The sequence below is a fragment of the Pinus tabuliformis genome, chromosome X (genome assembly GCF_031772625.1).
Source record: "Pinus tabuliformis cultivar Carrire ecotype Pingquan chromosome X, CPIR1, whole genome shotgun sequence".
NCBI classification, from domain to species: Eukaryota; Viridiplantae; Streptophyta; class Pinopsida; order Pinales; family Pinaceae; genus Pinus; species Pinus tabuliformis.
Genome location: NC_142308.1, coordinates 1,623,055,542 through 1,623,127,630, shown reverse-complemented (window position 1 = coordinate 1,623,127,630; position 72,089 = coordinate 1,623,055,542). Strand labels below are relative to the sequence as shown.

General features: G+C 37.3%; 2 pseudogenes across 1 annotated transcript; both read right to left on the bottom strand.

Moving 5' to 3' along the window:
• Positions 1 to 18,493: 18,493 nt before the first annotated feature.
• LOC149146255 (putative glycosyltransferase 7 pseudogene) lies at positions 18,494 to 55,951 on the bottom strand (annotated as a pseudogene). Its single transcript, XR_016264466.1, has 2 exons — positions 55,739 to 55,951; positions 18,494 to 20,526 (listed from the first exon to the last, which is right to left on the bottom strand). The product of XR_016264466.1 is annotated as a putative glycosyltransferase 7 pseudogene (transcript).
• Positions 55,952 to 59,582: 3,631 nt separating this feature from the next.
• LOC149146254 (putative glycosyltransferase 7 pseudogene) lies at positions 59,583 to 61,392 on the bottom strand (annotated as a pseudogene).
• Between the last annotated feature and the right edge of the window lie 10,697 nt (positions 61,393 to 72,089).

Here is a 72,089-nt window from a genome sequence, read left to right as displayed (position 1 = left end):
ATTAACTGAGGAAAGTCCCCAGTGGAGTCGCCATTATGTTATCACTCAGGTTGTCCCTGAAGGTTAAGAAAGGGATACGGCCGAGGTAACCACAAACCAAATTTGGACTGCAGGTTCTAGCCAACCTGCAATCAGAGAGGGCTCTCTCTTTTAGATTTAGCTTTGTTTGAAAGGATTTTAGGCTAGGTCTTGGGTCCAGAGGGTTTTTGTTTTGATTTTTGGTGGGAAAACTGACACTTTCAGGTAGAGAGGCAGAGTATAGTCTGAATCTTTCAAACCATTGGGCGTGGAGTCGAGGAGGGGAACCGCTGGTGTGTTTCCTTAATAACAGTGAGGGAACATGGAGCGAGATAGCTGAGGTTGAAGCAATCTTTAGGTTTAAGGGATGAACTGAATGCTAAAGAAAGATAGGCAGTTAAGAATCTCTCCAACAGATTAGCAGAGAAAATAACAGGGCGCTACCTAGGGGCAGTTAAGAATCCCTAGATAATTGGCCAACACAGGTGAATTGGGGTAAACATGAGCCGGGAGGAATTCAATGTTCATAACCAATTCTTTTAGAGGAAAACATCCAGAAACAGCAGAAATTGAGCATAGAGAGTATTTAAAATAATTCTAGGCTATTCCTTTTTTCTGCTATTTAGATAATGGCAAACACATAAACAGAGATAAGAGGCACTTATTGCTTCAGGCCGCAGCGCAGGAATTCCATCTTCAACTCTTCAAAACATTCATCAACAACAGACAGTTCGCTCTCCAAGCTTTAAGCAATCTTTGATTACAGAAAAATTCAGGTATACACAGCGAGTCTCTAGTGAAAATTCTCAATTAACAAACCATTAAAACTATACAGAGGGTGGTATATATAGGGCAAAACTTTCTATCTACTGCTTTTATTACATCTTGACCTAATCAGGTCATAAAACATAATTTATTGACCTAACTCTATCTGGAATTAAATGCAAAAAATCTCTTGAGCGGCGCTGAGGGTCGTCGTATCAGAAATAAGTAAATGATGTGGTCCTTGGTGGCTTGCTGTAGTGTCTTCTGAAGTAAATATGCATGGGTTCCTGCTCCTCGATGTCTGCCTGCATTTAAAGTTTAAGCTGTGATTTGAGTGCAGGAATGGGCTTTAGCTGCTTGATTTGACTTTCTGGGGGGCTCATTAATTCTTAGCTGCTTCGAGCCACTAAAATATCTTCGGTTGATACTCTTTGGTGCTTTTTCCTTCTCTGATACTCTTTGACAAAATCTAGACTGCTGATCTGATGTGCTGCGGGTCTAATCACTAATAAATGGCCGTTGTTCGGCCTCTGTATCTTCTGAAATTGTCTTCTGCTCCTTTTGGTATGTTCTGTGAAGAAAACGGATCTTTTTTGCGCCTTTTCGGGCTTCCTGGGCCGCATGGTGAGAAGATTCTTTAAAGATTCCCTGAAGATTCTCCATTTTGGCCTAAAAAATCCTGCGATGAGCGATTCCCTGAAGATTCTCCATTTTGGCCTAAAACTGCCTCAGAATTGGATTCCGGGGCTCCGAAGTGCGACTTTTGCGCCTCTGCGCCCAAAAAAAAAGTACTGATGACGTCAGCATTGTACGGCGGGTGACGTCAGCATGGTGATGTGGCGGGATGACGTCAGCATGACGTCATCATGTACGGACGATGATGTGGCAGGTACGGTGGCGGGGACACGTGGTAGTGACGTGGCAGGAGGCCACGCAGGCAGGTGACTCATCGGGTGACTGGACAAGGGGTGACGTAAGCAGGGACTGTGCAGGGGGTGACGTGGGGTATGATGTCACAAGGTGGTAAGCGGTTTCTGGCGCACCGCTTATGGGCAAAGGTGGTTTCGGGGGAGGGGGCTCCGCCACACCCCAGAGCCTGACGCGTGGCGGGAGTACGGCGGCAAAACCGCCGAACTCCCGGACGCTAAAGGCCGGGCGTGTTGCATATAGGAAAGCCCGCCAGCCGTTGATCTGTGGGGCGGGCGATCCAACGGTTGGCGGCGATCGCGAGGTAACGACGGGTTAGCGGGTGGGAATATTCGCAGGAATATTCCAAATTTGATACGCGCGGCGGATGGGTTTTAGACTTAGGTTTAGTGGGTTATGGGGTTTAATAAAGGGTGCATTAATGTATTTACAGTCGGACTTAGGGATATGAGTGAAATATGGGTTTTTGACATGCGGGGTTGATATATTATGCACGGAACGAGGGAAAAAGGTGCAAAAAATGGGTTTTTTGAAGGTTTTTTAGGGGTTTTGGTTTAGGGAAGAGGTTATTATTCTGACCAGATGTCAGAGTAATCCCTGGACACGGATGGGCTAAAAACAGTCCCAGATGGACTGTGATTTCCCTGACTTAGTAAAAATATGGCTATATTGCCAGGGGGGAATATTTACATAAGGGGATTTATATACATGATTTTAATAGGGGAAGGGAAAAACTGATAGGGAGTTATATAATAAAATTTAAAGTTAATATGGAGATGAAAAGAGGGCGCTAAGGTATGAGACCTTAGGCTTTGTTGGGGAAGAGAAGGCTCACAGATGATGAGTGAGCAGTCCTTGAGTGAAGCAGATGTTCACCAAGGCAAATGTCATGGAAATGATGAAACTGAGAGGCTCAAGCAGATCTTGACCTCTTGGGGGATGTTAGTAAGTGACTTGGCGAAAAGAGAAGAAGGGGATGTTAGTGAATTTCAGCTTGAGTACCTTCATGAAACTGCAAAACTGCCTGATAACTGTGATCTGAAAAGATAAGACATTGTGAGGTACAAAATTGATCCTTAGTCATCATTCTGCCACTGAACAGCTACCTACCCAGCCTATTGTCCTAACATTTTTTCTTCTTTTTGTTTTGGGTGCACTTAGACTTGCAGACCCAGATTCACAATTTTTTCTTTTGAATTTTCCTATCTAGATCTGCACTTATTTCTGTCAGGGCCCAGATTAAACAGTTGGGTCCCTTTGATTCTCTACCTATCTATAAATCTGCCAAGATTAAACTGTTTGGACAGATGTCATTCTCTATATTCTAAAACAGGAAATTGAAACCTAGGGAGGCCAGGATTAGACTGTCTGGACCTCCCTTTAAGAAATTCTCCAAAACTGGAACAACTCATCAAAATTGGAGACAGCAATGGCATTCGAATTGGCACACTTTATTACTTCTTCTCTGGTTCTCTTCTCTGGAAATATGGAACCTTGCTGCAATAAAGATGATATATTTGGCATGTAAAAATGTCAATCATGAAAAATGAAACCTGTTGCAACAGGAGGCTAACAATGTCCAAATGAGGTGACCTTGATGTGTATTTATATGTGATTGTGGAGACCCAATTTTGCCTTTAGGCCAACCTGTACTTTTTTCAATTTATGGTTTTTTCATTAAAAATAATATTTTCCTTGACCAAATTAAATTCTTCCAAGGGAAAAGAGGGCCTTCTCTAGATGTTTAAGGCTATCCAAAGGAGGGAATTTATCCCTAAGCTACCAAATTAACACGGACAATTTGTCACAACAGTTCTGATAAACTACACTTAAAATTTTGAAATCTACACCATGAGTGTTTATTTCTCTTTAGATTTATGGAATTTAAATTACTATTTATTTTGTATTCATATAAATTATAATTATGTAGAAAATAGAGAACAACGAAACAAAATCTCATAGACTATTGAAAATGTAGCAAGGAATGGCATGGCTTCTTTGACTTATGCCTTAGTCAAAGATGCCCATTCGAATTTATTCTCATAGTTGCTTGAGTTAGCTTTCAGTTAACTCGTGTCATGTGCCTATCATTGAGTTATTGTGAGTTAATTCTAGTTAGATGGCATGCAGTGAGTTGTGGACTAGTTCATGGCTAAAATTAGCTATATAGTGGAGTTAACTCTAGTGCCTATCAATTAATCGATCTCTAGTTCTAGAATAGAGATAGACATGATTTTAGTTGAATAGTTTGACCTTGTGTTAACTCAACTAACTCTTAGTTAATAGTAGAAGCTGCTAAATTTAGCCCTAATAAGTCATGCAATTCAAATTTCCTATTCAGACTAAATGAAAAACTATTGTATTTATTTATTGTACAGAATTTTTTGTGTGAAGGCTTGAGTAGCAAGTTGAGCTAATTCTCTTGGGAATTGTACAGGTAAATTATAGAATTTGCTATTATTTAGGAGGAAATTTGTACGAGGAAATAAGAGATCCTAGAAGGCCTTGTTTGCCTAAGTGTTGGGAAAGTCTTGAGAGAGAGTTGATTAGTATTGCAGGGAGCTTCAAGCTTGAAGTAGATTCTATGTAATAGATCAGATTGATCATTTGATTCAATACAAGGAAGAGGGGTTTTTCCCAGTAGGGTTCCCCAAATATGTTTTGTGTTCTATGTGTGATTGTGTTTCTATTCATTGTTTTCTTTCTATGGAATTTTAGTACAGAAATCTTGTGTCTTTTGTGATCAGTTTGCTCGCATTAGAAATTGCAATATTTCAAATATTTTCTACATGGTATCAGAGCGTAAAACAAGATAGAGACCGAGTTCCTTGATCATATTCAAAGCACATCAAAGAGAAGGTCAGTTAGTGCAGGAATCATGTTATCCTATGGTTTGAGGAGAAAGCATGCCCTAGAAGTGACTTCAAAATTTTGTGCATGGAAGGACATAATGGAGGTTGTGTTAGATGATAATGGGTTTTTCGAATACATCAATACTGCTATTCCTAAACCCGTTGCATCAGATGCACATTAGATGGTTCAATGGAAGAAGGACACTGCCAAAGCTAGGAGGATGATCCTAAAAGGAGTTAGAGACCATATTATTCCAAATTTGCATGGGAAGGATACAACATTCCAGATGTGGAAGGCCCTTATTGATCTATTTGAAAGCAGTAGTGATGCCAAAAAACTTGATTTGAAGGAAAAATTGAGGAACATTCAAATGGGCAAGGATGAGCCCATGGTTACATATCTATCTAGGTTTGCTCACGTGAAGGATGAACTTGGAGGTGTTGGAGAGACAATTTCACCAACAAATCTTGTGAGCCTTTCTCTTCTTGGGCTTCACAAATCTTGGCATAGTTTCCAAGATGCAGTGAATGGCAGAGATAAGCTCCCTGATTGGGAGAGACTGTGGTTAGATCTTGTACAGGAAGGGATAAGGAGGAGCACAAAGGATGGAGTCTCATCTGGGAGAGAAGATGAGGAGAACTTTGCTTTAGCTAGCAAAAGGAAGAAAGCCAAGGGCAAGAAGGCCCAAGGAGAAATCGAGTCTAGTTAGAATGGAGGCAAGGAAAAGAAGGATCTTAGCACTATCAAGTGTTTTCATTGTCATTAGTATGGACATTACGCTACAAAATGTCCAAACAAGAAGTCCAACAACCATGATGAAACATCAACAGGAGGAGAAGCACTCTCTTCCCAATTCGAATTGGATTTCTCTTTGATAGCTTGCATGGAAAGCTCAGCTCGAGGTACTGAGTGGTATATTGATTCAGGGGCTTCATTCCACTTGATAGGGAATAAACAATTCTTCAACTGTTTGGAGGAGAAAGACATACAATTCCATATCGAGCTTAGAGATGATGGTAGATATATGACCAAAGTAGTTGGTACAATGAGATTTAAGAGGGAGTCTAGTTCCCTTCTCCATGTCAAGAATGTGATGTATGTTCCAGGATTGAATGAAAACCTTGTCTTAGTAGCAGTCCTCAAAGATAAAGGGTATGATGTAGTATTTAACAAAGAGAAGGCCTACCACAAGAATTATGCTTCAGGACAGATCAAGCAGATTGGTTTTAGGATCAAGAACCTCTACAAATTGGAGGTTGATGTATGTGAAAACTTGAGTAGCAAGGCAAAGAGTTCTCAGAGTAAAGAAGTGGTGGTTGAACTAGAGCAGGATAGAGCTCTCAAGATGGAGCCTCATCCAATAGCTCAGTGTTAGTTTAATCTAGTTGGTGATTGGGTTGATGAGCAGGATGATGATGAGGACCATAACCCAGGGTGAGTGGAGGCATCCACTCAGTCAGATACTTCCAGTATAGGGAGAGTTTGAACCAAGTGGGTAGAGAATTTGGTTAAGGGAGATTAGAAGAGAGTTAATTCTTCCAACATCAAGAAGCAGACATAGAGGTACACAGGGTACATGACACTTGTGACTAAAGTGTTGGACTTGTAGAGAATGGTGGGACAGAATGGGTCTTCAAAGAAGGTTCCACAAAAGTGTTGAAATATGTAACTAGGTTCAGTGTTCATAATGACATGTGTAATCATGATTTTATGTAATTGATGTAAAGAAGAAAAATAAAATTATTTTGTAATCCTTGAGTCATGGGTTTCATACTCAAGGAATTTTATCTTATAAATGAAGCTATTGAGTCAATATCATCTATTGAAGGCCCATGTGGGCATGTTACATATTATAAAAAGAGAATTTATTTGAGTCATTAACCCTCCAAGACCTTGTCACAAGCACTCCTTCAAGTCGGCCTTCAAAAAGGAATGAAGATGATTCTAGAATAGCATGTTGGCCTAGTTACAAGGTCAAGTCGGCCTATTTTTCTTGGACATACCGCTATATATAGAAGAAATCGACATCACTTGAAGGGAAAATTTGGTCAAGCATCTGAAATAGAGAAGGAAGTGTGAGAAACACTAGAGAAAGGGCTCATCATCAAGTGAAGAAAGGAGGAACAAAAACTGAAGTACTTTGGCACTATTTTGGGTTATTCTCCTCGCACGTGTGACAAAATCTAAGGTTTATGCAGTGGTATCATATCAGTCCTTAAAGGAGTCATCAAGAAGGTCACCAATCCAGCTCCCTTGCTAGTCAAGATCACCAAGAGAAAACTTCAAGTCAAGTGAAGAAGGAAAGCATCTCAAGACTTCCTCATTTTGCTCACACATGAAAAATTGCATAGGTATAGATAGGACAAGAGTTGCAGGTCTATGGAAGAATGCCGAAATTTCAGAGTAGCCAAAATTAGTAGTGCTAGAAATCAGTTTGACCAATGTTGACTTGGACAAGAAGAAGAAGCAGTGAAGAAGGGTCTTGTGACTTGGTCTTGGAGAGGTTGATATGTCAAGGGTATTGGTCTTGGTATTCGTCACTTGAAGTTTCTATAAGAAGAAGAAATAATTTGGGTTTTCCTCTCAAGTTAGAGTGGTTTTGACCTTCGATGATCGCCTACATCCAGTGTCTCTTGTCTCGTTATTTTTATGGTTTGGTAGTTGTTTGATGGAGAAGAGAACTATAATAATCTAAGTCAAAAAAGAACCTATTCCAAAGAATTTAAAAGTATTCACAAGCAGTTATAATTGCTATATAAATCACATTTTGTTTCTTCCCTAGATTTCTCAACATGGTATTAGAGCTAAGGTAACAAATAAAGGAAGGGAATCTCATCAAGAGACACTCAAGCATTCAAGGACCATAACTCTAGAAGGGCATCAAAGTAAATCTAAAATATCATCTCATCCTAAAATCATTTTGAATTCAATATCTACAAGGAAGTGTCAAAACCCTAAATCAAAGAAGAAATATACACTAGCAGAAGTCATGGGATCCTCGCTCAAGTCATCATCAAAGAAAAGGACCACAAATACCCTATCTCTACTCAAGTTGAAAAGGTATATGAATCAAAATAACTTGAAGTCTACTCATCCAAGAGAAGTAAGATCAAGGACACTGTCATCATCCTCAACAAGGACGTTGTCATCATCATCAAAAGTTCTAAGGTGATCTCCCTCTCTTTGGAGCCAAGGATCACTATTGAAGAAACTTATCTTCCTCAAGGACAAGTTTTCTATTATTTGTATCATCATAAAATTCAAGGAGGCAACAACTTGAAGAAGCATATTCACAAGTAAGTATAAAAAAATTTCTACGTCTGAATTTCTCAAAATGTCTTTTTGTAAGGAAAACAACAAGTTGGTTGGGGATTCAAACTTTCTTGCATGGAAGAAGAGAACATATATGAATCTCATTGAAAATGAGGTCATGGAAAATGTTAAGGACTCAATCACAAAACCTCCAAAATAAGATACTCAAACACTTGCAAGGTTTATGAAAGGGAAGTAAGGGCTCAAAGGATTCTCATATAATCCATCAAGGATCCCCTCATTCCCTATGTATCTAAACTTGAAACTTCAAAAGAAATAAATGATAAACTGGTAGAGTTGTTGTCTGTGAGCACTAGAGGTGAAGTAATCCCTTTAAGAAAAGAACTCTACAAGCTAAAGATTTCAAAAGAAGAAGAAATAACATCATACTTTATGAGGATATCAGAAATAAGGGACCAACTTCAAGATCTGGGAGGAATAATGTCTAACAAAGAGATGATTACTCTAATACTAAATGCACTACCAGAGGAATGGGGTAAATTTACAGCGATCATTTATGGGAAGAAGGAAGCTACTCCATTCAAGGATCTATGATCACTATGCAAGATTGAAGAAATCGGGCTAAGGAAGTTCTTTCAATCAAGCAAGCTGCCAAAGGAAGTCTAGATGACCAAAAGATAGAGATGAGGTGTGTATGCTTGTACTTGATAAAATAAAGTCATGTCATATGGTTGCAGATATCATGAATGAATGCTCTACCTCAAGAGCATGATCAAAAGAAATGATCTCCTCTTGTGAAAGGATTCATGAAGGCATGGTTAACACATTTACTAGATGAAATCAACATAATATGTCCTCATATGAAATATGAGGTGGTTGAAAAAGTTGGAGGAACTATGATTGGGAGTTCCTGGGAGGGAATGTGTGAATAAAGAAAGGAACAGATCATGAAAAATGAAACTATAGATAAGGCAATCAACATCCAAGGACTAGAATATTTGACTATGATATCTCCATGGGAAAGATATGAATATGTTGATAAAGTCTGAAAAATAAAGAGACCCTTGACGTTGTATATGTTTTTGGAGATGTGTCAATATATATGCAGGATGCTGATGAAAACAAGGAGATGTCATGATGAAAGACTATCACAAAGGTATTTTCAATTTAATGTTCATTTTTTAATTTTGAATAATATCTGGATGGGCTAATGCAAAGCTATCAAAGGAAGCGTTGTAGATGTCATCTACAACTGGCACTCATGTGGTAGGATGAAAGATATTGAAGGAAACATTACGTGAAGAAGGTATAAAGGCATGAAGGAAAGGCCAAATATGGACTAATGGATCACTTTCCAAAGAAAGAAAGGACGACATGACTAACATAATTTATGAATGAAAGTGATGGATAGTTGATTCCCTACAAAGAAGTCCCAAAAAGGTGAAGACTCTTGAATAAAGGAAAAGAAGTCCATGACATTGAAAGGAGGAGCTCTTCAAGCAGTTGGTTGTCTCATTATCTCCACCTAAGGAGCTAATGGAAGCAATTCCCTGGTCAAGAGGGAGCTTCAAGTCCCTGATTAAGAGGGAGCTTGGGTACATTCCTTTTTATGGAATGGGTTGGTCAAGCCTGGTTAAGAGGGGTGACATATATGGTTCTCTACTTCATGTGTCATGCACTAGACCGGGACTAACAACCGTAAATCTTAGTGAAGGCCATGAGGAGAGATAGAGACATCATTCTTTTCTTCACCAACAAAGATTGAATGGAGGATTGGGTAAGAATATGATATCCAATACTCTTTGAAGATGTGGTAGGGAATCCAAGATAAGAGTAGTTGTAGAGGACCGATATTCTTTGAGGACTAGGAATCCAAGCTAAGAATAGTCCTAGTTGAAAATACTTTGAGAGAACCCGGGTGGGGGATGTTCTAACAGAGACAATGATGAGGGTGTCTATAAATCATTGGTCTTGCCAGCATTGTGCTATGATCTCGTGGAGAGTTAGAGATGTTAGTCAAGGCCTTGTTAAGTGACAACGTTGAATGATATGATGTTATACAAAGGTGTTACCAATCCGACTCTCTTATGAGAATTCTTCAAATTGAGAATGTCCAAGTACCTTGTATGGATTATGAATACCGCCCTATTTAATAGGGAGTGTTGAAATATGTAACTAGGTTCAGCCATTATAATGACATGTATAATCATTATTTTATGTAATTGATGTAAAGAAGAAAAATAGATTATTTTGTAATGCTTGAGTCATGGGTTTCATGCTCAAGGAATTTTATTTTATAGATGAAGCTCCCATTGTGAGCTACTAGGTTCGGTCATCAAGTCGTAAAGTCTATTGAGTCAATATCATGTATTGAAAGCCTATGTGGGCATGCTACATATTATAAAAGAAGAATTTGTTTGATTCATTAACCCTCCAAGACCTTGTCACAAACACTCCTTCAAGTCAGCCTTCAAAAAGGAATGAAGATGATTCTAGAATAACATGTCGACCTAGTTAAAAGGTAAAGTTGGCCTATTTTGCATGGAAAAACCACTATATATAGAAGAACTCAACATCACTTGAAGGGAAAATTTGGTCAAGCATCTGAAATAGAGAAGGAAGTGCGAGAAACATTAGAGAAAGGGCTCATCATCAAGCAAAGAAAGGAGGAACAAAAACTAAAGTAATTTGGCACTGTTTTGGGTTATTCTCCTTGCATGTGTGACATAATCTAGGGTTTCTGCAGTAGTATCATATCAGTCCTTGAAGGAGTCATCAAGAAGGTCACCAATCCAACTCCCTTGCTAGCCGAGATCACCAAGAGAAGACTTCAAGTCAAGCAAAGAAGGAAAGCATCTCAAAACTTCCTCAATCTGCTCACATGTGCGGAATTGCAGAGGTATAGATAGGCTAAGAGTTGCAAGTCTGTGGAAGAAGGTCGAAATTTCAGAGTAGCAGAAATTAGTAGTGCTAGAAATCAGTTTGACTAGTATTGACTTGGACAAGAAGAAAAAACAGTGAAGAAGGGTCTTGTGATTTGGTAAGGGAGAGGTTGATATATCAAGGATCTTGTTCTTGGTATTCATCACTTGAAGTTTCTATAAGAAGAAGAATTTAGTTGGGTTTTCCTCTCAAGTTAGAGAGGTTTTGGCCCTGGCTGATTGCCTACACCCCGTGTCTCTTGTCTCATTATTGTTTATGGTTTGGTAGTTGTTTAATAAAGAAGAACACTATAATAATCTAAGTCAAAGAAGAACCTAATCTAAAGAAGTAAAAAGTATTCACAAGCAATTATCATTACTATAGAAATCACCTTTTGTTTTTGCACTAGATTTCTCAATGAGAAGAAAGTAGTGAAGTCTTGTAGTTCAAAGGGAGCAGCCGCTGCAATGGAGAACTTAGTAGAGTTGAAGAAAAATTTAGGTGGACAAGGCTCTTCCAAGAATCCCTTCTTCGCTAAGAGGGAGTGTTGAAAATGTAGCAAGGAATGAATTCTTTGACTTATGCCTTAGTCAAAGATGCCAATTCAAAGTTAGTCATAGTTGCTTGAGTTAGTTTTCAGTTAACACCTGTGATGTGGCCTATCACTAAGTTATTGTCAGTTAATTTGAATTAGATGACATGCAGTGGGTTGTGGACTAATTGATGGCTAAAATTATCTATCTAGTGGATTTAACTCTAGTGTCTACCAGTTAACTAATCTCTAGTTATAGAATAGAGATAAACATGAGTTTAGTTGAGTAGTTTGAATTTGCGTTAACTCAACTAACTCTTAGTTTAGAGTAGCAATTGCTAAATTTAGCCCTAGTAAATCATGTAATTCGAATTGCCTATTGAGATTGAATGAAGGCACTATTGTAATTATTTATTGTACATAGGTTTTTGTGTGAAGGCTTGAGGATCAAGTCAATCTAATTCTCTTGGGAATTATGCAAGGAAATAGGAGAATGTCCTAATTTTTAGGGGTAGATTTGTGCTAGGAAATAAGAGTTCCTAGCAGGCCTTGTTCGCCTAAGTGTTGGGCGAGCCTTGAGAGAGAGTTGATCAATATTGTAGGGAGCTTTAGGCTTGAAGCAGATTCTATGTAATAGATCAGATTACTTAGTTGATTCAATACAAGCAAGAGGGGTTTTTCCCAGTTGGATTCCCTAGATACATTTTGTGTTCTATGTGTGAATTATGTTTCTATTCATTGTTTTCTTTTCACATAATTTTGGTAGATAAATATTATATCTTTTGTGATCAGTTTGATCTCATTAGCAATTGCAAGGTTTCAAGGATTTTCTACAATACAATTGACACAAGGTATATCCTAGGAAACTGACATAGGGTTACCCCTGCTTTACCCACAGTATGCATATAGACCTATGCATAAACCATTTCCCTAGGAATTATATGACCTTCTGGTCAAAGATTCATTATAATCAAAAATAGGTTAAGGCCCCTTTCATTAGAACTTATATGGAAACATTTATTAAGTTGACCATATAGTCTAACCCTTCATTCCTTTCACTATCAGGACTCTTTAAATCCTCACAAAACTTTGTAAATCCTTATTCCGCACATATATACAAAAACCCTCTTTTTAACTTTGGGTTATAACTGGGCTTAACCATAAAACCCTTCTATCGCGCTTTAATCCTTTGTAATTCTCTTATAAGAGAATACACATAAAAACATGCACAAACATACATTTTTCCGCTAATCCTCGCCTTTGCACATTTACTGAGAATTGCCTTTATCACAATCGCTCGTCGTAGTTACCGTGGTCATACCACATACATGCTCTATCACCCCTCCAACTCTGATATGCAACTATCGGAAGTGTTTAAACATCGCTTAAGCCTTAAAAGACTCAGCCATAGCACTTTACCGAATACAAAGGAAATACATGATATCCCGACCCAAAACACATAAGGCCGAACTTCAAATGTTTTACACTCGTGTTCATAAATATCGTTGGGTCTGCCTTTCCATATCAAACCTTCCGCTGCGCTACTCATCCTCCGATTTCCGATCTGTCTAATCTCCGATCGACTTCATCGCATATCGGCAATATCGCTATCACACCGTCCTTCAACTCTTAACCTTTGCGATATGTGATTACATCTCAATCATCGATCAGGTTCGCGATTCGATGGTTGACGTTACATCTGATCAACGAAACCAATTGTTGATCCTGCACCATAGATCTTCACCTCATTCAATCTAACGGTTCACAACGATTTCGGCCGGATAACTTACACGAGGATTAACCGCACGATAAGCGGTTTCCTCTCTCCTCCTCACTGCCACGTTTCAAATGTTTAATGGGATCGAAGGCTCACCCTTCAATACCGCTTACGGTTTTGATGCCACTCGAAATATGCCTTCACTGTTATGAAACCACTCTTCGACGATTGTTCTCCGCTATTCTGTATGCTTATAATTTGCGCCATTTCTTTAATAGTTGTGTGGTTTCAAGTTTTTCAAAGGTCTTGTCCTTTCACTCCCGAACTTGACTCCTACGTCTTTCTTCAATCACTGTCCCTTCAAACTCTACTTTGATCCTTCAAATGGGTTCAAAGATCCATCATGCTCCTTTGTCTCTTCTCCTCCTCTGTGTATTCCCCTCAACTCTACCTGCACATATTTATATTACGCAAATCTCTGATAATGCATAATTCATCATCTCACACACGAAATACACATTTATACAGATTCGAATCAATCTCTATATCTATAAACATAAAAAACGATTACATAATGAAATCTTTGTCTCTCTCTGGCCTGATTCTTCTTTACAGTGGCCTCTGATTTACAAGCTGCCCATAGGCTTACAGTCACACTCCAATCTGCTATCTATCTAACCTATTCAACCTCTCCAACCTCTGTTCATGCCTTTTAGGCTTACATTTATACCAAGGGATTCTAAAACCAATTTCTGGTTTAGATCCATAAACTCCTCAACCAAGTTCCTAAATCTATTCCTCATTCCTAAGGATTCTCTTTAATCCAAAAAATCATGAACTGACTTCTAATCTAAGATTTACAGTCAATTCTCAATCCTCTCATCACTCAACTATCCTAAATCTCTCATGTTCTCCTATATTCAAGAACATTTACAATTATGCCTCACAATATTCAATTAATTTCTATTCTCATTAAAATCACTCAAAACATTAAATAATTACATTAATTCAATACTTAGAAAACCAAATTCCTTGAAACACAAGATCCCCTATGTCTACTAAAATACAATGGTAATGTTGAGCTGAATGCCCCTGCATCATAAACCATTTTAGGAGTGAGGCCACTTTGCTCTCTTTCTCTGAATAGAAAATGGTTGTGAGTACAAAGAAGTATGGCCTGTGGCCCGTGGGCTAATATAATGGAAAAATCCTTTATATGTGCTCTCTCTCTATCCCTCTTGGCCACTATTTTTTTCCATATAACAAAATACACTTGAAAAGAATGGAACCCCTTTTCCTCCCAGTGGTCTGGTTATAACATAGCATGATAACCTACTAGTGGTTAGGTTTGACTTCTTCAACTCTTAACTAGAGTTACAATATGGATTATTCTAGAGTCTTCTTCATCATGATCATGTGGCTAGCCCCTTTTGCATAAATAATGGGGGTTGACATCGAATCCTCTCAAATTATGGTGGCCAAACTTAGAAGGTTGACTTCTGAGTGGCATAACTTTTGCACATGGAATCCTATTGAGGTGATTTTTGTGCCATTGGAAGGGTATCTGTGTGTAGAATAGGAAAATAAAAAGTGGTGTACTAAAGATGCACAATTTTACCCCCAAAAAATGTTGCTCGCTGCCTCAAAATGCTCTCAAAAGGTTTCAGACCCCAAATTACCAAACTGCGTCCCGTTGGTAAAAATGATCCTTTGAGATGATTCCTCCACTTTTTCCAATATGAAAACATCGAGTTGGACAAAAAAAAATATAATGATCCAATCCAAATCAATTGGGAACAAGGTTGTGTGCAACCTATTAGACCATACAATGAGCACTTTGTGTAGAGTGGTGATCGGATGACTCAAGCTGGAGTTTAGGAAACATAGTGTGGGCTCAAGATCTCAACGATGAGGTACAAAGGTAGTTCTGAACAAAACAAAACAAAACAAAAAAATGGTATAATACAATTGAGAAGAATGCAAATCCTACCTATATGTTCAATGTCTAAAATTTCCTACAACAATCTGAAGAACTTGGAGAGATCATGGTAAACTCTTTGGATCATCTTGTTATGCATGCATGCTTGGTGAAGTGAAATTAAATTGTGTCCTTGAATTTTCTTGGGATTTGTAAAAGATACATATTAAGTTTTCAACTCAATATGTTGATGCACCTTGTTAGAATTGACTACTCTAAAAACTGCAAGGTGAAGTTGCGAAGATTAAAGATGAAGATGCCAAGTATGTGCATGATTACAAAGGATTTAAGGTAAAAGGATACCAAAGATGAAGACACAGACACCTAGGTCGTGAATCACCATAGAAGAGGGGCATGGTATTCTTGTCATGTATGTCGTGAATTTCTTATTGTTTTTTATAGTATTGCAATACATGTACAATGTAAAAATCATTCTCGAATCTACTTAAGAGAGAAGTGTCATAGCTAGAAGGGAGTTCTAACTACTTGTTTTGCTCCATGAATTGTTTATCAAATGGTTCACTATAAGTATTCATTGGCAATTGCATAGAGAATTGAGATGGTCACATCCTATATCTAAATTGTTTTCCTATATAATTGGTGAGCACAAGGGTTGGTTTCCTAGGTGTCTCGTTAGACGGAGATATTTCCATAGGATGGCCATTTGCTTAGTCTTTACAGTGAGAATGATGTTATGCCTTGGAGCACAAGAATTTCTCAGTCAATTTGCGACATTGGTGGTACTGATGGTTGCCAGTTAGTATGTGATGAGGAGTCTTCTACAAGTGAATGAAGGAGCATGGACACTTTATGAGATGGAAGTGAGTTGCATTATTTTCTCTTGAGAAGCCAATAATTGATTTTAGATTGAATTTTTGAAGAGGAATGATGAGTTTGCAATAGGAAGGATAAAGATGTTCTAGGTATAATAAAGAGGTTTTTGGGAAAACAAGTGATAATGCTTGAGGAAGTGTTGTGGTAATAATGGAGAACAAACGATGATGGAAAAACAAAGGTAAAATCGTTCTCCACTACTACCACAACACCATCACAAGTATTATCACCTATTTTCCTAAATAACTCTATACTAAATCTACAACATTTGTCCTTCATGCTGCAAACTTAATTGTGTGATTTGTTTGGAATAAAGAAAACTTGACCATATTGTAATGTGAGTCACACATTGTATTTACAATGAAGTTTATAATTCATATTTGTTTTGATATATTGGTCCTTGAAGAATTAAGCATTTACCTGGGGATAGAGTATGTATATATATCTATATCTATGCATGTAATATGTAAAGGGCATATCATTATAAGACCTAGAGAGGCATGCATACCCCTTTGTCATGTGTCCCTTATGAGTTAGATAAATTACCTAATATAGTGCAATAACCTCTATTAGGGAGTTCTTTAACACTTGGAGGAGTGGGCCATGTGTTGGCTAGATGCTCTGAGTGGACCATATCGTTGGTTATGGACTCCGTTATAAATTTCTTTACACTTGGAGTGAACACTATTGGTTATAGACTTTGGAAGTGAAGTTTAAATTTCGAGGGAGTTCATCAAGGGGGTGAACGAACCATGTACACAAAGGAACATCCTATTAGATCAACAGTTGTAGTAGTTAAGTACCACTGCATTCCAGTGGACAATTATTCTTTTATGTGGATGAATTATTCTTTTATGTGGATGTTGACAATTTGTTGATGTCTACATGATTGAGGTACAAGGTGGTGGTACCAAGATGAAGCTGATATGAACCTTTGAATTGAGGAGGTTCTTCAATTCATAGTGAGGAATTTGGTGCAAAGATGTTGAAAACCTCAACAAGTGAAGATTAAAACAAGTAGTTGTTAAGGGGGAATGTTGGACTATGTAACTCTTTGTTTTATGTGTGATCATATTTGTGGTTGTTTATATTATTGGCTATTATTAGGTAGAGTTCATTTCTACTAGGAATATTTCCTTGTTTCTAGGAGATTGTTAGGCCTAGTTGGATTTGAGAGATTTTCTCTAACTAGATGCTTTTAAATTGATGTGTGATTGATATGTTTCCTCAACAAATATGTTATGTCTCCAAGATTGTTTGTCTAGCTTGAAAAAACATTCATGTATTTATTTTTGTACTATTACATTGTTTAATACATAATGCTCAACACAATTTTGATGTGCAATAATGTCTACTCTCCCATTATATAATATTTTATCTATGTCTCACATTTTTGTTAATAAATTTAACTTTTTTTTAATATATTTTTATATAAATTAAACTGATTTATAAATATTTTGTAAATGTATAAATATTTCTATCAAAATAATTTTTGAGATTCGCCAAAATAAATTTATAAATATTTATAAAAACAAATTACTTAATTTCTAAAAATTATATAATATATATTAATTAATCAAATTTATTAAAATTAACCACCAACCTCACACACAAATGAGGCTCTCAGAAATGTAATATTATGATTCTTCAAGCTTGTGAGATGACCGAATTTAAAGTCCTATAAATAAGACCCGTTTTGCCCATCTAAACTTCAAAATTGGGAAAGCCATACCCAATTTACTCCTATAGTGCAGCAATCACATTACTTTGACTTCCACGTCAAAAGTGCAAATCTAGTATAGCACTTTCTCCATTCGTGAAGTTTTTGAAACGTTTATTAAGAGTTCATTTAAATCATCAAAATTGGGAAAGCCATACCCAATTTACTCCTATAGTGCAGCAATCACATTACTTTGACTTCCACGTCAAAAGTGCAAATCTAGTATAGCACTTTCTCCATTCGTGAAGTTTTTGAAACGTTTATTAAGAGTTCATTTAAATCACCAGTATAGCTAATGCTATTGTTGAGGAATGATCTGTTGAGGAGTTTTTTGAATCTAATGTTTCGGACTGTCAAGTGAGTCCATCATCAGGGGATGCCTAATAGATAATCTTCAATGTTGTTTGTTGTTACTGTTGTTCAACTCTCTCATGATACTATCATTTCTATATTTTGGAATTATCAGGCAGTAAAAAAACAATGTAGAAAAGATGGAAACTCCATGATAATTTATAAGTTTTCAAGTGTTTGTAATTGGAGTTGTTTATTGATGAAGATTTACAAGTGAGAGATTTATTTTCAAGATTTATAATTATTGTCAATGTTCAAGGATTGGTGAGTCACCAACCAGGTCATTGTCAAGACATAAAAAAAAATAGATACTAAATCTAGCATCTGTACATCTTCCTTTATAGAATATCAACCAACTCTGACAAATCATAAACTACCTGCAAGTCTTTTTGACCAATCAAATATTTTTGAAAAAATCATAAATTGTCCAGTATTTCTGACAAATCTAGTATTCTGAAGGCTAACAAGTTCAAAAAGAATTGTTTAACTCTTTCATTTATTTATCTATTTTGATCTTATATTCATTGATTTCTATCGTGATTTACTGATTTTGATCGTGTGTAGATCCAAAAAATAGAAAAATTACACTACTCTGACCGAAAATATCTGTACAACAAACTCGTACATTTATTATTGCGATTGTGAAGCAGTCTAGCAAGTTAAAATATGTATGTACAACAGACTCACAAACTCACTGCCATGTTGTGAAGGTATTCTAACAAGTTGAAAATGTCTGTATAACGTACTTATACAGCCTGACTGCTGGAAAACCATCCATCATAATTGAATTATGCCCGTATCACGAACTTATACAGCCTGACTGCTAGAAAATCATCCATAATAATTGAATTATGCCACACATCCATCGAAGTAACATCATTCATAATAATTGAATTAGGCCATACACTCATCAAAGTAAACATAACCAGCACAGCTGGGCAAAAGGGAAAGACAATTCTCCAAAAAGAAAAACAACCTTGACCTTAACTAAATCGGTGCATACAATCATATATTTCATTGGTGTGTATCATTCCGTATATAATAAAGTATTATTCATTCCCTACATAATAATGGAGATCATATTATCTACACAACTGAAAAAATGACAGATTTTGGGCCATTCAAGATGGGAAATAAAATGATTGAATAGGATTTGCATGGGAAGACTGGAGATTATCATGTCTGAAGCCATAGTTTTTGAGCACCTGATCATCTGCAAAATTCAAGGCCCTCTCCATCCCCTTCCAACAATTCTCCCCTTTATAAATCTTATTGTGGTCTCCACTGCAGGGCTGGCACCCTGTAAAATGTGTCACAAATGGCCTCCTCCTCCTCACCATTATATCATCATTATCACTATAAAAATTCTTATTATCCCGCATGTGGTGCTCCCTCATCTCTGCATAATCCCTGTTCATTTTCTCTGCATGCCTCTTATTCAACATTGGGTTCTCCTTCTCCATGGCCTCATACTTCTCTGTGATGTTCTCATAAGTCCCCACAATACCAACCCAATATCCATGGAGATAATATTTGTGCTCTATGAAAATCCTATCAGCCCACTTGTCCTTCTCCTTGAGCAGCAGGTAAACAATGGCAGACTGGTCATCTGAATTATTGAAAGCCCTATCAGACAGAACCTTAGACAGCAGCTTCCCCGATGAAACATACAGAGGGCTCTGGGGACCCATCACAGACCACCGCTCCATGAACTTTATCGACCACTCACAGTTCCTGATGAGGAAAATCCCTGCATTCAGGCCCACCCAGCTTCGCTTCTCATACACCAGATGATCCCAGCCATGTACTACCAGGTTGTAATCCCTATACCTCTCCCATGGAATCACAAAATCCATATCTGTGATGGCTGCATCAGAGTCCATCCACCAGATCCATTCTGCCTCTGGGTGAGCCACCATGGCTGCCCTCACCAAAGGAATCTTGGCCCAGAAAGTGAACATGTGCTCTTCCAACAGCACATTATTGTAAAATATATCAATCCCATGGAGCCTGCAGTAGTCCACCTTGTTCTTGAAGAACCTCAGAAGCAGATGATCTCCAATGGGGTTCCTGCAAGGGGCAGCCTGAGACCCAGACACCATTAAAACCCTCGGTTTCCCATCATCAGTAAAGTTTTTCACTTGTGGGTGTCTGTCAAGCCACAGCTTTCTCTTCCTATCCCAGTCTCTAATTGGTTGTCCAATGGTGTAAGTGACTTCAGGATTGTTGTAAAAATTCTCAGAACTCTTCTCCCATTCATCAACACTGTGATCAGCTCTGTTCCTACCAGTACTGGCACTATTCCCATTACTGAAACATTGGTCAGGGCATTTTGGGGAAACAGAGAGCTCTGTTTCCATTTCCATGCTTGAATTTGTATACCCAATTCTCCAGAAATCCCATACAAGCAACAGTGCTGAAACGGCACCTCCCATGAATGTAAGCCCATCATTCAGTCTCTCCCCAATTTGCTTCCGTCTTTTCATGGAACCCTTCAATGGCCTTCCATGTACATGGCCCTTGCAAAGCACATCCTCATCCATCGCTATAACAACAAACCCTTAAGAACCCTCACTGATACTCTCCAACACATGGCAGGGAAGGTGGCACTTTATTTCTGCTGCTGCGCCTGCACCCTGATCCAAAAGTCCTCAGTAATTTACAGCCATTCAGTACACATATTCACTTTATGCATGCATGTGTATGCGATTCAGAAAATAAAATATCCGACTTATGTAATGTAGCCTACGCCGAGTTTGGTGTTTGGTTGTGCAGATGTATCAATGCCGACGAGTTGTCAAATTTGTCCTATATTTTTGTTGATGGTTAGAATTCCATGCCACAGCGATAGGGAAATTGATTTTTTTAATTTCGATTAAAAAAGAGAAAAATAATATTAATATCAAATTTGGAATGGTAATAAAAATATTAAGGACACTGATCAAATATATAAAACTTTTAAACTTTTTCGGTAACAAACTATCGACGCATTTTCTTCTGAAAAAGAAACTACCGAACCATGACACAAACATATACACAATGTGTATATTCCTATTCCACAAATAAGTGTTGCGGTAGCGTTCCATTTGGGCGTCCTCTATACGTAGGAGTCGCATTCATGTTAAAAAGTCATTCCCAACATGCGTATCACTGCATATATCCGACCTCAGTCGGGTCGTGCCTGTGAGGTATGCATATATACACAATTTGATATTAAAGCCGTAGATGGGAGAATGCAATTGCTTTTCGCAAGAAAAATACTCAGAATTGACCGGACTGCTTTATCGGCCGGTAATTGCGTTAATGACCTACCGTTGGCATTTTTTTTGGTCTCAATCTCAAAAATCAGCTTTGGAATTTTTCAAAGAAATATTTTGGGTAAAGTTCCCACCTCCCCCAATAATGCCATCAAATTCCTTATGGAAAACCTTGGACTAAGTGAAGAATTCAAATTTAGCTCATTTGAAATGTTGGGGTTGTTAAAACAAGAAAAAAAGATATGTGGCACTTAATTTGGCAGAAAGAAAATACATCGCTACAAGTCAAACAATATGCGAGGCGATATGGATGAGAAAGATACTTGTTGATTTGTTTGGTCTTCCCAAGAGCTAGCATATCTATCAAGATTCAGTAAATGGTAGGGAGAAACTATCAAGTTGGAAGTGCATACGGTCTGACCTAGTACAAGAGGAAATAAGGCGGAATAGCAGAGACCAGACTTCATCCAAGGGCGAGGATGAGGGTAATTGTGCCTTGGCTGGAAAGACAAAGAAAAGGAAAAGGAAGAAATCTCAATCCAAAGCATAATCTAGTCAAGGGGGCAAGAAGAAAGACTTGCCCAGAATCCACTGCTTTCGTTGTCATGAATTCAGGCACTATGCCACGAATTTTTCACACAAGAAGACAAGCAAGAAGACCTCAGGAGGAGTAGCAGGTGAAGCCATGGCTTCACAATTTGAGATTGAATTTAATCTCATTGCATGCATGGCCAACATAGTGATGGGAAACGTGTGGTACCTCAACAATGGTGTCTCATTCCATATGATGGGGAATATAGATTTTTTCAGTGATTCAGAGGAGAAAAATCTCCAAATGCATATCAATATGAGAGATGATGGAAGGTACAACACGATCGAGATTGGTATAGTAACCTTTAAGAGAGAGTCAGGCTCCCCTCTCACAGTCAAGGATGTGATGTTTGTTCCAAGTCTAAAGAAGAATCTTGTGTCCATTGTAGTTTTGGAAAACCGTAGTTATGATCTGATATTCAACAAAGGAACGACATTCTTGAGACACATAGCCACGAGACAAGTGAAGAAGATCAGGCTTCGCGCGAAGACCCTGTACAAGCTAGATGTGGAGGATTATGTTGCATTGAGCACAAACGCAGAGAAGATGCAGAGTCGTGATGTCGGTGAACATTGACATAGAAGACTTGGCCATTTGCCTCATGGCACTTTGAAGATCATGGAATAGCCAACCACAGGCCTCCATAAAGAAGCACTAGAGTAGCAGGATACGTACAAAGGGTGTACCTTGGGGAAGTACACAAAATCATCTTTCCATGATCGGGACAGTAGACCACACGCAGTGCTTGAAAGGATCCACTTTGATCTTTGTGAACCTTTCTCGACAACCTCCACTGCCTGACACAAATATTTTTTCGTCTTTATTGATGACTTCTCGCAGAAGTGTTGGATCTTATTCATGCAGAAGAAGGATGAGACTTTCTCCAAATTCTTAGAGTTCAAGGCACTAGTGGAGAAAGAATCGGGAAATAAGGTGAAGGCTCTCAAGAGTAATAATGGAGGTTAGTACGTGTCGAATGAGTTCGAAAATTTCTGTGCAAAAGAAGGCATTCAAAGAGAGTTGACAACACCCAACAACCCACAACAGAATGGGGTGGTTGAGACGAAGAACCGTAGCATTGTGGGAGCAACACAGGCGATTTTGCATGACCAAAAACTACCTCTGCACTTGTGGGTTAAAGGATGCAACACAACAGTTTATTTGCATAACATAAGTCCTCATCGGATTCTTGGCATGATTACATTGGAGGAGGCCTTCTCGGGGAGGAAGTCAGATGTGTCATACTTCAGGATCTTTGGAGCCTTTGTTCACTGTCATATCTCCAAAGAATCAAGGAAAAATCTAGAGTCGACAACAAAATTGGGGGTATTTGTGGGTTACACAAAAACTCCCCACAACTACTGTGTGTACTTTCCATCCATTAGAATGACAGTTGTGCGGATGGATGTAAAATTTGATGAAGACAAATCCATGTGGTGCTCTCTTGAGAGGGAGCTTCAGATCCCACCAGAGGAAGAGCTTTTAGCTCCAAAGGAAGAGCCTCAGGATGTTGTGGAGCAGCCACAAGTTGAGGAGCAGAGAGTGGAGACAGCCACTCAAGCAGAACCATCCAGAGAAGGCATGAAGAGAACCAGAGAACCTGAGAGACTTGTGTAGGATGAGATGGAGAATGTGGGTGCTTCTTCAAATCAACGGAGACAGAGAAGGTCACCAGATCGGTAGATTGGCTACATGGCTCTAATGACTGAGCTAGTAGAGACAGAGGCATCCTCTTTCGAGGAAGAAGTAAAGCAACTAATATGGGTTGATGTAATGGTGGAGGAGTACAAATCCATTGTAAAGAACAATGTTTGGGAAGTGGTCCCAAGACCATAAGACAAATCAATTGTGGATTTGAGATGGATCTTCAAGGTGAAGTAGGCAGAAAACAAAAGCATAGAAAAGTACAAGGCCAAATTTGTGGCCAAGGGGTACTCTAAGGTTTAGGGGATTGACTATGAGGAGACCTTTTCTCCTGTAGCAAGGTACTCATTCATAAAATCAATCATTGCTCTGGCCACACAGATGGGGTGGAAGATCCAGTAGATGGATGTGAAAACAACATTCCTCAATGGAGTTATTGAGGAGGTTTATATCGAGAACCCGGAAGGATTCAAGACTTTTGATCGAGAATCTCATGTGTGAAAACTCATGCGAGCATTGTATGGTCTCAAGCAAGCACCCTGTGGTTGGTAAACCAAGATCGATAAGTACCTTACTGGTTTGGGCTTCACCAAAAGTGAAGCGGATGCAAACCTATATCATATTTTGGTAGAAGGTAAATCGCTGACTATTATTTTATATGTTGATGACTTGATTCTGACTGGTGATGAAAAATTGATCAGATCTTGCAAGGAGGACCTTGCAAGAGAGTTTGAGATGAAGGACATGGGTCTCATGCACTACTTCCTCGGATTGGAAGTATGGCAAGGTGATGGGGAACTGTTTGTCTCTCAAGGAAAGTATGCCAATGAGATACTTCATGAGGCTCCGCATGGACAGGTGCAAACCCATAGAGACTCCTCTAGCGACCAATTGGAAGAAGGAGAATGCCACTTCAAGTGAGGAAGTGGATGCAACTGTTTACTGACAGCTAGTAGGTTTATTCATGTATCTCGTGAACACACGACCAAATATGTGTTTTTCAGTCAACCAGTTGAGCCAAGCTACGGTTAGGCCATCCAAACTATTTTGGAGGGAAGCTAAGCATGTTCTACGGTACCTTAGAGGCACTACCCAATTTGGATTTTGGTACAAACAAAGAGAGGAAGTGAAGTCGTGTGGCTTCACAAATGCAAATTGGGTGGGGATTCCATCATACCGGAAGAATACATCAGGTGGCATTTTCATTGTTGGGTCCGTCGTGGTTTCTTGGTACAACAGGAATCAAAGATCTGTGGCACTCAGCTTGACAGAAGAAAAATACATGGTTGCAAGTCAAGTAGCATGTGAGGCAATCTGGATGAGAAAGATACTTGTTGGCTGTTTGGTCAGATGATGGATCCAACTACGATTTATTGTGATAATCAGAGTTGCATCAAACTCTCTCAGAATCATTTCTTTCAAGATCGATCCAATTATATTGATATCTGTTATCACCATCCATGGGATTGTGTGCAGAGGCAAATTATGTTGTTGCAGTACATTCTGACAGAGGAACAAGATGTTGATATTTTGACAAAGGCCATGTCAAGAGGGAAGTTCGGGTTCCACGGGTGCAAGATAGGGGTGGTTGATAATCTGTTTCTTGCTAAGAGGGATAGTTGAAAATGTAGCCATAAGATATCAGTTTGACTTTACCTTGGTCAAACTAGAGAAAATTCGAATTTCTATTTCAGCAGAAATCTTGGAGGTAGTCAACTGAGGTGACATGGCACTTGTCACTCAATTAAATCAATTAATTGAAGTTGGGTACGCTTAAGTTCAGTTCAATATGTTTGATTGATCATTTTTAGCAAACTATTTCAGTGAATTTGAGTTATTGTCATTTAAACTAGTTCTACCTGTCAGAAGAACTAATGGAGGTCAAGTTGTGGAAGTGGAACTTCAACCACACTCAGTTATCAACCTGTTAACTAATCAATCAGCACAAAATAATTGTTACATGTAGAGAATTCGAGTTACCCAATTGAGATGGAGATTCCAAGGTTGTGTACTATAAGTTGTAGCATATTCCAATGTGTACAAGTGGTGCACACAGTCATATGAAGGACCTAGTGGAATTGTGCAATTCAATAGTGGGAAATTCCTAAATAATAGGGTCTAATTTCCTAGAGGAATAGCTCAAGGAAATAGGATCTTGGAGGGATTGAAAATTGGCTAAGTGTTGGCCAGAGTCAGTTAGGCGGGCAAAGGGATAGACTATGCACTTGCAATGTGTGCTCAAGCTTGTGCAAGGATATGTATTTCATCTCTATTCTCTTATTAATGCAATATAGATAGTAAGGGGTTTTGTGTAGTTTATTTCCCCTAGATAAATCTTTGTGCATGTGTGATGTTTCATTTTCCATGTCTATGATTTGTGTTCTAGATGGTGAATTAACTTCCGAAGATTAGAAGAGTAGCTTCAAGTTTTGTGATTTAATAAATTTCATGAGCAGTTTTGAATCTACACATTAATTTATACATGGTATCAGAGTTGGAATCATTGTAGAGCATAGATTTTGAAGTTGTCATTGCAAGAGGTTCGAATTTGAAGATCAATATCGTAGGTTTTCTTCAGAGCTGAGAAGATGGATTTCAATGGACTTAAGCTAGAGTATGACCTGGAAGGCACCTCAAACTTTGTTTCATGGAAGGACCACATGGAAGCAATATTGTATGACAATGGGCTGCTAGAATACATAAAGACAAATGTAAAAAAACCCCAAGCATCTAATGCCCATAATCTTGCTCAGTGGAAGAAATACGTGGCCAAGGTGAGGAGAATCCTATTGGAGGGAGTACGGGATCATATTTTCTCAAATATCCATGGAAAAGAGACTATGTTTGCAAATATCATATAGTAGTGACCACAAGAAGCTAGCACTCAAGGAAAAGATTCGAAGTATCAAGATGCAAAAGAATGACACAATTCCGCAGTATCTGAGCAAGTTTACACAATGTCGTGATTAACTTGGCGGGGTTGGTGTTAACATCTCTGAAGAAGTCTTGGTAGCTCTATCCCTTTTGGGTCTTCCCAAGAGTTTACATAAATATCAAGATTGAGTAAATGGTAGCCTGGAGAAACTACCAAGTTGGGAGCATATGGTCTGATTTGGTACAAGAGGAAATAAGGCAGAATACCAGAGACATAACTTCATCCAAGGGCGAGCATGAGGAGAACCATGCCTTGGATGGAAAGGAAAATAAAGGGAAAAGGAATAAATCCCAATCCAAAGCAGAATCTAGTCAAGGGGGGAAGAACAAAGACTTGTCCAGAATCAAGTGTTTTCACTGTCACAAATTCGGGAACTATGCCACAAAGTGTCCACACAAAAAGAAAAGCAAGAAGACCTCAGGAGGAGCAACAAGTGAAGCCTTGACTTCATAGTTTGAGCTTGACTTTACTCTCATTACATGCATGACTGGCATAGTGATGGGAAGCGTGTGGTACCTCTACAACGATGCCTCATTCCATATGATGGGGAATAGATATTTTTTTAGTGATTTGGAGGAGAAAGATCTCTAGATGCACATCGAGATGGGAGATGATGGAATGTACAATGCGATCGATATTGGTATAGTCACCTTTCAGAGAGTTGGTCTCCCCTCTCATACTCAAGGATGTGGTGTTTGTTCTGAGTCTCAAGAAGAATCTTGTCTCTGTTGCAGTTTTGGAATACCGTGGTCATGATGTGATCTTCAACAAAGGAAAGGAATTCCTGAGACACATAGCCACGAGACAAGTGAATAAGATCGAAAGTCATGTGAAGAAACTCTATAAGCTAGATGTTGAGGATTGTGTTGTATTGAGCACAAAGGCAAAGAAGGTGCAGAGCCGCGATATCGATGAAATTTGGCATAGAAGACTTGGCCATTTTCATCATGGCGCTTTGAATATCATGCAACAAATAACCATAGGTCTCCATAAAGGAGCACTAGATCAACAAGATATGTGCAAAGGGTGTACCTTGGGGAAGTACACAAAATCCACTTTCCATGACCGGGACAAAAGAGCACATGCAGTACTTGAAAGGATCCACTCTAATGTTTGTGGACCTTTCTCGACATCCTTCACTGCCAGGCACAAATATTTTGTCATCTTTATTGATGAATTCTCGCAGAAGTGTTGGATATTCTTCATGCAAAAGAACGATGAGACTTTCTCGAAGTTATTAGAGTTCAAGGCACAAGTGGAGAAAGAAATGGGAAAGAAGGTGAAGGTTCTTAGGAGTGATAATGGAGGTGAGTACATGTCGAATGAGTTCAAAAATTTATATGCAAAAGAAAGCATTCAATGAGAGTTTACAACACCCCACAACCCACAATAGAATGGGGTGGCTTAGAGGAAGAACCGTAGCATTGTAGGAGCAACACAGATGATGTTGCATGACCAAAGCCTACTTCTGCACTTGTGGGCTAAATCATGCAACACAATGGTCTATTTGCAGAACATGAGTCCTCATCTGATTCTTGGCATGATTACACCAGAGGAGGCCTTCTTGGGGAGGAAGCCATACATGTCACACTTCAAGATCTTTGGAGCCTTTGTTTATTGCCATGTCTCCAAATAATCAAGAAGCTAGAGCCGACAGTAGATTTGGGGGTATTTGTGGGTTACACAGAAACTCCCCACAACTACAATGTGTACTTTCCATCCCTTAGAATGACAATTGTGTGAAGGGATGTAAAATTTGATAAAGACGAAACCATGCAGTGCTCTCTTAAGAGGGAGCTTCAGATCCCACCAGAGGAGGAGCTTTTAGCTCCAAAGAAGGTGCCTCGGGATGTTGTGGAGCAACCAAAAGTTGAGGAGCAAAGAGTGAAGACAACCACTCAAGCAGACCCATCCAGAGAAGGTAGGAAGAGAACCAAAGAAGCTGAGAGACTTGTGTATTATGCGAAGGAGAATGTGGGTGCTCCTTCAAATCAAGGTAGACAGAGAAGGTCTCCAGATCGGTACACTGGCTACATATCTCTAATGACTAAGCTAGTAGAGACTAAGCCATCCTCTTTCAAGGAAGAGGTATAACAACCAATATGGGTTGAAGCAATGGTGGAGGAGTACTAATCCATTGCAAAGAACAATGTTTGGGAAGTGGTCCCAAGATCAGTAGACAAATCAGTTGTGGGTTAGAGATGGATCTTCAAGGTGAAGCAGGCAGTAGACGGAAGCATAGAAAAGTACAAGGCTAGATTTGTGGCCAAGGGGTACTCTCAGGTTGAGGGGATTGACTATGAGGAGACCTTTTCTCTTGTAGCAAGGTGCTCGTCCATAAGATCAATCTTTGTTCTCGTTGCACAGATGGGGTGGAAGATCCACCAAATGGATGTGAAAACAACATTCATCAATGGAGTTATATAGGAGGAGGTGTACATCGAGCAAACAAAAGGATTTGAGACTTTTGATTGAAAGTCTCATGTGTGCAAACTCAAGTGAGCATTGCATGGTCTCAAGCAAGCACCTCATGCTTGGTACACCATGATCTATAACTATCTCACCGGCTTGGGCTTCACCAAAAGTGAAGGGGATGCAAACTTCTATCATATTTTGGTAGAAGGTAGATTGTTGATTATTGTTTTATATGTTGATGACTTGATTCTGACTAGTGATGATCATCTGACCAGATATTTCAAGGAGGACCTTGCAGGACAGTTTGAGATGAAGGACATGGGCCTCATGCACTACTTCCTCGTATTGGAAGTATGGAAATATGATGGGGAACTGTTTGTATCTCAGGGCAAGTATGCCAACGAGATACTTCATAATTTCGGCATGGACAGGTGCAAACCCATGGAGAATCCATTAGCGACCAATTGGAGGAAGGAGGATGCCACTTCAGGGGAGGAAGTGGATACGATTGTTTACCGACAGTTGGTGGGTTCACTCGTGTATCTTGTGAACACGAGATCATATATGTCCTTTGCAGTCAACCAATTGAGCCAAGCTATGGTTAGGCCAACCAAACTGTTTTGGAGGGAAGCTAAGCATGTTCTACAATACCTTAGAGGAACTACCCAGTTTGGAATTTGGTACAAACAGAGAGAGGGAGTGAATTTGTGTGGCTTCAGAGATGCAAATTGGGTGGGGAGTCCATCAGACAGAAAGAGTACATTAGGTGGAATTTTTAGTGTTCGGTCCGCAATGATTTCTTGGTACAGCATAAAGCAAATATCTGTGGCACTTAGCTCAGTAGAAGCATAATACATTGCTTCAAGTCAAGAAACATGTAAGGCGATCTGGATGAGAAAGATACTTGTTGGCTTGTTTAGTTAGATGATGGATCCAACTGTGATTTACTGTGATAATCATAGCTGCATCAAACTCTCTGAGAATCTGGTTTTTCATGATTGATCCAAGAATATTGATATCTGGTATCACCATCTATGGGATTGTGTGCAGAGGCAGATTATGTTGTTGCAGTGCATTCCGACAGAGGAACAAGATGCTGATATTTTGACAAAGGCCTTGTCAAGAGGGAATTTTGAGTTCCACAGGTGCAAGATAGGGGTGGTTGATAATCCCTTTCTTGCTGAGAGGGAGTGTTGAAAATGCACCCAAAAAATCTCAGTTTGACTTTGCCTTAAAACTAGTGAAAATTCGAATTTCTATTTCAGTTGAAATCTTGGAGTTAATTAACTGAGGTGACATGGCACTTTTCACTTAGTTAACTCAGTCAATTCGAGTTTGGGAATCTTGATTTCAATTCAGTATGTTTGATCGCTAATTTGTAGCAATCTATTTCAGTTAATTTGAGTTATTGTTAGTTAATCTAGTTCTAACTATCAGAAGAACTAATGGAGGTCAATTTGTGGAAGTGGAACTTCAACCACACTTAGTGATCAACCCGTTAACTGATCAATCAACCCAAAATAATTGTTGCATGCAAAGAATTTGAGTTACCCAGTTGATATGGAGATTCCAAGGTAATGTACTATCAATTATAGCATATTCCAATGTGTAGAAGTGGTGCATGCAGTCGGAGGAGGGACCTAGAGGAATTGTGCAATTCAATAGTGGGAAACTCCTAAATAATAGGGGATAATTTCCCAGAGGAACATCACAAGGAAATAGGAGCTTGGAGGGCTTGAAAATTGGCTAAGTGTTGGCCATAGTTAGTTAGTCAGGAAGAGGGATAGATTATACACTTGCAGGGTGTGCTCAAGCTTGAGAAAGCATATGTATTTCATCTCTATTATCTTATTAATGCAATATAGATAGTAAGGGGTTTTGAGCAGTTACTTTCCCCTAGATAAACTCTCTGCATGTGTGATGCTTCCTTTTTCATGTCTATGATTTGTGTTCTAGATGGTGAATTAACTTCCACGGATCAGTAGAGTAGCTTCAAGTATTGTGATTTAGTAAATTTAAAGAGCATTTTTGAATCTACACATTAGTTTCTATAGAGATGGGACATGAAATGTAGGTTATCAAGAAGAATCTAAAGGTAGCATAGGACAGGCATAAGAGTTATGCAGACCAACACAGCGAATTTAAGAGGTTTCAGTTTGTGCATCCTTGAGGATTAGTTCATGTGCCAATTTGGCACCTCGGTATTAGGGGCCTTTCTAGATCCTTGAGAGGATTGGACTAGTCGCCTACAGTATTGCATTGCCTCCGACAGTGAAAGTCCGTGATGTTTTCCATGTTTCATTACTTAAAATATATGTGAAATATGTTGATCATGTTATTGATTGGTTTGTATTGCAAGTGGAGCCAAAAGGATAATTCTAGCCAAAACCTAAGTGCATATTGCAGCAGAAACAACTCATGCTATGGAACAAAGCAATCGATCAATTTAAAGTGTAGTGGAAGCACTTTGGGCCCGAAGAAGTTACATGGGACATGGTTGATCAGATGCGGGCTATGTATCCTTCATTATTTTCCGGTTGAGGCAAATGAGTTTTGGTATATGTACATATTTATCTACGGTTGTTATTGTAAATACCGCAATGAACTATGTTATAAAGCTCCAATAAGAAGTATGGTTGTTATGTTGTCATGTTTGTCATGATGGTTTTTCTTTTGAGTAGGTTATTCATTGTAAATATTACAACAAGCTAAGTTATAAAGCTCCATGGGCATTATGTTTTGGTTTTCAACAGTCTTGCTAGTTATAGGTGTCATAGAACAATGAAGATGATGTTCCCCTAAGGGGGAGGGGTCTGTAACAGCCTCGGGTTAAAAGTTCATGTAATAAAGTTAATAAAGGAAAAATAATAAAAAGTTCATGGGACACATATTCCAAGATTAATGTTGAGAAAAACATCCTAGTGGGTGTTCATTTGGTTTATTATTTGTAAGGGGAAATTTGCAAAGGCATTGGAAAAGGCTTTGAAAAGGCAAAAATGAAGTATTGGCATTTATTTTATGAAAATAAAGGAAATTAGGAGAAAAGGGAGATGAAATTTCATAGGTTTGCATGAGGATGAAATTGAAGGAAAATAGAGAAAAATGAAGGAATTAGAGGCATCAATGATAAAAAGGCTTCTAAGGATGAGTTCACAGCTTTTGTTGGCCTTTTGTTAGTTTAGTTTTGGAATTGGTTTCACAGAGGAGAAAGAAAGTAAGCAAGCAAAGGAAGGGCAAGGAAAGCAAAGGGAAGAAAGGATCAAGCAAAGAATAGTTGGATCAAGTGACTTCCCGATACTTGTAGGTAACAGGTTGCATGTATTATTTCCTAGCTTGTTTTGGCATGCATGGTATATGCATGTTTATATTTAGTTCATTTACTATCATTATGATGGGTTTTGCCTATTTTGACGGTGGTTTTAGTCTTTCCTTGATATTTTCGGATAGCCATGGTGTGATGGGATTCATTATTGGTTGAGCTTTGGATTGTCGGAAGGTTTTGGATCCGAGTGAGGTGGTCTCAAGAAAAATCCCAAGGGTTAGGAGTGGAAATGGTTTTTTTCGCGAAGCCCTCGACAAGTGGGTGGAGACAGGAAAATTCCTTTAGGGATGGTGAAGGAATACTAGGGCATCCAAGCTCGATTTGGTTTATGATCTCGGGACTGGTTTAGGTGAGATCATGGTAGGTTGAGGGTGGAGGTGGTTTAACTCCTGGATTCTCTTGGTTGTTTATGGATTGGTTTATCCCATGAGATCCCACATTCATGCTTGGAAAATGACACGAGGGTTTCGCTGAAAGAAACATTTGGTTCAACCCAGTTTATAGTCAAGTGGTACATGGAAGTCCCTAACTTGGTTGGCTTTTTCATATGTTAATTAAAGCTAAGTTCCTCTTGTATTTCATGTGTAATTATACTTGTTATTATGTGTCTTTAATGGGTGTTCTATAATTATTATTATCCCCATTATAGGTGGTTATAAGAATCATTTTATGACAGGTTCTAACCATGGATCTCATCATGTTTGGTTAATAAATGAATGACTATTGAATGGAAGACATAATAGATGTTATTTCATCTATTTTGAGAGGGAATTATACCTTCTTGATGATTCTAAGATAAGTATCATATCTCTATGTTCAGATATGCATTCATGACCTCTATATTTCATGTTCACTATGTGTTTGACAGAATGACTGTCATGGTTAGACCGGGTAGCTCAAGTCCTTGTCTAAGTTTTGTAATAGAGGGTTTGTCCTAGAGTCCTTTATCATTTCTTAAATTTCTATCAAGCTCTGGGCAGAGTTCTGGATTCTAGCCCTGAAAAAGTGGCTCGGATCTCAGAGTCACATGCACAAATTTGAGTAATTTAGTCTACATTCATTGGGAGTCAAGGTCATCCATGTGACTAGAGGGCTACAATCGTTGACTTGCCTTGTTATGCAAGCATTTGGGAGTCCATATCACTTAAAAAACAAGTTAACTAAGGGTATGGGAACCTGGAGTGGTTGTTTAGCTCCTAGGGGTCCTGTAGCACCTGAAGGAAGTCAGTAAAGTTTCAAATTGTTGATTCCAATTCCTTAAATATACTTAGAGAGGTTGAGTCATGTTATAGTAGCCCTCCACTCATATTTACCCTGATAGGATGGTGAAAGTGGGTAAATATGGGAGATAGTATTACAAATACTAGGCACAAAACAAGCTTGGATGACTCAGAGTTTCTTCATCAGTACCTTGAGGAATTTTCATGTCTCCACCCTTAGGATTTACTGCGATCCCTCCAAAAATGGTCAAGGGATTCCTAGGTTGTATGGGAATTTTCCTGATACCACCTCACTCGGTTCCAAAACCATCTGAAAATCCAAATCTTAACCAAATAAAAGAACCCCATCACACCATGGCTATCCGAAAATGGCAAGGCAAGGATGAAACCACTGTCACACCTGGAAAAACCCATGCCAATGACAACAAGAGAAATAAATGCACAAATGCGTGTACCATGCATTCACGAACCAGCTAGGAAATCACACATGTAAATTGTTACTTGTAAGTCTTCCTACTAAAGCTCCTTGATCCAACAATGAACAACCTGTTGAAAAGAAAAACCAACATGACAAACATGACAACCATACTACTTATTGGAGATTTATAACATAACTCATTGTGGTGTTTACAATCACAACCATACATAAATGTGTACATATACCAAAACTCCTTTGCATGAACTAACAAACAATGAAGCATACATAGCCCGCATCTGATCAACCATCTCCCATGTAGCTTCTTTGGGTCTTAAGTGCTTCTAGTGCACTTTAACTTGCTCCATTCCAGAGCATGAGATGTTTCTGTTGCAATATGCACTATGGTTCCGACTGGAATTCTCCTTTTGGCTCCACCTGCAAGAAAGACCAACCAATCACATGATAAACAACCTTCACATATCTTTTTAGCAATGAAACATGGAAAAAATCATGGAATTTAACTATCCTATGCAGTGGAAACATGTAGGTCACTAGTTCAATCCTCTCAAGGATATCGAAAGGACAACAATACCAAGTTGCCAACTTGACACATCATCCAATCCTTAAGGAGCTCCTCTTGGACTCGATGCACAAATACACATGCTCCCCAACCTGAAAGTCCTTAAATTCCCTGTGTTGATTTGCATAACTCTTTTTCCTATCCTATGTTGCCTTTAGATTCTCATTGATAACTTGCATTTCATGTTCCATCTCTGCCAAAATGTTTGATCTAATCAGTACCCTATTCACTAAATAACTCCAACTTATGGAAGTATTACAACTCTGCCTTCAAAGTGCCTCAAATCGACTCATCTTCAAAGATTCCTTCTACCCATTGTTGTAAGCAAACTCAACCAATGGAAAGTACTCCTCCCACCTCCTTTGCTGCTGCATAACATACATTCTCAACATTTCCTCCATAATCCTATTGACCCTCTCTATCTGTCCATCTTTCTGCGGATGATAAGTTGTACTGAAGGCCAACTTTATCCCCAAACCTACAGACAACTCCTTCCAAAACGTGGAAGTGAACTTGGCATCTCTATTGGATACAATCTTCTTAGGAATACCATGCAACATCACTATCTCCTTGATGAAGACCTAAGCTACCTCACTAGATGAATAAGTAGACTTAAACACTATGAAGTGAGCTACCTTAGTCAATATGTCAACCATAACCATGATGGAGTCATGCTGTCTAGATGTCTTCCACAAACTTGTGATGAAATCCATGGAAATGACCTCCCATTTCTAATCTGAAATCAAAATTGGCTGCAATAGACCACCTAGATGCTTACACTGTGCCTTTACCTACTAACAATCCAAACATATTGTGATGAACTCGGCTACCTCTTTCTTTAGATTCAGAAAATAATAAAACATTCTTCACAGCTATCAGCGTCTTCTGATATTTTAGATGACCTGAATTCAACTTAACATGAAATTCCCTCAAGATGAGCTTATTGAGCTCACTATTGTCTAGCACATAGATTCTGTCCCTAAATATTACCAAACCATTTGTTGTGAGATGATATTCCACATCTTGATCACTTGTACCCTGTTGTTGTAACATGTGCCTAAGATCCCTATACCTATCATCCTACTGTCTGATGTGTATGATCTGATCCTGTAAATTTGTCCCATATGAACTCATAGTTGTTATGTGATTTACGTGCACTCTTATCCTAAGAGCATATGCAACCATGTTCTCCTTACCCATGATGTACCTGATCTCAAAGTCAAACTCACTGAGCGTGGCCAACCATTTGGCTTTCCTGACATTCAGATTAGGTTTTTCAAACAAATATCTCAGCCCATTGTGATCACTCATCAACGCAAACCTCCTTCCAAGAAGATAGTGCCTCCACATCTTCAATGCATGAATGACCACTACCAACTTAAGATCATGTGTCACATAGTTCAAATCATGCTCATTCAGTTTCCTTGACTCATAACATACCACCTATCCCTCTTGCATCATGACCTCACCAAGTCCTCTCTTGAAAGCATCTGTACATACCACAAACTCTTTATCTAGATTTGCAATTTTTAGACCTGGAGAATTTGTAAGCAACTGCTTCAATTGCTCAAAACTAGTTGCACATTCCTCTGTCCATTCAAATTTATTTCCCTTTCTCTGAAATGATGTAATAGGGTAGGAAATCCATGAGAAGTTCCTAATGAACCTCTTGTAGTAACTTGCTAACCCCATGAATGATCTAACCTCATCCACATTCCTAGGAGTTTCTCATTCCATGATAGCTCTTATCTTTTCTTGATCCACTGCTATGCCTTCATTGGAAACAACATGTCCCAAGTAATGTATCTCTATATGAAATAAAATACACTTACTAAGCTTGGAATACAATTGATGCTCTCTTAGAAATCTTAATATTGTTGGTAAAAGTTCAACATAGTCTTCCTTATTCTTAGAATTTATCAATATATCATCAATGAATACAATCACAAAATTTTCTAGATAAGGACCTAATGCACTATTAATCAAACACATGAAATTAGTTGGAGCATTAGTTGGACCAGAAAGAGCCACAACAAACTCATAATGCCCATAGCTGGTGCAGAAAGTGGTCTTGTAGATGTCCTCTTCTTTAATGTGTACCCGATGATATCCTGATCTCAAATAAATCTTTGAGAACACCGATGCTCCATTCAACTAATCTAATAAGTCATCAATATGAGGCAACAAATACTTGTTCTTAATAGTTACCTTTTTCAACTGCTTGTATTCAATACACAACCTGAGAGTACCATCCTTCTTCTTCACGAACAACGTTGGTGCACCCCAAGGCGACACCCTTGGGCTAATGTATCCCTTTTCAAACATTTTCTTCAATTCCACTAACTTTGGAGTGCTCTTCCTATAAGGTTCCTTTGATGTTGGTGTTGCTTCGGGTACCAATTCAATAGAAACGTCCACTTCCCTGTGAGGTGGAAAATCTGAAATCTTTGCTGGAAATAGATCCTGAAACTATTGCAAAACCAAATATCTCTTCAAGGATTTTTCATCCTCAACATCCTTACCTTTTATCATTGGAAACATGTAATGCAAATAATACACACCCTTTCTTGCAATTGTGCTTTTCCTGGATAGTTGTAACCATCCTCACCGATGTAGGGTTCTTCTTACCCTGCAAGATTATCTTCTCTGCATCATCATCCATGCACTCAATAGCCTTTTCGTAACAATCCACCTTAGTCTTGTGAAGATATAACTAATCCATACCCATAAGCATAATGTACGAACCCAATGGAAGAACATTCAAATGTGTTGATGTAGGCATACCATTCAGCTCAAATGCACAAGCTCTTACCCAATGATGAACGCTTTTCTTAGTACCTGTAGCCAACTGCACCAACCAATACTCAACATGCACTTCTTTTCTCAAACCATACTTATCCACCAGGTCAGGATTAACATAACTATAATTATATCCAGGGTAAATCCAAATAGAAACAACTCAATCACTGAACTTACCTTCCATCTCAATAATGGATGCTCGGTGATTCGCCTGCTTGAGCACTATAGATCTGATGCCTACCACCCTGATACGACAGAAAATTATTCTTGAGATCATTCTTGCCATATATCCAACACTGCAACTGTCTCCTACCATCACCTATAATCTTCTTCTCTCCAGGTTGAGGTTCATGTCCCTTCTCTACTGCATTAAAATTATTGTAAGGAGAAACATTCTCTTTCTCACCTACATCCTAGTGTTTTCTTTGCTTTGGTTTCCATTTACCTTTAGTCTTGTCATTCCCTTTCCAACCCTACTTAGACTCAACCTTACACTTCAATTTCTCATAACATTACTTCAATTTTCCAATGACTTCTTCCAGCGACCGAGGCTCATCATACTCAATCTGGTCCTTGAATGCTAATGACTATCCACTGATAAATATCTAAACTTTGGTTTTCTCATCCTTAAGATATGATACATATCTCAACAACTCCATGAATTTAGTCATGTACTCCTCATCTGTCATCGTTCTCGTCTTCAGCTCATAGAAGTCCTTGGCCTTACTGTCATAGTACCACTCTCACAAGCACTTCTTCCTGAAGAGTCTCCTGAATTCATGCCAACTCAACTCCTCTGTTCTGATGTCTCTAACATGTTTCACATCTTACCACCAAATGTATGCTTTCCCTTTGAGACTGGAAATAAATATCATGGCCTTCATGTTCTTTGTAAAATCATGCAACTCAAAGAATTTCTTCATCCCAAGCAACCATTCCTCTGCATCTTTTGATTTCTTCAGTTCTCCATCAAATGTAGGTGGCTTGGCTTTCTTGAACACATCCAAAAAATATCCCCTATCACTCCTCCTGTAAGGACGATAATGCTTATAACCATGATACTTATCTGAACCAGAACTAGAGTAAAACCCATATCCACTGCCTCTCTTATCAAGTGTATCCAGTAACCTTCCATCTATGATTGTGTCATATATGTTCGACCTGTGCTCAACATGAGACCTGCTACCATATGCTCCATTAGTCTTGTCCTCTTGTCCATAATTGACCCATGGATGTCCCTATCTTTGCAATCCTGACAAACTCTAAAGAATAACTACATTGTCCTCTACTTGTTTTTCATGTGCCCTGGAAAGTATTTCCTGTCACTGAATGATTTTGTCATTCTCTGCTTTGCAACTCCTGATTTTTGCCTTTAGAATTCTCAAAGTCTCTACTATGTAAGGAGAGTACCCATCTCTTGGTTGCTCAGATGATCTTTAAGGAGAGTCTCGTGAAATATAATCCACCATTTTCTAGTCATGTTTAATCCTCTTCTTCCTGCAAATGTACCGTGTCAGATTAACCAAATACGAACATAATCAACATACCTCAATGAAGTTCATGGGAGGCTATCTCATCTCCAAAATCAATCCAGATTAGCATGATACCTGTATATACATAATCATATCAATATACTGACATCATGCATGATAACACCAAATGCATACCATGACCTCATGCACGACAACCATAACCATGACAATGCATGCATAACAACCATATAGACAATTGACATGCATGCATGAAAAACACATTTTGCCCATTCAATCCAAGTTTTGAACCATGATCTAATACCAATCTGTAACCACCCTTCCCACATTTATCCACTTTCGTTGTCCTGTCAAGGTAAACATGAGTTGATGGTTTCTATGACATGATTTCAACCTCTTAATTATAGTTAAGGAAGAAAAATCGACAAACTGGAACCTTGTTGACCTTCCTTAGGAACTACACGACACCTAGGAATTAAACAACCACTCCTAGTGCCCAAACCCTGAGTTGGAATGTTATTTTAGTGATATGGGCTCCCAACCACATGCATGACAAGGTATCCATGACCGCATGCATAAGCCTACCAGGTAGTGGTTGCGATGTAAAATCTTCAGCTCAAAGGGTGCGGTCTCGAATTGTGAGCCTAAATTCTAGGTCAACCTCCAGACAACTGCCCAAGTCTCAATGAGACTTTCCAGAATGATAAATAACATCAGGATAAAGCCATTCATACAAAACTTGATCAAAGGCTTGACCTAACAAAGCCTAAGCATGACAGTCATTTCATCAAACAAACTGAGAACATGTAATCTATAGGTCATGAATGCATATCTGCACATAGGGGTCTGATATTTATTTGAGAATCGTCAAGAAGGTCTAATGCCTTCTCAAAATAGTCACAATAACCTTTATTAGCTCATGCATTCAATAACCATTCATCAATTAATCAAAACATGTAAAGAGCCATAATTGGAGCCTTCTATGAAACCATGCTTATAACTAGCACATAACCAGAATAATAACCATCAAAGCCACATAATAACTAGTACAAGTAATCATAGAATACAATTTTAAAATAGCTCTTATTAACATATGCAAAATCCAACCAAGTCAGGGACTTCCACGTACCACCTAACCATAGATTGCGCTGAAACAAATCTTTATTTCACCCAATCACCCCCGTGCCATATTGCAAGCATGAATGTGGGACTCAAGACAAAAACAACGAGGGCTTCTCAGAGATTAAACCACCTCCACCCTCATTCTCCTGTGATCCCGCCAAAACCGTTTAAGAGATCACATAAGTAAACCAATACATAAACAACCAGGGCTTTTGAGATATTAAACCACCTCCACCCTCAAGCTTTACCAGAGTCCCACTAAACCCAGTCAAGGGATTACTAGGCCCAAAACAATCTTGGATGCCTCAAATTTTCTTTACCAATACCTTGAGTAATTTTCCTTTCTCCACCCTTACGATTTACCATAATCCCGCCAAAACCAGTCAAGGGATTCCTAGGCCCTACGGGAATTTTCCTGAGACCACCTCACCCAGTTCCAAAACCATCCGACAATCTAAATCTCAACCAAATAAAATAACCCCATAAGACCATGGCTATCTGGAAATGGAAAGGCAAGGCTGAAACCAATGTCACACCTAGTGCAACCTATGTGAATGACAACAAGAGAACCAAATACACAAATGCATGTACCATGCATTGATGAACCAACTAAGAAATCACACATGCAACATGTTACCTGTAAGTCTTCCTGCTGATGTTGCTTGATCCAAATTTTCCTTTCTTGTCCCTTACTTCTTTTGCTTCCTTGTCCTTCCTTTGATTTCTTACTTGTCTTCTCATCTTGGTGCTCTTCTCTTTGTGAAACCAATTCCAAAGAAAAACTGACAAAAAATTATGAATTGATCCTCAAAATCCTTTTTATCATTGAGGCCTCTATTTTCTTCATTTTCCTTTATTTTTCCTTCAATTTTCCTCTCATGCAAACCTGTGACTTTTCATCTCCCTTTTCTCCTATTTCCTTTATTTTCATAAATAAATGCCAATTAATGTCTCTTTTCATTTTCCAATGCCTTTGCCAATTTCCTTAGCCATAATAAACTGAAATGAACACCCACTAGGATGTTTTTCCCAACATTCAACTTGGAATACGTGTCCCATGACCTTGGTCTTCTTTTTGCATTTCTTAACTTTATTACATGAAATTTCAACCCATGGTTGTTACACATCACTTTAATTTTTACCATATCAACTTTGATCTCATCTTTAGATACTACATGCCCCAAAAATATTCCTATTGGAGTAGCAAATATACATTTCTTAATGTTGAGAGACAATTGGATTTGTATACATCTTTCTAGCATGAGCCTTAACCATTGGACATGATCCTTTAACAATGTATACATGGTCCAATTGTCAAAATAGATTGCTATCATTTTGTAAATATATTCATGAAATGTTTGACTACTATTCTAGAAAAAGTAGTTGGTGCATTTTTCAGACCGAATTTCATTACTTTTTCTGCAAAAGAGCCAAATTTTGTAACATATGTAGTTTTTTCTTGGTATTCTTTTGCAATGGGTACTTGGTTGTACCCTAAGAAACCTTCTATGAATGAATAACATTCATGTCCGGTCACCTCATTTATAATCTCATCTATGTATGAAGTTGGAAATGGGTAAGTTATTTTCATTTTATTCATACTGTGAAAATCAACTCAAATTCTTAATCTACTTAGGTCATGTTTTTTAGATTGCATGACCATGGGACTTTCCCATTCTAATTTTTCAATATAATATATGTTGCCAACAACCAACATCCTTTTATTTATTTTTTAACAATCGGCTTATATTTGTGAGCTAGTTTGTACGATATCTTCTTTATAGGTTTAGCTCTTAGAATGAGGTTGATTTTCATCTCCCCCATTTCTTTTACAAGTCCCTTAATATATTTATAATCATTGGAAAATATGTCTTGATATTCTTTGAGTAAGTTGATATATTATGTCGCTTACCTATCCAACCAATAGTCACCAAGTCCGGTTATTTTCAGTCAATCGTTGTTCGAAATATACTTCTTTAATTTGGATTTTTGCATTCATCTAACCAGAATCTTTTGACTCATCAAGCTTCTGGTTCCCAATTTTTATTCCCTAGTAGACGGGTGGAAAGTCTAGTTTGTCGGGTTTATTGGTTTCCTCCTTAGTGACTTCGAGTATTGTTTTAAATTTTTTAAGATTCTTTTGATGGTCCTTTTTCCAACAAAATATTTAGCTTGGAATATGGATATTATCCATTTCCAAATGATTGGTTATATTATAATATCATGAGCATGATACATAATTACATGCAGAATTCGATTGGGAGTCAAGATGTTCCTCTTTTTTATTTTTTTCTTTAGGAGACTCAATTTTCATAAATTCTCTTATTCGATGAGTTGTATCAACCAATTCTTTCTCCTTTGGTTGGAATTCAAAATCCTTAATAAAATAATTCTTTATATCTCTCCATCAAATTGAGTTGCCTTGAATTCTTCAAGCTTATACCATTTGTCTGGAAAATTATTGAGAGTATTAGGAAACATATGCGTCCATACTCTCTCATTCATGTAGGAAATTCTTTTCCATTATGTCTCACAATTTTGTATGTGTTGTATAAGGTCTTGCCTTAACTTGAAAATTTGAATGTTCACTTGTGCTGGCAACTTCTACCCTCTAAACCTTTTGACAAAATAGCTCATTGTTGTCGTCAAGGTCTAGAGTCTAGAAGCATGGGTGTCCCAACATCGAGAGGCTTATCCATTAAAGGTTTGGACTAAGCTTTGCATTATTCCTTGTTCTCCAATTGCTTTAGTCGCTTGTTTAATATGATTTACAAGGGAAGCTTGTTCTTTAAACCTTAGTGGAGCACTAGAATCATTTAGCAAGTCAAATGGCAACAATTTAAGAGTTTCCTTTAGTTTTCTTTCTTAAATAGTAGGCATTTATTTTAAAGTGAAGCAAGTCGGGCATTCTTAGTTGGCATGGCTTCGATCAACCAACATTCCTTCGCTTTGGATTCATAATTCTCAATTTTCCATCATATAGCTCGGTATCTGAATTTTGTCCCATGGAGAGAGGGGAGCCTAAAAGAATTTATTCAAATGCATTGGGATCCAAATTATCTCTATCCTCATGCACTATTTTATATAACCTCGTTTCTATGTCATCCTTCTAGGCTTCAACCTAGGGAATTTGTTCTCGGGGGTCAAGTGGTATTATAATATTGTCCTTATTTTCCTTTAGCTTTATTCTATCTTTTCCAAGGGAGATTGTCACCTTCATTCTTTGACCCTGTGGTATTTCAACTAAAGATGGAAATGTTGGTATTCCATCGAACATGTTGATTACCTTAAATTTGACAAAAGTTAGAATCCCCATAATTCATGTTTTTACTTACTTCACCGTTCCAATGGGTTCAAGGAATCTCTGGTCTACTAGTATGAGGTAGTTAGTCATTTGTTGGAGATTCGACCTTCAAAGTTTTATCCATGTTTTGTTCGAAAGGATGTTCACTTGTGATCTGAAGTCTACTACAACTTGTTTTATCATGTATCTGTCTATCTTGAGGTATACTTGAGGATCCTAATCATTAAAGTGTTTTCTCTGATATAGTTGGTGCAAGTGTTGGCCATGATCTGGCCATGAGAGGCAATGATAGAAAACCAAATGAAAAAAACAATAAATTTTGACACACAAACATTGACACAACTACAAAACCTCATATAGTGCTACCCTGATAGTGGCAACAACACAAACAACACCATTACCGATAATGTTATGCACTGACAGTGTTGTGCAATTACAATGTTGCACATCGATAATGTTGTGCACCGACAGTGTTTCGCACCAATAGTGTCGCGCATCGAAAATACAACACACCCTGTGTTATGCAGTTTTGGCCAGCAAGCTCCCGACCTCCTCTGGGAATTTGTGCAGTTTTCACTGCCAATGCCTCTTGCTACCCGCACTGCCTTCCCATAAAAATTACGCAATTCTGCCTCCCCGCTGAGCCAGATCCCGCAGATGTCAATGTTGTCCAAACTGCTCAACCCAGCCTCTCAGTGACCTTTGTGTGGTTTTTCTTGACAGTGCCCCAAAGCCTTGTATCCCGGCCTGAAATGTGCTTTGCGCAGTTTCAAAGCCTTGCCCTCTCTCCCGGTCACCTGCACCCGAGAACGAAAGATGATGCATCATGGTAGACTAGGGGATTTTTGGATTTGATGTTGTCTCGTCATGAGTGACTGCAAAGACAAGTACATGGATGAGACATGGCGCGACGACAAACGAGATGAACAAGGAGCGCATGCTAAGAGACTTGTTCGTGAACAGATGAACACATGAAGCATGCCAAGTACCAGCAAAGGGGATACATGCACATGCAACATCAAGCGAACACCAAGAGCATCGAAGACTCCACACACCTTGTCATGTAGAGTTGAAGCTATGATACACCAAGAGCACACTCATCATTCAGCAACACTGCAGTGCCACATGGACACCACCATTAGCATGAACATACCAGCATTTTCATGTCGAGTCATGTCATGAGTCGTCTCGACCACATCACTATTGTGGGACATATTGTTGTAATCAATGTAATGTAATGTGGAAGTCCAAGAGACCCACATACGAAGTTGAAGAGTCATGTCATTTGAAGAGTCATGTAAGTCAAACGGTCATGAGGGAATTCGAAGAGTCACAAGGGTCTAGTTCACCCTTGGCTATATATACCGCTCATTTGTACATGCAAGACACTTTTCACCTTGGCTCCTCCCGCATAGCCTTGAGATTTTGTAGTCTTTTCTTTGAAGAGCGAGTAGTGGCTCCAATGCCCTGCTATCGAGGTTAGTGATGTATGGTGTACGGATGTGTCTTAAAACAGTGGCTCCAACGCCCCGCTATCGGGGTTAGTGATGTATGGTGGCGGATGTGTCTTAGAACTTTCGCTTAATTCAGAAGCCTGTTAACAGGCTAGCACATTTTCACACATGTATTGTATTCATTTGTAAGACTATTAATTGGACGCTTGTAATGCATTTTTCTTTAACCTATACTAACATAGGTGAACTATTTCGGTTGTTTTAGTGCATATGTTGTTGGAAATGTGTTGTATCAGTTGTTATCATTGTCTCGCTTGTGTGGAATACTCTGCCAGACACTTGACATATTCATCCTTGTAAACTTGTTATAATTACCACCGCACTCGTGTGGACTATTTTTCTAGGTGTTATACATACTATTTGTTCACTTTGTGTTTGTGACTTCTGCATCTGTGTGGACTACTCCGCCGGAAGCTGCGCAGATCCTGTTGTGTTGTGTGTCTCTAACTGAGTTGGGACTATTCCCTTTCGACTTGAGACTCACTCTCACCCTCTCCCTCTATAGTGAAAGAACTTAGACACAAGTTACACTAAGCACTCACCAAGCACATGAACCTCGTTGTTTGAAGACTAAGTATACCACTCTCATGTGTTGACAAGCAAGAGCTAAGGCATATCTTTAAGATAATGACAACCGAGCCATCATACGGATGGGACTCCTACACCAAATAGTGTGAGGTCTAGTTGGGACTTCATACTGGGGATATCCCCTTAATGTTGGCGGGTCCAACACCGTCAACAAGACCATTGTTCCTTAAGGGGGGAGGAATCATTAACGGTTTCATTTGTTTCCTTGTTTATTTCAACATTTACTATTTTTAGCAGTTTTTCAGGTCTTGAACTTCCAGAGCAGTGTTGACCCCCTAAACAACGTATTTTTAGGTCTGTTGCATGCCCATCACCGTAGATAGGGGCCTACGAAAAAGTACTCGGAATCACATTTCCAACAAGGTATCGTACACGCCAAACAGAGATAATATGACCAAATCCTATAGTACTCATAGAGACCTTTCCAACAAGGTATCCTACACGCCAAACGTAGATAATATGACCACGTTATGACTCTGGAAATTTGGTTGCCCAACTAACCCCAACGGGGCCCACAAACCCTTGGCATTACATCTCCTGGGGTTAGGGTTGTTGAAAATAGCAACAAGAAATGATAAAAATAGAATCCAGAAATTCCAATTCTAATTTGTCCTTGAATTAAAATTGTGAATTAAAATTGAATCTAGTCTCATCAGGTGCTTGGAAATAATTTATTAATTCATTATGGATTAACTAGTTGGAGAAATTCAAGTTAGAAGTCTTTTTGAAGTCATGCAACAGTTATCCCTTAAATTAAGGAGATTATCCCTTAATTAAGGAAATAAGATTGAGTTATATTGAGTTGTAATTAGTTAGCTTAGTTTACTGAGTTAAGTCCAGTTAAATTAGTTCCAAATTGTTTGATGACCTAATTGTGAGTTATCAGTCAGTTGATGCATGCATGCACTCAACAAGTGTACTCCAGATAATTGAAGATTCCCTCATCAGAAACTCATGCATGTCTATTATGAGAAAGACCTAGTTGAGCTAAATGTCACGGACAATGTACTATCAGTTGCATGTGTTTTCCTATAAAGGAAACTCATGCATGTAGTCAAGGTAAGGTTCCTTGGAGGATTGCGCAGTTCTGACAGGGTGTGAGATCAGTGTTCCACTTGGTTGAGAGTCTTCCACTTGGTAACAGGAGGATCACCCAGGAGAAACAGCACAAGGAAATAGGAGCTTGGAGGGCAGAGGAGAAGGCTTGTGAGAAGCTTTGGTTGCCTGTGAGCATCCAGGAGCATTGTACTGAAGTGTTATTTCTACTACATCTCTATATTTATGGTTATATCTGTAATTTGTTGCGTTCCTATTTAAGTTCATATCAATATTGTATTTGTTTATTGTACACAGGTTTTTGTGTGAAGGATTAAGTCAAACTAATTCTCTTGGGAATTGTGCAAGGAAATAGGAGAATTTCCTATTTTTAGGGGCAGATTTGCGCTAGGAAATAAGAGTTCCTAGCAGGCCTTGTTTGCCTAAGTGTTAGGCAAGCCTTGAGAGAGAGTTTCTCAATATTGTAGGGAGCTTCAGGCTTGAAGCAGATTCTATGTAATAGATCGGATTATTTAGTTGATTCAATACAAGCAAGAAGGGTTTTTCTCAGTTGGGTTCCCTAGATATATTTTGTGTTCTATGCGTAAATTATGTTTATATTCATTGTTTTCTTTTCACAGAATTTTGGTAGAGAAATCTTGTGTATTTTGTGATCAGTTTGTTCTCATTAGCAGTTGCATAGTTTCAAGGATTTTCTACAACACAATTGACACAAGATATATCCTAGGAAACCATTTCGGGAGAAAATTCCAACTAGAAGGTGAGGCCACTTTGCTCTCTTTCTCTGAATAGAAAATGGTTGAGTACAAAGAAATATGACATGTGGCCCGTGGGCTACTATATTGCACAAATCCTCTATGTGCTCTCTCTCTATCTCTCTTGGCCACTCTTTTTATCCACAGAACAAAATACACTTGAAAAGAATGGAACCCCTTTTCCTTCCAATGGCCTAGTTATAACATAGTGTGATAGCCTACTAGTGGTTAGGTTTGACTCCTTCAACTCTTAACCATAGTTACAATATGGACTCTTCTAGAGTCTTCTTCATCATGATCATGTGGCTAACCTTTTAGCATGAATAATGGGGGCTAACGTGGAATCCTCTCAAATTATGGTGGTCAAACTAAGAAGGTCGACTTCTGAGTGGCATAACTTTTGCATATGGACTCCTATTTAGATGATTCTTGTGTCATTGGAAGGGTATCTATGTGTAGAATAGGAAAATAAAAAGTGTTGTGCTAAAGATGCAAAGTTTTACCCCCAAAACATGTTTGCTACCTCAAAATGCTCTCAGAAGGTTTCAGACCCAAAATTGCCAAACTGCGTCCCGTCGGTAAAAATGATTCTTTGAGTTGATTCCTCCACTTTTTCCAATATGAAAAAAATGAGTTGGATGAAAAACAATATAATGATACAATCCAGATCAATAGGGCACAAGGTTGTGTGAAACCTATTAAACCATACAATGAGCACTTTGTGTACAGTGGTGATCGAATGACTCAAGCTTGAGGTTAGGAAACATAGTGTGGGCTCAAGATCTCAACGAGGAGGTACAAAGGTCATTCTGAAAAGAAAAATGTTATAAAAAAATTGAGAAGAATACACATCCTACCTATATGTTCAATGTCCAAAATTTCCTACAACAAACTGAAGAACTTGGTGAGATCATGGTAAACTCTTTGGATCATCTTGTTATGCATGTATACTTGGTGAAGGGAAATTAAAACGTGTCCTTGCCTTTTCTCGGGATTTGTTAAAGATACATATTAAGCTATTTTTTATGTAACCAGCTCACAAATAGAAGAAAAAAAAGATCAACGACTTCAAAATCATCATCTACAAGAGGGAAACCTCCTTTACATTACACAAATGAATAATTCTTGGATGATACAAATGACAAAACCTTCTTTCTATATATAGGAGTCTAAGGGGTCACAATATAATCAAAGCCGACATAACAATAATAATATAAGGACACAACAATAACAATAGTGGGCTTCTATGGGGCACAATAATAACAATATGAGGACAATAGGGGCACAACAATAACAATAAGGGCTACAATGACAATAGTAATGGGGGAATCACTAGTATTATAGGGATCTAACATTCCCATCTCCTTCAAAAAAGTGTTGTCCTCAATGCTTGAGTAGTTCTGAATGCTTTTGTATAAAATTATCACCCTACCATGTGGAATATTCAGTGGGTAACTTCTTCCACTTGATGAGATACTCCGAAATTGATCGATTTCGTAGCTGTCAAGTTTTTATTTCTATGACTGCTTCAGGTTTCAATATGATTTTTCCTTCCTCGTCAAGTTCTAGCAATGTTGTTTGAACTACGAGTTTATCACATATAACCTTCTTTAAGCATGAAACATGGAAAACTAGGTGCAAGCTCCAATTTGTATATCATAATACCAATCTTTTGCAACACCTTGTACGGACCATAATACTTTGGTGATAATTTATTATATTTCTTAGCTTGCTTGAGGGACATTTTTTTATATGGTTATAGCTGTAGGAATACCTAGTCACCTACATCAAAACTTCTTTCACTGCGATGTTGATCTGCTTGTTGTTTCATTCTATTTTGGGCCAAAGTGAGGTTATCTCTTAAGAGTTGGAGAACTTGTTGTTGATGCTTGATGTGATCTTCCACTGCTTGAACCTTAGAATTTTCTCTTAAATATGGTGTGATGTACAGTGGATGATATCCATAAAGTGCCATAAATGGGGTCATTTTTGTTGCAGTATGGAAGGAAGTGTTATACTACCATCCAACCAGAGGCAACCATTTGACCCATTGTATTTGTTTATCAGATACAAAGCAACGAAGATATCATTCCAAACATTTGTTTACTATCTCAATTTTCCCATCAAATTGAGGATGATAAGATGAATTATGAGCTAATTGAGTACCAAGACAACAAAATAATTTTGTCCAAAAATTTCCCGTGAAAATGGGATCTCTATCGCTTACAATAATATTTGGGTTTCCCTGTAGCTTTTCAATTGTTTCCATAAATGTAGTAGAAACTGTATCGGCTTTAAATGGATGTGATAATGCACAAAAGTGTGCATACTTGGTAAGTCTATCAACTACCACCATGATGACACTATTTCCTTCGGACTTGGGTAAACCTGTGATAAAATCCATTGAAACCTCCTCCCCACGTTGGCTTGGAATGGATAAAGGTTGTAATAGACCTGGGGTCTTAATTTTTTCAACTTTATTTTGTTGGCAAACCAAACATTCCACCACAAACTTTTGAATATCTGATTTAAGGCCATCCCAAAAAATTCCTTCTTAACCCTGTGGTAAGTTTTTAAAAATTTTGAGTGCCCTCCTAAGGGAGAGGTGTGCAATTCCATAAGAACCTTTTGTTTGAGTTGGGAATTCTTACATAGATATAAGCGATCTTTGTACCATAACGAATCATTTTCCCAGTTAAATGTATCAGATGTATTGGGATCTTGTTGTATATTTTGAATGTGTGCCCACACTTCTTCGTCATTCTTCCATTCATCCCTTGCTTCGTTTATCCAATCTGGTTGGATAAACGAAATGGCGCAAAGCAATGCTTCCACATCCTCATCCTTTCTTGAGAGTGCATCTGCCACAACATTTTGCTTCCCTTTTTTGTAGATGATTTCAAAGTCATAACTTAACGTCTTTGTGACCCATTTTTGCTGCTCTTCTGAATGTAATCTTTGTTCTAAAAAGTATTTAAGACTATCATAATCCATTTTTACCTTGAAGTGCCTTCCCATTAGGTAGGGTCGCCATTTCTTAAGTGCATGTAGTATTGCCAACATTTCCTTAAATACTTTCCTTTGATTGGACGACTTTCGAAAGCAATGGGTCTTTCTTCTTGCATTAAAACAACACCAATTCCATTTCATGGGGCATCACATTCCACAATAAAGGTTTTTGTGAAGCCCGGCGTAGCTAAGACCGGTGCTTGGCACATTGCCTCTTTAAGATGTTCAAAGGCCTTCATTGCTTATGGAGTCCATGAAAATGCATCTTTCTTCAATAATGTTGTTCGAAGTGTTGCTATTCGCCCATAATTCTTAACAAACTTGCGATAATACCCTGTCAACCTGAGAAATCCTCACAGATGCTTTATGGTTGTGGGGATTTTCCATTCCTTAATGGCTTTAATTTTGCTAGGTTCTACCTTCACAACTTCATGAGATACAATATGACCCAGAGATTCCACCTCTTGTACTCCAAAGAAACATTTGGAGGTTTTTGCATATAATTGTTTCTCCTCCAACAATTTGAGCATCCTGTCAACATGTTAAACATGATCCCTCCAAGACTTGTTGTAGATTAGTATATCATCAAAAAATACTAACACTAATTTTCTAAGGAAGGGTTTGAAAATTGAATTCATCAAACCTTGAAATGTAGACGGTGCATTGGTAAGGCCAAAAGGCATGACCAAAAACTCATAATGATCCTCATGAGTTCCAAATGTTGTTTTTGTAAAGTCTTCAGTATTCATTCTGATTTGATGATATCCTGAACGAAGATCTAACTTGGTGAAGTAAATTGATCCATGCAATTCATCCAATAATTCATCAATGACAGGAATGAGAAATTTATCTTTAATAGTGAGCTTGTTGAGCTCCCTATAACCCAGACACATGTGCCATGACTCATCCTTCTTGTGCACCAATACTACTGGAGCAGAGAAAGAACTTTGACTAGGTTGAATTATACTAGCCTTTAACATTTCTGCAACCATACGTTCAATTTCACTCTTTTGGGCATAGGGATATTTGTAAGGCCTAATGTTTAGAGGAACACTTCCTGGAATCAAATGAATAGCATGATCATGATCACAAATAGGTGGAAGGCCTTTGGGAGTCGCAAATACCTTGGAATGATTGTCCAAGACTTTTTGGAGATCTGGGGAAATAGATGATTTCGATGTGGGAACCTCTAGCGAACATAATTGTGCAATTATGCCTCTTTGTTCTTTCTTTAGAAGCTTTGTCATTCTGTTAGAGCTGATTATCTTTCCCAATTTCCCTGTCATACCTCTTAATTCAACTTCTTTTCCTTCCAAAGAAAATTTCATGAAAAGTTCTTGAAAATTAAAAGCTATTGTACCCAACGATTGTAGCCATTGGACTCCTAGTACAATATCAGCACCACCCATTGGAATGGAAAGCATTTGGCTATCCAATACATATTCTCCCACGGATAACTTGATATTATGGAACTTTCTAGAGAAATTTATGGCTCCTCTACTTGCAACTATCACTTGACACTATGGTGCTGGATATAGAAAGAAATTCAATTCCTTGGCTATCTTACAATGAATAAAATTATGGGTACTTCCTAAATCAATCAACACTATTACATTTTACTTCTTGATATGTCCTTCTATCTTGATAGTTTGAGGAGTGGTAATTCTGGCCAATGCATTACAAGATATGGTCGGATTCATTTCTTCTTTCTCTAGGTTTTGTTCCTGGTGTATATCCTCTTCTTTTGGCATTTATTGTTCATTGTTTTTAGTTTCTTCTTTTCTTAGCACACTTATGACCTTGAGTGTATTTGCTATCACAACAGTAACAAAGCATTTTTTCTCTTTTTTCTTCCAATTGTTGTAGTGTCAACTTTGTAGTTTGTGGAAGGCTATGAGCAACAACACCTCCATCTTTACAGTTGTGAATGGTAGGCTTCCTTGTTGTCATAATTTTGCTTTCCATTTTTCTTGCTAACTTAAATGTCTTCTCCAATGAATCAGGTTCCCAAAGAAAAACCTCATGTTGGATGTTATCATTTAAAGTCTCTATGAACACATCAATCCTATGCTCCTCTAGAAGATTTTTTACTCTTATATTCAATTTTTGGAAGTCCTCAATGTGCTCCATCATTGAAATCTTTTGTTTGAGATTTATCAATTGGCTAAAACAAGTGTTTATTTTTGTATCCTCATAATGTGCTATCATTTATTTTGTAAAAATTTCCCAAGTGACAATTTGTTTACGAGATCAAAGCCACCGATACTATACAAACTGATTTGGTTCCAAATATAAAGTTGCAATGCGTACCTTTTGTGTGTTTTGCGCAATATGGAGATCGAAATATTGTCCCATCTATAGTATCCATGTTACGGGATCCTTGCCATCAAACTTTCTCATATTGATCTTTGAAACATGGTGGGTTTTCAATCCACCGTTAGAGTCTATGAAATCATGATTAACATTTCTTTAGTTCTCCTCATGAGTTTCCTTTACTATCCTTTCGCTATTAGTAAGCATTTCTTGTAGCAAATTTGTCAAATATGTCTTCAAATCTTCCATGTTTCTTTTAAATTTTTCTTCAATACCATCCATCTTAGTTTCCACGTCTATCTTCGAATCTTCCATGTTGCCTTTAAGTTTTTCTTATATACCATACATCTTAGCTTCCACACCTTTTTTAAACCATCCATCTTATCTTCCACGCCTTTCTTTAAACTATCCATCTTAGCTTCTATTACTTTTTGTGAGAGTGAATTTTGTTGCACTTGGTCTTGTAATTTTGATATATCATCTTGCACTTCTTCATTTTCTTCATGAGTCATGCTAGAGATTTCAGGTTGCTTACTAGGTGTTTTTGTTTTCTTTCTTTGGGGCATCAATTAATGATAATAATGTTTCACTATGCCATTTGAATTCCTTCAAACTAATTTTTCAAAACAAACTTATGCAAAATTTAATAAAAACTACACACATTTTTTCACTTTGTAGGAGCTCAATATTGGATATGTTGTATCTCTGTAACTTTGGATCACCAAGGTATGAAATTGCATCCTGCGATAACCCTCTGAGTCTCCTTTCCAACCCCATAAGTCTGGTCAAGATTGGATTCTCCAAGGAAGAGTTATGTTAAATCTCCCACAATGACCTGATTATACACTTCTTCAGTAGAGTGAACTTGTACGAAGTGCCACAAGTCACTGTTTTGACCTTAGGACCTGAAACCGATACAAAGAAAACTATAGGTCGTCTTCTTTTTGTAACTTTTTACGAAATTTCAATCTGATGCTCAGAGAGAAAGTTATGACGATTTTCCCCAGGTCACCTGTTTTAGATATAATTTGGGAGCCTGCAAAAACCCTAACTTCCTTGGATCCTATCTCTGAAAATATAGCGAGAAAAGATCTAAAATTCGGACCCGAGGTTCATCGATATTTCGGATCAAATGGGTTTTAATTTCAGCTTCTGAAACGTCATAGAAAAAAAGTTATAGCGAAAATTCCATGATGACCTGTTTGGAGTAGCGAAACCCTAAAATCCAAAGCTTTGATACCAAATGTTATGTAACCAACTCACAAAATAGAAGAAAAGATAGATCAACAACTTTAAAATCAGCCTCTTCGAGGGGGAAACCTCCTTTACATTACACAAATGAATAATTCTTGAATGATACAAATGACAAAACCTCATTTCTATATATAGGAGTCTAAGGGGTCACAATATAATCAAAGCTGACATAACAATAATAATATAAGGGCACAACAATAACAATAGTGGGCTTCTATGGAGCACAATAATAACAATATGGGGACAATAGGGGCACAACAATAACAATAAAGGATACAATGACAATAGTAATAGGGGAATCACTAGTATTATAAGGGCCTAACACTATTCAACTAATACATTAATGCATCTTGTTAGAATTGACTACTCTAACAACTGCAAGGTGAAGTTGTGAAGATTCAAGATGAAGATGTCAAGTATGTGCATGATTACAAAGTATTTGAGGTAAAAGGATACCAAATATGAATACATAGACACCTAGGTCATGAATCACCATAGAAGAGGGGCATGGTATTCTTGTCATGTATGCCATGTATTTCTTGTTGTTTTTTGTAGTGTTGCAATACATATACAATGTATAAATCATTCTCTATCTACTTAAGAAAGAATTGTTGTAGCTAGAAGGGAGTTCTAACTACTTGTTTTGCTCCATGAATTGTTTGTCAAATGGTTCACTATAAGTCTTCATTGGCAATTGCATAGAGAATTGAGATGGTTACATCCTATATCTAAATTGTTTTCCTACATAATTGGTGAGCACCATGGTTGGTTTCCTAAGTGTCTCGTTAGATGGAGATATTTCCATATGATGGCCATTTGCTTAGTCTTTACAATGAATATGATGCTATGCCTCAGAGCACAAGAAGTTCTCAATCAATTTGTGACACTAGTGGTACTAATGGTTGCCAGTTAGTATGTGATGACAAGTCTTCTACAAGTGAATGGAGGAGCATGGACGCTTTATGAGATGGAAGTGAGTTGCATTATTCTCGCTTCAGAAGCCAATAATTGATTTTAGATTGAATTTTTTAAGAGGAATGCTGATTTTGCAATAGGAAGGATAGATATTCTAGATATAATAGAGATTTTCTTGGGAAAACATGTGACAATGCTTGAGGAAGTGTTGTGGTAATAATGGAGAACAAATGATGATGGAAAAACAAAGGTAAAATTGTTCTCCACTACTACCACAACATCATCACAAGTATTATCACCTATTTTCCTTAATAACTCTATACTAGCAATTATCCCAAAAGGTACAAAGAGAGGCCGATAGGATTATTAAATTGGAATTGTTGAACTTTTCTAGAAAAGTTAATTGGTTTGTGGAAAACCTTGTTTTCTTCGACTGGATCATTGTGCAATTATTTTTCTTTAGATGTTTTGTTTATATCTATATTACAAGGAACACATTGAATGTCTTATTTCATTTTAGAGTAAGTTAATTACCCAAAATCAAGAGGTTAAGTTAATTACCCAAAATCAAGAAACCTCTATAGATGGCCAAGCATATACAAAGCTTGCTAGTGACCAAGGCAATAACCACGATGACTATCCCCTACCAATATATTTCATTGAAAACCATAATTGTATAGTGCATTTAGAAAGTCAAAACATAATAAGCAAATGTATTGTGTGTAGAACATAGATAAACTGTTGAACAAGTTGCAGCCTATTCAAAGGCCTAATCTTGTTTGGATTTTCTGATGGGTAAAGCAGATTTATCTGTCTAGACGTCTAAAAGATTTGATTTAGTAATTCTTCAATTGGAAAGAAACTTAACAATAAAAATTATTCCCTGAAGCTTTTACTAGTGTTTAATATGTGTAAAAATAAATAAATAAAATAAAAATAATATAATATTATAAATTCTTGAAAATTTTGGAAGAGTTTATAGTGATGGTTTTGATCTTGTTGGAGACTGATGCATAGCACATGCTATTGTGTTAATAATATTTGACTAAATTATTAATTATTTATATATAATATTGATTAGAAATTAGATCTCTGCCTCACAAAACCAGAGGATTAGAGTTGACAGAATTGTAAATCATTATAAATTTTTATATAACAGAAAAGTTGTGATTTTTCCAAGTAATTTTCCAAATAAATCTATTGTTTATTTTGGTTCTGTTAAGAAAAATGTGTCTGAAAGTCAATCCTCGCAAGCCATTACTATAATAATTAGAATGTGAACGTGCAGTTAAATAAATAGATCCATACCGAAATCCAGTTGAGAGGGGATTTCTAGGAGTACTTACATGTGAGCGGAGTGGGGATCCGTCTTCAGTGCCCCTTCTGAGGCACCGGTGTTTCTACGGCTGAGTGTGAGGGATCTTCTTTACTACTGCATCATGCAAATGACATTTTAAAACACATGAAAACTAGTTGGCAGAAGATTTATTAAGGGTAAAGCGTTGAACTTCGAATTGCTTTATCCCTCGGCATCGTTAATAGATGTAAAGTTGCTCCCGCAGTGAAACTTGGAATGAGTTGTATTCCATGTACTGCACAGCAGAACTCGGAGTGTGTCTGAAAGTCAATCCTCGCAAGCCATTACTATAATAATTAGAATGTTAACGTTCAGTTAAATAAATAGATCCATACCGAAATCCAGTTGAGAGGGGATTTCTAGGAGTACTTACATCTGAACGGAGTGGGGATCCGTCTTCAGTGCCCCTTCTGAGGCACCGGTGTTTCTACGGCTGAGTGCGAGGGATCTTCTTTACTACTACATCATGCAAATGACATAAACACATGAAAACTAGTTGGCAGAAGATTTATTAAGGTAAAGCGTTGAACTTCGAATTGCTTTATCCCTCGGCATCGTTAATAGATGTAAAGTTGCTCCCGCAGTGAAACTTGGAATGAGTTGTATGCCGCATACTGCACAGCAGAACTCGGAGGTGAAAAGAAGGCAACTCAACCGATGTTTGGAAAAAGTAGTCAAAGTGCAGACGAAAACGGAGACAATACCGAGGTAATAATAGAAAGCTTTGTTTTCAAATTCTGGTTTCCATTAAAAAAAAATAAAAAAAAATGTGTGCCACATGTTGAATGGGAAAAAGCAATAAAAATATTTTCAAGAGTGACATAAAAGAATGGGAAGAAGCAGTAAAAATATCTTGCCATGCCACAGAGCTCACAACAGAACTCAGAGGTGAAAAGAATGCAACTCAACCGATATTTGGAAAAAGCAGTGACGCTACGAATCAAAGGTTGAAAGTGTCTCCCCTAATCAAACAGAGCAGGGTAAAAGTGTTGACGAAGAAGTTGCTGCATAGGAAGGCCTAACGGCCTAATTATATCTATGACATCTGTCCTTCATGTTGCAAACTTAATTATGTGATTTGTTTGGAACAAAACAAACTTGACCATACTGTAATGTGAGTCACACATTGTATTTGCGATGAAGTATATAAGTCATGTTTGTTTTGATATATTGGACTTTGAAGAATTAAGCATTTACCTAGTGTTTCCATGGGATAGAGTATGTATATATCTATATCTATGTATGTAACATGTAAAGGGCATATCATTATAAGACCTAGAGAGGCATGCATACCCCTTTTCCATGTGTCCTTGATGACTTGGATAACTTATCTAATATAGTGCAATAACCTCTATTAGGGTTGTCTAACACTTGGAGGAGTGGGCCATGTCTTGGCTAGATGCTCTATGAGTGGATCATATCATTGGTTATGGACTCCATTATAATGTTCTTTACACTTTGAGTGAACCCCATTGGTTATAGACTTTGGAAGTGAAGTTTAAATTTTGAGGGAGTTCATCAAGGGGATGAATGAACCATGTACACAAAGGAACATCCTATTAGATCAATGGTTGTAGTAGTTAGGTACCAATGCATTCCAGTGGATGATTATTCTTTTTATGTGGAGGTACGAGGTGATGGTACCAAGATTAATCAAATATGAACCTTTCAATTGAGGAGGTTCTTCAATTCACAATGAGGCATTTGATACAAAGAAGATGTTGAAAACCTCAAGAGGTGAAGATTAAAAGTAGTAATTGTTAAGGGGCAATGTTGGAGTATGTAACTCCTATTTGTTGTTGTTTATATGATTGGTCATTATTAGGTAGAGTTCATTTCTACTAGGAATATTTCCTTGTTTATAGGAAATTGTTAGGCCTATGCCTGTCATATTTGTGGTTGTTTATATTATCGGTCATTATTAGGTAGAGTTCATTTCTACAAAGAATATTTCCATGTTTCTAGGAGATTGTTAGGCCTAGTTGGATTTGAGAGATTTTATCCAACTAGATGCTTTTAAATTGATGTGTGATTGATATGTTCCCTCAACAGATATGTTATGTGTCAAAGATAGTCTCTCTATCTTGAAACAACATTCATGTATTTATTTTTGTACTATTACATTGTTTAACACTAATGCTCAACACAATTTTGATGTGCAATAATATCTACTCTCCAATTATGTAATATTTTATTTATGTCTCACATTTTTATTAATATATTTAATTTCTTTTATTTATTTTCAATATATAAATCAAATTGATTTATAAGCTTGAATATTTTATAAATGTATAAATAAATTTATCAAAATAATTTTTGCAAAAATTTTAAATTGATCAAAATAAATTTATAAATATTTATAAAAACAATTCACTTAATTTCTAAATATTATATAATATATATTAATTAATTAAATTTATTAAAATTAACCACCAACCTCTCACAAATGAGGCTCTCAGAAATGTAATATTATGATTCTTCAAGCTTGTGAGATGACCGAATCTCAAGGGCGATAAATACCCCTCCAGTTTTGCCCATCTAAACTTCAAAATTAGGAAAGCCATAGGCAATTTACTCCCAGTTTTGCCCATCTAAACTTCAAAATTAGGAAAGCCATAGGCAATTTACTCCTATAGTGCAGCAATTACATTACTTTGACTACCAACGTCAAAAGCGCAACTCTAGTATAGCACTTTTTCCATTTGTGAAACGTTTATTAAGAGTCCATTTAAATCACCAGTGTAGTCAATGTTAGCTCAAAGAAGAAAATTAATATAGCAAAGATTAAAATGAATTTTCATGAGCTCCATAGTGAAACAGGTCGTTGGGCAGTTCCTACAACGCCATGGACCAAAAGGATATACCATATATGTAAGAATAGGAATATCGAGGATGAAAACCACTTCCTCTTAGAGTGCCCCGCGTATAACCACATTAGATCTCAGTTTCACAATCTTTGTTACAATACTCTTTGTTACAATAATGACCTTCCTAGCCTTTTACAATGTCAAAATTATAGTGAGTTCGGGAGGCTTCTCTCCAAGCTTTTTGAGCATAGGAATAAAATCTTAAATCAAAATAGATAATTTGTTTCTTTAGGTCCGATACACCATTACGGACGTTAACCACCACCACCACCACCACCATCATGTTTCTTGATGAAAATTCACATATGTGAGATTTATTGTCAATGTTTAGAAGTTGGTTACAACCAGATTATTGTCAAAAACATGAAAAAAAAATAGATAATAAATTTGGCATCTGTACATTTTCCTTTATAATAAACAATTTATAAAATACCTACCAGCTCTGACAAATCATAAACTACATGCAAGTATTTCTGAAAAAATCATAAATTGTCCAGTATTTCTGACAAATCTAGTATTCAGAAGGCTAACAAGTTCCAAAGGAATTGTTGAATTCTTCATTTATTTATCTATTTTTATCTTATATTCATTGATTTCCATCGTGACTTACTGATTTTGATCATATATATATCCAAAAAAATAGAATAATTACACTACTACGACCGAAAATATCTGTACAACAAACTCATACATTTATTAGTGTGATTGTGAAGCCAGTCTAGCAAGTTAAAATATGTCTGTATAACAGAGTCACAAACTCACTGCCATGTTGAACAGGTTGAAAATGTCTGTATAACGAACTTATACAGCCTGACTGTTAGAAAGTCATCCATAATAATTGAATTATGCCATACATCCATCGAAGTAACGTCAAAGTAAACATAACCAGCACAGGGGGGCAAATATGAATTGAATTAGGCCATACACTCATCAAAGTAAACATAACCAGCACAGGGGGGCAAAAGGGAAAAGACAATTCTCCAAAGAGAAAAGCAACCTTGACCTTAGCTAAATCAGTGCATACAATCATATATTTCATTGGTGTGCATCATTCCTTAAATAATAAAGTAGCATTCATTACCTACAAAATAATGGGGACTATCATATTGTCTACACAACTGAAAAAATAAAGCAGAAAAAATGACAGATTTTGGGCCATTCAAGATGGGAAATAAAATGATTGAATAGGATTTACATGGGAAGACTGGAGATTATCATGTCTGAAGCCATAGTTTTTGAGCACCTGATCATCTGCAAAATTCAAGGCCCTCTCCATCCCCTTCCAACAATTCTCCCCTTTATAAATCTTATTGTGGTCTCCACTGCAGGGCTGGCACCCTGTAAAATGTGTCACAAATGGCCTCCTCCTCCTCACCATTATATCATCATTATCACTATAAAAATTCTTATTATCCCGCATGTGGTGCTCCCTCATCTCTGCATAATCCCTGTTCATTTTCTCTGCATGCCTCTTATTCAACATTGGGTTCTCCTTCTCCATGGCCTCATACTTCTCTGTGATGTTCTCATAAGTCCCCACAATATCGACCCAGTATCCATTGAGATAATATTTGTGCTCTATGAAAATCCTATCAGCCCACTTGTCCTTCTCCTTGAGCAGCAGGTAAACAAGGGCAGACTGGTCATCTGAACTATTGAAAGCCCTATCAGACAGAACCTTAGACAACAGCTTCCCCGATGAAACATACAGAGGGCTCTGGGGGCCCATCACAGACCACCGCTCCAAGAACTCTATCGACCACTCACAGTTCCTGATGAGGAAAATCCCTGCATTCAGGCTCACCCAGCTCCGCTTCTCATACACCAGATGATCCCAGCCATGTACTACCAGGTTGTAATCCCTATACCTCTCCCATGGAATCACAAAATCCATGTCTGTGATGGCTGCGTCAGAGTCCATCCACCAGATCCATTCTGCCTCTGGGTGAGCCACCATGGCTGCCCTCACCAAAGGAATCTTGGCCCAGAAAGTGGTCATGTGCTCTTCCAACAGCACATTATTGTAAAATATATCAATCCCATGGAGTCTGCAGTAGTCCACCTTGTTCTTGAAGAACCTTAGAAGCAGATGATCTCCAATGGGGTTCCTGCAAGCGACAGCCTGAGACCCAGACACCATTAAAACCCTCGGTTTCCCATCATCAGTGAAGTTTTTCACTTGTGGGTGTCTGTCAAGCCACAGCTTTCTCTTTCTATCCCAGTCTCTAATTGGTTGTCCAATGGTGTAAGTGACTTCAGGATTGTTGTAAAAATTCTCAGAACTCTTCTCCCATTCATCAACAGTGTGGTCCACTCTGTTCCTACCAGTACTCCCACTATTCCCATTACTGAAACATTGATCAGGGCATTTTGGGGAAACAGAGAGCTCTGCTTCCATTTCCATGCTTGAATTTGTATACCCAATTCTCCAAAAAACCCATACAAGCAACAGTGCTGAAACGGCACCTCCCATGAATATAAGCCCATCATTCAAACTCTCCATAATTTGCTTCAATCTTTTCAGGGAACCCTTCAATGGCCTTGCAGATCCTCCCTGTAAAGGGCCCTTGCAAAGCACATCCTCATCCATAGCTATCACAACAAACCCTTCAAAATTCTCACTGATCCTCTCCAAAACATGGTATGGAAGGTGGCACTTTATTTCTGCTGCTGTGCCTGTACCATGACCCAAAAGTCTTTAGTAATTAACAGCCATTCAGTACACGGTAATTAAAGTCTTTATGCATGATGTGTATGCTATTCAGTGAATAAAATATCCGACTTTATGCTTGCATGTATATATATACATAATGTGTATATGCTGTAGCCTACCTCAAGTTCCTCAGGTACTTTCATGCCATAGATCTTTACTTTTTAACTCACTTAGTGTTTGGTTCTGCAAATGTATCAATGCCGACGAGTTGTCAAATTTGTCCTATATTATTGTTGATGGTTAGAATTCCATGCCACGGCGATAGCGAAATTGATACTTTTAATTTCAATGAAAAAATGAAAAATTAAAATTAATATCAAATTTGGAATGCTAATAAAAATATTAAGGACACTGATCAAATTCATAAAACTTTTAATACCGAAGCATGACAAAGTAACAAACATATACACAATGTATATATTCCTATTCCACAAATAAGTGTCCAACGGCAGCGTTTCATTTGGGCGTCCTCCATACGTCGGAGTCGCATTCATATTAAAAGGTCATTCCCAATATGCGTATACTCAGTGCATATATCCGACCTCAGGCGGCGGGTCGTGCGTGTGGGGTATGCATATATAGACAATTTGAAATAAAGCGGTCAATGCAGACGGTCGGTAGATGGGAGAATGCAATTGCTTTTCGCAGGAAATACTCAGAATTGACAGGACTGCTTTAACGGCCGGTAATTGCGTTAATGGCCGACCGTTGTCTTTTTTTGTCCCAATCTTAAAAATCAGCTTTGGAGTTTTTCGAAGAAATCTTTTGGGTACAGTTCCCACCTCCCCCGATACTGTCATCAAATTCCTTCTCGAATACCTTGGACTAAGTGAAGAATGAAACTTTGGGTCATTCGAAATTTTGGTTGGTTTTTCGCAATCATTGACATTAATTAACGATAATTTTCCCCAATCATTAAAGATTAATGAATCATAATTTTAAATGGAATTTGGATGTGCTAATCAATTAGAATTTAGTTGCGCATTTTTATGCGATAATGATGATATCGTCTTCACCTATGCAGCGTATTAACACAATTTAACTAGATAATAATGGAAGGATGTTAATCTCGTCCGGATGAAACGCCCGACAAATGATATTTGATATGATTTTCTTTGAAAATTTTTTCCAGTTTTAAGAATACTATATTTTTATATTGAAAATAGGAATTCGTGGTTATTTTTATATTGAAAATAGGAATTCGTGGTTATTTTCATGTTGAAAATAGGAATATTATAATTTTGAAATAAATAAGTTTTAGAGTAATAATAAAAATATTAAATAAAGAAAGATTATTTTTAAATTTTAATTAGTATTGAAAATACTAGTATCAGTGAAATATTGGTAAGGGTCCAGAAAACATATTATCTGTAATATTGGCCAAAATATTAGTAAATATAAAAAAATTGCATAATATATTCAGATTTTTCAGATTTTTAAATATATAAAGCAAACACAACATGAAATAAACACATTGGCATACAATTATGAAGAAAGCATTGATATATATGTAGTGGATGTAAAATAAAAATGATAACATCAAAGACACTATTGATCCCTGATCATTGTCCAATCAAGGACTCAAATGTGGAGAACTAATGCAAAATAACATCACATATATAAAAGTATCTCATTATCATGAGTTATATGTAGCAAAACAAATAAAACTCGCAGGTATCTATCCGAGATCAATACCCTCCCCCTAGCAGCTATCTTTTTGTCTTTTTCATCAATTGCTTCAAGAGCTTTTTGTATAAGCTTTGTACTAGAAGTCGTATAAAGCCCAACATCATGTCCAAGGAGTCTAGCCAGATGGTATTTCAATCACGTAACCCTCCTGTCATCTTGGTCCCACACAATTTGCATGATAGATATGTTTGATTTGTCCTACCATCAGGCTCCCATACTCCCAAAATGTGTCCAAGGCTTTTGACATATTTGTAGTGAACTAATTCAAACCTAAGGCACTAAAAAAAACAAAAAAATTGGCATTAAACACCCACACACAAAAAATAATAAGTAATAACCACCTCATTAAATTTTTTTTATATACTACATTATTTGCAATGTGAATGAAAAATGGCACTAAGAGGGTGCATAAGAAAGTTAAATAAAAAAAATGAAGCTTGGTGTCCAAATATGGAGAAAACCCTTGCCTTGGCTCATGGGCATGAAAATCAAAGAAAATGGAAAAAAACAAAGCAAAATGTTGGTAGGAAAAGAGGCAAGCAAGCATAATCCTAAATCTATGAAAAAAATCATTAACATAGTGGTTTTTAAGAACATACTTGTTAATGGAAGAAACTAAATTTGCATTATTGATCTTCAATCTTTGATCCCCAAAAAAATTTAGTTGGTGGTGATAATGGTTGTACCACAACACTCTTCCTCTTCCTTCTTCAAGACTAAGAAACCAAAATGAACAAGTAAAACTACCAAAATCATTTTTCTAGCTGCGACCTAGCCTGCTCAACCATATTTGAGGTCATAATGCGATATTTTACCGAAATATTGACGATTTAAGGTCATAACTCGATATTTTACCGAAATATCAACGATATCTTAAAAATATCGCAATATTTTCAAACAAGAAAATATCGCTATATTTTGGCTTACCAAAAATATCATGATATTTCCAAATATCGTTAATATTATCAACACTCCTTTTCATTGAATTAATCTCTATATTAATAATAATAATAAATATTATTTTTATATTAAAAATAAAAATATTATAATCTTGAAATAAATAAGTTCGTGAGTAATAATGAGTAATCAAGCTATGCAATAGACAATATATCTTAATAATATACGTACAAGTTTATAATCAAGCCATGTTACCACAAATTGAAGGGAATCTAATTATTGAAAAACAATGGAGATGTTAAGAGAGGTGTCTTTTTTCTTTTTGAGATGTGAGTATTCTTTTTAGATTTACCATGGTAAAGTTTGAAAAAAAAAACCAAAAATAAAAACAAACAAATTTCCTTATTATCAGAATTTTGATTTTGATTTATTTTATTGTATAAGGGTTAAAAGAGAATTATTTAATTTTAAAAGAAAAGTTATAATATTTAATTTTAAATTTTATTTTGCCATTATATTATGATTTGTATAGTTGGGAGATTAGTAGGATTATTTTGCTTATGTAATTTTGTTTATATTTGTATTTTTTAATGGAAACATATTTAATAATTAAGGGTTTTGGGGATATTATTATTTTTATTTTTATTTTTATTTCAGAGGAAAAGTTGACCTTTATTTTTGCATGGAGTTTAGGATAGGTTTCCAATAACCTTATGGTCTTTTGCAAGTTTTATCCCTAGCTAGGGATAAGGGTATCATAAAGATAATAATAGTTAGAGATTCAAATATTGTAATTGGGAATACATGGAAAGGCACCAATCCCACATATATAAAGCTAAAGTCAATTTTCTCATGAATTAAGCCCCTCCTAACACAATTTGATGAGTATAATTGTTCCCATGTACTCAGGAAAAACAATCAAGTTGTGGATCAAATGGCAAACCAGGCAACCAAAATGGAGTTAGGTTCAATGCTCATCAATGAGCAATTAAGTTACCATTTGATCCCATGAATAAGTGAAATAGCAATAGGTGTCAATTTTAGTGGCATGAACATATGTTAAGGTCGTGCTTGGGGTGGAAGAGTAAGGACACAAGGGATAATTAGTATTTCAAGTGTGTGAGATGGTTAAGTCATAGTTCAATTAATATGAGATGGTATGCGGGGTGGTTAATCAAGATCTTCTTGATCCTAGTTGCAAGTTCTTTGTCATATCGTGTTGATCCTTTGCACAAATTATATTGAATGGATTATGGGGGGAACATAATCTTGAATCCTGAAGTTACATTTTGTTATCATGGATTATGGTGCTTCTAAGAGTTATTAGGTGTGCATTGGGTGTATAGATAGTTGCGTCATGTGACCCATGTGGGAAAGCTCAGGTATGATGGTATATTTCCCTTCAATGTTGTCTTTACATCAACTAGAGATAATTGATGTGATTTGGCTGGTGTGCACTTAAATTTAAATACAAGTAGATTTCTTAGGAAAATTAAGGTGGCACCTAGTAAATGTTTAGTGAATTTTGCTCGGTCTAAGAGGTTTTTCACCAAGCATTTGGATTTCAAGTGGCAATTTATTTTTTCTCCTTTGAGTTTTCCATTGCCCAGTCTGGCCTTATCAATTCTTTGGAGAATTAAAATGGCGACTAGTAAATTTTCCAAATAGATTTTGACTACGACGAATTTTTCCTAATCTGAGAGGATTTTCACTAGACATCAGGGTTTCAAGTTGCAATTTTTTTCTCCTTTGAATTTTTCATTGTCCATTATGGGATTGTCAAAACCTATTGATGTCTTAGCTGCATGGTATTGGGTTGGGAAATTTTTGTTGCATGGTCTAGATTGGCCAATGTTTGGCAATATGTTATCGGTGTGCGCCTAGGCTTTGCGTACAACACTAAATTAGAATTGGGAATTCATGGATTCAAGGTGGAATAAGAAAGAATTCAACTAGACTAGGAGGAAAAAAATTGTAAGATGCAATAATAATTATATCAGTTGCAAATTCAACATAGTCAAACAACTTCATCTTTGACAATAGTAATGGAGCTACTAATGAAGCATGGAATTTAGATGCATAGGAATGAGGATGAGTAGCCAGTCTTCATCAAATGGTGGTTGAGCTCCAAATCACCTTGTAATAATTGCAACTCCATGCCTCTACTTCTAAGGTTTCAATTAGTAATTTTATTAATGGTCTTCTTGATTCGAATATCCCTGTGCTTCCCATAGAGGAAGAAGCAAGTTATATTGATGCTCTCTCTTTTTCAATAGTCTAGTTCCTATGCACTAACAGTGTATTAAAATATTAGTAATTTTTGGGAAACTCTATGTAACGAGTCATGTATATTAGATAGGTCCTATAGTATGTTGGTTTTGGGTTTTGATAGATCGTAGGAAACACAACTCAGAGGACATTATTAGCTTAGGCTACCATTTTTGTAAATTTTGTTGTATGGTCACATCTGCAAGCATGAATTTTTAGTACAAAATGTTTATGTTATGATTACAAACAACGAAAATATTTCCTATAGCACCCCCTAGGCATAGCTCACTTGGCAATCCCATGTTATGTAAGGTTATGTGAGTGATGAGTTCTTTTGTTCAAATACCATGTGCACAAAACCATGTGTCTTCCTTTTGGCAGGGTGGTTACACCTAGGGGTTATAGTGGTAGTGACCGGAACCAACCCCATGTCATGCGAGTATGAGCCCAACCTAGTTGTCAATTCCTCTAGTAAAGAAAAAAGAATAAAATATTGTCAATAACATAATAAAGGGAAGAGCCTATGCAAATCTTGATGCCATGAGAGGAAGCCATGAGGGGGAACTAGGAAATCCCTTGTCAATAGAAGCACTTAAATTTAAATAGAAGTAGATTTCTTAGGAAAATTAAGGTGGCAACTAGTAAATGTTTAGAGAATTTTTCTCAGTCTAAAAGGTTTCTCACCAAGCATCTGGATTTCAAGTGGCAATTTATTTTTTCTCCTTTGAGTTTTCCATTGCCCGATTTGGCCTTATCAATTCTTTGGAGAATTAAACTGGTGACTAGTAAATCTTCCAAATAGATTTTGACTACGATAAATTTTGCCTAGTCTGAGAGGATTTTCACTAGACATCAGGGTTTCAAGTCGCAATATTTTTCTCCTTTGAACTTTTCATTGTCCATTATGGGATTGTCAAAACATATTAATGTCTTAGCTGCATGGTATTGGGTTGGGAAATTTTTGTTGCATGGTCTAGATTGGTCAATGTTTGGCAGTGTGTTATCAGTGTGCTCCTAGGCTTTGCATACAACACTAAATTACAATTGGGAATTCATGGATTCAAGGTGAACTAAGAAAGAATTCAACTAGACTAGGAAGAAAAAAATTGTAAGATGCAATAAGAATTATATCAATTGCAAATTCAACATAGTCAAACAACTTCATCTTTGACAATAGTAATGGAGCTACTAGTGAAGCATGGAATTTAGATGCATAGGAATGAGGATGAGTTAGCCAGTCTTCATCAAACAGTGGTTGAGCTCCAAATCACCTTGTAACAATTGCAACTACATGCCTCTACTTCTAAGGTTTCAATTAGTAATGTTATTAATGGTCTTCTTGATTTGAATATCCCTATGCCTCCCATAGAGCAAGAAGAAAGTTGTATTGATGCTCTCTCTTTTTCAATAGTCTAGTTCCTATGCACTACATTTGTATTAAAATATTAGTAATTTTTGGGAAACTCCATGTAACGAGTCATGTATATTAGATAGGTCCTATAGTATGTTGGTTTTGGGTTTTGATAGATCATAAGAAACATAATTCAAAGGACATTATTAGCTTAGGCTACCATTTTTGTAAATTTTGTTGTATGGTCACATCCCCAAGCATGAATTTTTAGTACAAAATATTTATGTTATGATTACAAAAAAAGGAAAATATTTCCTATAGCGCCCCCCTAGGCATAGCTCACTTGGCAAGCCCATGTTATGTAAATTTATGTGAGTGATGAGGTCCTTTGTTCAAATACCATGTGCACAAACCCATGTGTCTTCCTTTTGGTAGGGTGGTTACACCTAGGGGTTACAGTAGTAGCAACCGGAATCAACCCCATGTCATGCGAGTATGAGCCCAACCCAGTTATCAATTCCTCTAGTAAAAAACATAATAAAATATTGTCAATAACATAATAAAGGGAAGAGCCTATGCAAATCTTGATGCCATGAGAGGAAGCCATGAGGGGGAACTAGGAAATCCTTTGTCAATAGAAGTACTTTGTCCAAAATTAAATGTTCAATTTCCCTTACCCTCCAAAAGTCAGATTGATAGACGAACTTAGTAGTGTTGTTTATAGAGATCGTTACTGTGTGCATGACGCAAAGATTGTGTCCAGCGTTTTGAGTGGACGCCATTCTCAAGGACTAATTTAGGCAAAATGATTAAAAAAGAGAGCTTGAAAGTTTAAATAGGTGATAGATACATTAGCGTTTAGTGGTTAATGAGAGAATTCAAAGGTCAATGAGATCGTAAAATATATTAAGAGTAACTAATGAATTTATTTATTATTTATATTTTTAAGATGAATTTATGAATTAAAATGAATTGAGAATTAACAATTGAGAAAAATAGAAATAATTAATGGAAATGGAATTATATTGGGATTTAATGATAAAAATATTAGGGAACATTAAAACTCATTAGGTAATAATAATAATAATAATTTAGGGAATGTTGGAATTCATAGGAAAAGTTCCATTCAAAGGTTAAAAGAAGGTTTTAATTAAATCTTATTTTTAAATTAGCAATTGAAGGAAATGAGAGATTGCTAGATTTCATTGATAACTAATTAATCAAGAAAAAAAATGAAAACACACAAAAAGGCGGCGGGGGGGTGGGGTGGATTATGATATAAGGATTAGAAATACTTGAAAAATAAGGAAAAAGGGAGAGGGGGAATTTAATAGATAAGGATAAGTAATAAAAGGGGGTAAATTTTCAAAGACTAAGGAAATAATAAGAAGAAAAAAAAAACAAATCAAATTAAGAAGAAAAAAGGGGGGAAAATAGATTTGAAAAGGGGGGAGATTTAATGATTAAGATATGAATAAGAGGTTTCTAGGAGTGGTTTAGCTTATAACCATATTCACAATTAAAGTTATTAGGATTCTTTCATATTTCAAGAGCTTCACAAATGATTCAGGTGGAGTGAAAAGGAGCTGAAACAAGAATTTTTTCTTAATAAAATAAAATAAAGTGCCAATAGTTATGAGAAGGGATGGAATTAATACAAAATTGCTTCATTGGTATGGGAAAAGTACCCTTCTTGATATTTTTAAATTGACCGTGAGATCCAAATGATAGACCAAGAATTCTCTTGCAAAGGGGTGGTTGAGATAGAGGGAGAGGTATTTGTGAAAGACTAAGAGAGAAACTCACGGGGAAATAGAGAGAGACACACGAGGGGACTTTAAGACTACCACTTAGAGTAAAATGCTTGTATAAAACCTTCCAAGTAATAGCAACATGTTTGAAATTGTCAATTCCCTATTATAGTTAGAGAGTTAAAATTTGAATTCTTTAACTTGAGCTAGAAAGAGAGGGCCATGAGTTGTCTAGGTGATTTAATTGAGTAAGCATGAGAAGCACTAGAAAGGAGAGGTGTTGAGGGATTGTTAGGAAAAGAAGGACCTGCTTATGTTGTGCAACCCAAATATGGCAACCTTACGACTAGTATTAGGCCTTAGTTAGTGGGTTGATAGACAATAGTTTGATTTTTGTACACAAGGGAGATTTTCCTTCATATCTCTACCATTTTTTTACCTTTTGGATGTTTTAGTGAGGCTACCTTTTGTGGAATTTAATATGGTTTGGGGGTGGCCAACTGTAAGAAATACATAATTCAGTTGAGCGTATGGTTGGGTGGAGAGTGGCTCTCGCTTATTTTAGTTTCAAGCAAGGCTTGAGACAACTCAAATAAGTGCATTTCTCCCTCTTGAGTTATATATATATATATATATATATATATATATATATATATATATATAGATATACATGCATGTGTGTGTGTGTGTTTCAAGGTTCATTAATGATGTTATGTTTGGTTGTTGAGTATGAATGTGTTGATGAATCAAATCCTTGTGTATGATGCTTGGTTACTAGTTGTAATCCTCAAAAGAATGAGTTTGTGATTCATAAATAATTCTTTAAATAATGTTTACTTGTGATATCATGGATGTGTAATGGTATTTCTAATAAAAAATTCATGAAATATAGGTTACAGGACCTTAATGGATCTTAAACGAGTAAATTGGGTTTGTATCAATCCATGGGAAGAAACCTTTAGTAAGACAAAATGTCCAAGTAAACTAACATTAACTACCATGAGATTTAAAAGTCTGTGTGAATCTTAATGCTTAATGCAAGAGTAAAAGCCTTGATTTAGTGTGAAGATTTAGAGGAAAAAATATTCATAGGATGTATGATTCAAGGTGTTAGAAGTTTCACTTAAGAGCCAATGAACTAAAGGAATTTTGTTGAATGGTTTGTCTAGATTTGAAAGCTTGAGTGATTAGAATCAAGGAGAAAGAGAAATTTTATCTAGTATGTTAAATTTTGGGGATTTACCCTCAATGTCCCTTTTTTATTTCTTCATAGAGAAGCTTGGTTATGACTGAGGATTAAAGGAGTTGGTATGCCTTATAGGTTGACGTGGATCTCAGAATTCTTAGAAGTATTTGGGAAAAGTGTAAGTCATGTCAAAATCAATTCAATCATTGGACGGAGACTTAGAAGCTAAACTAGAAGCTTGTAAATTTGATTATTTAAGCCTCAAATTTTTGGCCCTAGCACCTAGTCAAAAAGGTCAGCGATGGTTGTGACTGAGCACTAACAAAGGAAAGAGGATAAAAGGGGTTGGATATCCAATGAAAATAATATGTTACATATATATGGATATTTGGACATTTGATATTTTCAATAGTGTATTAGTCTGATGGAGATCATATGTTTCAAATATCCAGATATTTGGACATCCAAAAGCTTATTTAAACATCTAGATATCAGATGGCTCGGATGGGAAGAACCTCATGTGTTGCAACATAACATGAAGTAACCTTTTATAAATGCCCAAGTTAAGCCAAAAAACAAAATCCCAAATTTGGTTGCCAACAAGGTGGAGCACATGGATTCCACATGATTCAACCCCAAATTTTACAAATAATTGGGGGGATGTGGGATGTTGATGTGGCAGAGTGATGCAACATGTTGAACTAGTACAAAGGGTAGACTAAGATGACATGTCGATTTTTGGTATCATCGGATTTTCTCTAGCCATGAAAATTGGTGGAGAGGCTAAGGCACATGAGATCTCCAAGACCCAAAAATCATTTGGAAAAATTCCACCTGGATGAAGAGATATTAAAATAATTAATATTTTTAATGGGGTTTTGTTGTAGTGGCTACAACCACCCTCCAAAATTTTCCTTAGCTTCGTTTTGGAGCCTCCCTACAATCCTTTCATGGTAGCATGCCTTTCCTTGTCAAATACACAAGCTTCAGTGATTTTCTTGCAGAATGACAGCCTGTCCATCAAAAATTGTTTCATCCCCCTCACAGGTTGTTTCACCGAACTTGGTCCAGTTGCAGGTTGAGCAGCTCCCTCAAGAAATTGTGCAATTATGGAGGGGAACCATTCTTCCCTCCAGAAATTGCGCAATTCTTTCTGGAAACTTGTTGGGCTCCAGAATTGCGCAAATCTTCCAGTCACTGTTCACAGGAAAAATTATGCAATTCCTCCCAGTAGGACTGCTTAGCCCAGAAATTGCGCAATTCTAAGCAACAGTCAGCTGCTCTACCCAGAAATTGCGCAATCCCTCTGGGCAACCAGCACAGGTCCCTCCCATAAATGCACAATTTTCCTCCCAGTTGAGCAGACTGTTGCATGTGCAGTTGAGTTGACCAGTTCCCTCCGGGACCGAGAAAAACTAATTTGCATGCATGGGCTGCTTCTCTCAAGGCAGCATGTAAAGGAATCCCTTAATTCAGGGATCTGCTTTTAGCAGCTGGAGGTTGCATGCAAGGATCATTTCCGAAACCTCCCACCAAGTGTCGCTCTTCCTAGATTTGTGGCATGTGCGTCACATCTTCGATTTCATCAAAAATCATGAACCGGACGTTGCATAGCTCA